General features: G+C 44.3%; 2 protein-coding genes, 2 long non-coding RNA genes and 1 pseudogene across 5 annotated transcripts; 3 read left to right on the forward strand and 2 right to left on the reverse strand.

Annotated features, from left to right (window-relative positions):
• The first annotated feature begins 1,930 nt into the window (after positions 1 to 1,930).
• Positions 1,931 to 3,164, forward strand: LOC133706938 (uncharacterized). Its single transcript, XM_062132490.1, has 3 exons — positions 1,931 to 2,048; positions 2,168 to 2,324; positions 2,890 to 3,164. Coding segments are annotated over exons 1-3 (246 nt in total). The 5' UTR covers positions 1,931 to 1,960; the 3' UTR covers positions 2,891 to 3,164.
• A 6,933-nt stretch (positions 3,165 to 10,097) lies between these two features.
• On the forward strand, positions 10,098 to 10,643 carry LOC133742703 (uncharacterized). The gene has a single exon (XM_062170385.1). It carries the CDS (start codon positions 10,098 to 10,100, stop codon positions 10,641 to 10,643), a length of 546 nt encoding a protein of 181 aa, XP_062026369.1.
• Positions 10,644 to 10,902: 259 nt separating this feature from the next.
• Positions 10,903 to 13,898, reverse strand: LOC133706961 (uncharacterized). The gene is made up of 4 exons (XR_009844837.1): positions 13,744 to 13,898; positions 13,506 to 13,663; positions 11,784 to 12,336; positions 10,903 to 11,702 (listed from the first exon to the last, which is right to left on the reverse strand). It is a non-coding gene; the product is annotated as an uncharacterized LOC133706961 (long non-coding RNA).
• A 32,007-nt stretch (positions 13,899 to 45,905) lies between these two features.
• On the forward strand, positions 45,906 to 53,150 carry LOC133742704 (pentatricopeptide repeat-containing protein At1g19720-like; annotated as a pseudogene).
• Positions 53,151 to 57,151: 4,001 nt separating this feature from the next.
• LOC133706408 (uncharacterized) lies at positions 57,152 to 60,676 on the reverse strand. 2 transcript variants are annotated; one of them, XR_009844516.1, is made up of 8 exons: positions 60,532 to 60,676; positions 60,362 to 60,441; positions 58,979 to 59,771; positions 58,681 to 58,765; positions 58,343 to 58,413; positions 58,098 to 58,207; positions 57,757 to 57,901; positions 57,152 to 57,514 (listed from the first exon to the last, which is right to left on the reverse strand). It is a non-coding gene; the product is annotated as an uncharacterized LOC133706408 (long non-coding RNA). The 2 variants fall into 2 exon arrangements; XR_009844515.1 differs by having other exon boundaries at positions 60,330 to 60,441.
• Positions 60,677 to 60,948: the final 272 nt, after the last annotated feature.

Genomic DNA, 60,948 nt, shown 5'->3' on the forward strand with positions numbered 1-60,948 from the left:
TGGCTCGGTACGCTTGAACACAACCTATTACTCTTTCTTACTTTGTACGCTAGGCAGGAAGTGCTCTACACCTAGACTATTCCCAAGCAATGCAACCTAAAGGTACGTTTATTAGATTAAACATGCAGAGATCATTAAGTTTGAAAAGAGTTTGAGCAATCACTAGGCATCGCAAATAACTTAGAGCCTTGCTAAACCTAGGGTTTTGTTTACTTGCTAGTGAAAACTACCAATTACTTCTCTAGATAATTTGAGGAATCCAACTATTGATCCAGGCATCAAACAATCAAAGTATTAGAACCCTAGCATGCATACTAAGTAGTCCTCCAAAGCATACAAACATAGAATTCATCAATGAGAAATTGGTAAACAAAACCTCAACTTTATTAATTGAAAACAAACCGAAAATCAAAGTATGTTATGGATCATGTCTAGGGGCTTCAACAGCTCCCTAGCTACTGGAAATTTAGTTACACATAATTGGAATCAAAAACACAAAGGAGTTCATGAGAAAGGAAGACAACAAAAATCAGAAATTGGGAAAAATACGATCAATGATCGATCTTTGAGAAACAGTGATCGATCGTCTCTGGTGTGATTTTGCAGTCTTGCTTCTTCTTCTTCTTCTTTTATGTGATATGGTGTGTATGTGGTTGGTCACTCTATTTATAAAACATGGAAGGAGGCCCCTTTATGTAGGAGTTGCAAGTTTCAAGGGCACTCTTGCAATTAGGCCAAGCTTGTTTACTTGTTCTATTTGATTTTCTCTTCTTAGGCTGAATTCTTTGACTTGTAGATCCTTTACAGCTGATATAAAACATGCTAACAGCTCATATAAAACGTGTATAACTCAGCAAAGGATCCCCAAGAAGCCTCAAAACAATCTGCCAAGAGATAAGGAAGGTGACTTCCTTATCTGCCTCACTTAGGATTGCCTTTTTAGCCCTTCTTTTAACTCGGTTTCATTTCAGCTTTGAATGTGATTTTTATCAAGATACAAGCCTTGATGTTGATCTTTAAGAGTGTATAAAGATCTTCTAAAAATCCCCTCAGCTTGCTGCCCAAAAGCAGCCTTGAAAAGCCTTCAAGATAAGGTCTGTCAGAAAATTCCAGATTTTCCTTATCTTCTGGTCAATTTTATGGGCTTGTACACCGACCTTGTAGCTATCTTTCTGAACGTTTCTTAGGCCTATAATGCCCTATGATATCATTTATTGACGTCTAAACAATAACCTTCCAAAAGACTTTCCAAGAAAGTCTCCAAAAGACAGCTCCAATATGCTTCATAGATAAGACTGAAGGTGGAAAGCTGATCATGATGCCTACTTTGTGCAACGTTGCAGACTTCATCCTTGACTATTATGATCACTTGATTTGGCTTTATTGTAGTGAAATATCTGGTTTTCACATGTAGTCAAGAATTGCTGCCATGGTGCACTCAAACTATCTTCAAAATGGGGTCCAAATATAGAAGAAAATAAGGCAGATTCCAGTTTTCATATTTTGCTTCTCAGCAACTGTTTTGCACGAATTTTTCCACAAGCTTCCCTTCTTGTTTCTGACCACATAAATGGTTGTCCTTCATCTTTTGCATCAGTATTATACATTTGAGCCTTAACTTGCCACAATTGAGCTCCTATTTTTCCATGGTTGATCCACAAACCTCCTAAGAAAATAACAAAGTTAGCTTGATCTTTTTAACAAAATAACTAAGCAAAAGTGTAAAGGATTAAACTATAAATTCGTCGCATTTTATGCTCCTATCACTCTCTCTGTTTTTTTTTCCCCGCGCGTGAGGCGCGTTCTCTGGTTTTGGGGGTCTTTTAATAAGTAAATATCGGTTCCTAGCCCAAATTACACTTTCAGGCCCAAGAAGTAGAAAGCGTACTTTTCACTTCAAGTCATCCGCAGTCACCAAAGCAATCGAAGACTCGTTGAGCTCGATCGTCTTGTTTTAGAGATGTCTCTTTCTACCTGGGACTATCTCACCCTTCTCCTTCTTCGTCCTCTCTTCGCAATCGCACTAGTCGTCTTGTTCATTGCTTCCGGTAACTATTCCTCTAACCTTTTTCACCATTTAATTCGTTTTGGGAGTTCTGAAGTTGAATTCAGGATCTGGGTCTGTGAGAATTCTAGTAATTTGTGATTTCTGGGCGTGGATTTACAGGTTGGTATTTGGCGTGGAAGCTGGTTTTGGTTCATGTTCCTCTTGTTCAAGAGATTTTCGGGTTGAAAAAGAAGCCCGTCAATCCCAAACCCGCAACTCGTGGTCGATTTTCCAAGTTTTACAGTACATTGGAAACCCAGAATTCAGCTTCTAAATGGTAATCTTTACTTCAAAGTTTAATGCTTTTCTTTTGGGTTTTGAGTTGCTGCTCTGAGATAAGCAAACAAACATAAAATTGGTCAAGCCCAGAAATTGGTGTTAGAGAACTCTTAGTTTGTAGCTAAAGTTTCTTCATTTGTTCTATTGCATTGAAAAACAAAGATAGAATTGAGTTGGGTGCTCTGAGTTTGTTCTAATACTTAGTGGAGTTGCATATATGGATTTGGAATAGTCGAATAGTCATGTGTTGTTGATGTTGGATTCCCATTGTATAATTGTGTCATTTTCATAACTTTCTGTATGAGATTGAGATTCTCTACAAACATAAAGAAGAAGGTTATTTTAGGACACTGTAGGATTACTTTTAGACTCTGATTTAGAATCCATAATATATGGGAGCTTATTTATCATTGAGGACAAAATGTGAAAGGGCTTGGTTACAATGAAGGTTCATAATCCAGTTTCATCATACTTGCAAGTCATGCATTCCTATTCAATCATTCATGCAAGAAATAGGGATTTGTAGCTTGAGAAATCTATTTATGGGTTCAATGGTGTTGCAGAAATGAAGGGAGAGCAAAGTTCGTAGATTCATTTGTGATTGAAGGGTAAGGGAATGCATGACAGCAAGTTCATTGTTTGATGGAAGGAAGAATTCGACGACACACTTTCCAGGGTTCTTTTGAACGGTGGAGATTATGTTCCTTTGTGTATAGCAGTATAGATTGATTTGAACAGATTATGCTCCTTGTTTATAGATTTAAATTTTTGAGTCGTTTGACCAAAAGGATTACATTCACTAATTCAGAACAAAATTTGGGGTATTACTTGCAAAGAAACCATCTACAAATTTCAGTGTAGGATATCAAACAAGTTGATGTGTTCAATAGTTTCTTGAATTCGAAAGGATATACAGCTATCTTCACCAATTAGAGGATGAATAGATTCTTTCCGAGAGCGATTCATCCTTCCTCGAAGTAAAATGGCAACAAAAAAAATTCCTTGGAGTGGGTCAAGAAGAAAGAATTAACAACTTGGAATTTATCGTTCTAACTTCAAGTCTATCACTCTATGACAACATACGTGAAGCAACCCTAATTCTATTTCATTGATTTACCTTACTCTATTCGAGCTAAGTAGCTATAACCCAAATGTAGAAAGTTAATTTGATCCATCTTGATAAGTGGACTATAGAAAACAATACCATTTTTGTTTTTTTCCTTTACTTGGATTTGAAATCAATGGTATGCCTACAGGAAAGAGATCAATTAGAGATTTACTCCTTACAATGACATACTTCTCATTTGTAATCTAATTGTGTTTGTACCCACATTTGCATGTTCACTTGGACATAGCTAATGTGCGTGGTTATTGAATGACTTCTAATTACAATGAGCCGCTCAACAAGTAATTTGGGCCGGTAGCAAGAAATGTTGGCCGATGGATAATTGGACACTTCGTTTTGTCCAATTTGAGTCAAATAAAAGCTAGGCTTTTAGTTATCCGCCGGTCCGTAGTTATCAATTTGAGAGAAATTTATTAACTGAAAGCCCATTGGCCAATTTCTCAAATCACTTAAGTCAGTTTCCAACTTGGACTCAACAACTTGGAAAGATAGCAGCCGATTGACAGATCAAGGCCGATAAGTGATAAAGAAGGAATTTGATCAAGTTAGTGTTTCAGTCGAATTGAAGTTCGTTAGCCAATACGGAGATTTTGATCCAAGATAGTTTACTTCGAAATTAATTACAGCCCTTGATGACAACCATCAGAGCCGATCAAGATGAAATCCAGCGTCAAGTCAGCCGACGATAAGTATTGGAGCCAAATCAAGATAGAGACACTGAGCCAAGAGGAGGCCGAATTCCACTCAACTTCAAAGAGCCAAGAGATCAATTCAAGTCACAAAGCAGCCAATATAAGTAGAAGCATCGACAGAAGACACACACACACAACTCCAGAAACTCAAGCCATCAAGCTTTTCTTGCTTTCGTCTTATCTTTTACTTAGGTAGAATTTCCGTCTGTTCCTTAGTTAGTTTGCTCTGCTAGTTACAATCTTAGTTACTTTACTTTCCTTGTAGCCTAGTATCGATTTTGAATTGTTCTCTTTGTTTTCTTTCAAACAATAGTTAATAATTTTTAGTCGTTTAAGATTTCAGTTTTATTGTTTGCTCCTTATTGTCTTTATGCTTTACTTGTTTGATCATGCTATTTACTGTTCGTAGTCGCATAAAAGCTATTAATCTTGAAGATTTCATTCGTTACGAGTTTACCTTCACAGTTACATGTTATTACTTGAATCCAATTGACTTAAACCCTGTGACCAGACAATTCGTATTCACTCACACTCTCACAACCACACCTGACTCACCCGACCTTCAGCCACCAAGTCCTTAAACTAGAGGCATCGAACTATCAGCCGAGAATAAGTTCCTTCCTCGGCTAACAATTGCTTGATAAGTCAGATCTACATTTACTACACCTACAGTTGAACACTTGGCCTTCTGGCCGTGTGCTGGCACGCTCCACATTCTATTCATCGAGAAGGACATTTGTTTCTTGATCTCTCGGCTATATAAGCCGAGGTGATTTTCAGAGGCAACATCTTTTGGCACGCCCAGTGGGACGTCAGATTACTATTTTCTTAGTAAGGTTGAATGCAAGGGAAAGAGGTTGGACAACAAAAACAAGACAACCCATACAGTGTAAACAGGGGAAAGAAGTGTCTTCAGTGCGGAGAGTCTGGACATAATTCAAGTTTTTGTCCATCATGGCCGAAGCTCGATCTTACTCCAATCAGAATGTCACTTGAGTCAAGTGGGAATGGGACTTCAAACTCTTCATCGGCAAAGCAATCAGCCGATGAACGTAGAGCTCAAGAAGCAGCAAAGACTGCAGCAGCCGAACTAGCCGCAAGACAGGAGGCTACACAAGCAGCGGCAGCCGACGCCGCTGCAAGGCAAGAAGACATGAGACGAGCGGCCGCTGAAGCAGCCTTGGCCAGGCAATCTACTGAAAGTTCATGTAGAGGCTCACCACTTAATGCTTTTCAGAGTGCCTCAAATAGTGCAACCACTCTCGGTGCTATCATATATGCAGCACGAGATGGTAGAGTTAGAGATACTGTGGAAGCTGATTATTTAGAACCGGCCGTAGTGTCAGCCGAGTATATGTATAAAGCATTGAATGAGGTTTTTAAATTGCAGACGAATGAACTCGCTGCCCGAGGAGAAATCAACAATAGAACGTTGGTAGATCAGTTAGCTACTGTTTTGGGTGAGAATACTAACCGATCAATCGAAGGATTGCAAACGTCTCTTGAGCAACTGAACCAAATAATGGCGGCTATGGTAAATGGTCAGAACACTTTGCAAACCTTGCTGATACAAAATCAACAAGGCCAACTCAACCAAGCACTTCAACCTCCATGGCAGCAAGCTCATGCTTACGTTCCACAGCCACAGGCTCAGTTTCCTATTGGTGGACAGTCGTTTCAAGCTCAACCCCAATTTGGAATGGCTAATAATTATGTGCAACAGCCGATAAATAACAACAACGGTTTAGGAGGACAAAATCCACCTAGGAATGGGTTGACAGTCGAAGAAATTAGGAGAATCTGTGAAGAAACTGTAGTGTCGGCTCCTAGAAGAACGGCCAAGCCAAGATACACCAAACCATATCCGGAAAGGGTTGAAAACAGAGATTATCCGAGGGGATTCAAATTTCCTGACTTTCCTCTCTTCAGTGGAGATGATTACCAATCAACTATAGCACATATTTCTCGATTCACAGCACGGTGTGCCGAACACTCTAGAGATGATGACTTGAAGCTGAAGTGGTTTGAAAACTCATTGACCGGCCCTGCACATGCGTGGTACGTTAACTTGGCACCTTCTACGTTAACAGTCTCAGTCAGCAGTTGAAGGATGAGGAAATGGTAGAAGGTGCTGCCACGAACAATGGCAAGCAGGACGATTTTGGAGATGAGGGTGATGAGGAAGTCGATTATGAGGAAGAGGAGGAACAAGGTGACTATGATAATGAAACTGGAATCGATTACAACATAGGGGACGACACAGCTTTTGACATAGAAACTTTATCCCCATTTTACAAGGGCGAGGCCGCCTTTGGGAACGGAGAAGGTAATACAATGGACATCAACATGGTTTATGTTCTACCTTCAGAACTGAAAGCTCAACCAGGTCAGTCAAATGAACTAATCGGCGACTTTGTTGCCGATCAACATCCTCGATTTGAGATTGATGAAGTTGATGCCCAGTTGAAGGATGAGGAAGGCCGTGTGGTACTCACAAAACCAACGGCCAAAATGGCTCAACATTTGAAGCTGTTATACATCCTGGCTTACATAGAGGGATATCCAATAACGAAAATTTTGGTGGACAATGGTGCAGCAGTTAATGTGTTACCTACAGCCGTCATGAAGAAATTACGCAGAACTGAATCCGATTTGCTCCCTTCAGACATTGTAGTGAGCAACTTCTCTGGAGGTAAGAGTAGGCCAAGAGGTATCCTCCTACTCGATGTCACCGTGGGAGAAAAGACAAACATGACAGCTTTCTTCATGGTCGATTCATCTGCTCATTACAATGCATTGCTTGGCCGCGATTGGATTCACCAGAACTTGTGTGTACCTTCTTCCCTGCATCAAGTATTAATCTTCTGGCATGGAGACAAAATTGAAGTTATTCCAGCAGACAATAACCCATTCCAGGCATCCACCAATGTAGTGGAAGCAAGGTTCTACGAGAATGACATTGGTTATTTCACTTTCAGTGGACGAGATAGCAATGGTCGACCTACCCAAGTTACGGCCCAGAAAATTGTCAACCTAGGAGGTGAGGATGTTTTGCAAGACGCAGAGCGTCCAACCTTGGTTGACCTCTTCAAAGACAATATCAATGTCTAGAGACCCAAGGTCTCTAGAAACAAAGGCCGCAATCCGATCTATTTTAGGATGTTTGCTAGCCTATTGGGCCGACAGGACTACCAAGTCTAACTCGGCCATCAGCTTGATGGAATATATTACAGAACAACAAGAAGAAGAATTACAGTTAGAAGATATCGGCCCAGCCCTGGTCGAATTAGAAGATACTGAAGCCGAAACTCAAGATCCCGTAGACCAAATTAACTTGGGAGATGAGGATAACCCTCGGCTGATCTCTATCAGTAGACTCCTCGAACCAAAACTGCGAACGGCGATGGAGGCATTATTACGAGAATACAAGGATTGTTTTGCATGGGAGTACCATGAAATGCCTGGGCTCGATAGAAATTTAGTAGAACATGTATTGCCTCTTAGAGATGATTGTAAACCTTACAAACAAGCTCCTCAGCGATGTTCCACCGAGGTACAAATTGGAATGAAAGAGGAAATTGAAACATTGTTACATGCTAAATTTATTAGACCTGCTAGATATGTGCAATGAGTTTCTAACGCTGTACCTGTAAGAAAGAAAAATGGCAAAATGAGAGTATGCGTTGACTTCAGAAACTTGAATTTGGCAACTCCAAAAAACGAGTATCCTATGCCAATGGCCGATCTCTTAATTGATGGAGCGGCCAAACATGAAATATTATCTTTCATGGATAGTCATGCCGGCTATAATCAAATATTTGTAGCCGAAGAGGATATACATAAAACCGCCTTCAGGTGCCCAGGCTTTTTTGGAACCTTTTAGTGGGTAGTGATGCCTTTCGGTTTAAAGAATGCCGGAGCAACTTACCAAAGGGCCATGAACGCCATTTTTCACGATTTAATTGGCAAAACTGTGGAGGTGTACATAGATGATGTAGTTATTAAATCAAAAACCCGATCGGGACATCTAGCCGATCTTGAGCAAACATTCAAACGTATGCGAAAACATAAACTTAAAATGAACCCCAAGAAGTGTGTTTTCCGAGTATCAGTGGGGAATTTTCTAGTTTTTCTCATTCACCAACGGGGCATTGAGGTCGACAAAAATAAGGTTACAGCCATTATCGACGCACCCGCTCCTTCTAACAAAAAACAGCTACAATAATTCCTTGGTCAAGTTAAGTTTCTTAGACGATTCATCTCTAACTTGGCCGGTAAACTTCAGCCATTCTCTTCTCTACTTAAGTTGAAAATTGGAGATGAATACAAGTGGGAGCCAGAATACCAAAAAGCTTTCGACGAACTCAAAAAGTATCTAACACAACCCCCAATGTTAGTACCTCCACAAAAAGGAAAGCTGTTGAAGCTTTATATCGCAGCCACAGCTGACTCTATTGGGAGCATGTTGGCTCAAGACAATGATCAAGGAAAGGAACAGGCCATCCATTATTTGAGCAGAATCCTCACACCTGTTGAGATAAGATATTCGCCGATTGAAAAGTTGTGCCTCGTGTTATACTTTTCGGCGATTAAATTACGACATTATATGTTACCATCAGTCATTCACATAATTTCACAAATGGATTTAATTAAATACATGCTGACTCGGCCGATCATCAAAGGCCGAATTGGAAAATGGACAATGGCACTTTCTGAATTTACTTTCAAATACGTGGCTCAAAAGTCAGTCAAAGGCCAGGCATTGGCTCAATTTCTCGCCGACCACCCTTCTGTTGAAATAGATACTGCACAAGTCAGCCAGATGTATCACGAGCCTTGGCTACTATATTTTGATGGCTTAAGCACTAGTGACTCCGCTGGAGCAGGGATAGTGATTGAATCTCAACCGGCCAAAAGCATCAATTTGCCTTCAAACTAGACTTTAACTGCACAAATAATCAGGCTGAATATGAAGCCTTAATAATTGGCCTAAAAGTATTGGAAGAGCTTGGAGCAACACGAGTTAAGGTGTTTGGGGACTCACTGCTAGTCATCAATCAAATGCTTCAGGTTTTTAGATGTTCAAATCTCTCGCTGGCCACTTATTATGTCGCAGCACAACAACTGCGTAGTTGTTTTCATGATGTGGAATTTCACCATCTGCCGCGAGAACTCAATCGCGAAGCGAATGAAATGGCTCAAATTGCTTCTGATGTCAACATTCCGGAAGGCCAGACTAACAAAATCATCACAATTGAGAGAAAATTGTTGCCATCTTTGGCCGAGAGAGGTATGCCAGACGATGTTTTTGAGCTTGACGTGTCATTGGGTGATTGGAGATTTTACATAATCCAACACCTTCTGATGAAAACTGATGGCGGCGGGAGTCGAAAAATCAGAATGTTGTCTAGCAAGTTCACTATTAAAAATGGTGAATTGTTAAGGAAAAGTCCTGATGATAACCTCCTTCTTTCGTTGCCTTGGCTCTGAAGATGCCCAGCTCGTAATGGCTGAAGTTCATGAGGGTATTTGCGGAGCACACCAGGCTGGGATAAAAATGCGGTGGTTAATTCGTAGACATGGCTACTATTGGCCAACTATTCTTAAAGACTGTATTGAGTATGCTCGAGGCTGTGCTCCATGCCAACTTCACGGGTCCATTCAGAGAGTTCTAGCTTTCCCCATGAATCCAATAGTAAAGCTATGGCCTTTTCGGGGCTGGGCAATGGATATAATTGGCCAAATTTCTCCCCCATCTTCCAAACAACACAGATGGATTCTGGTAGCCACAGATTACTTTACAAAATGGGTTGAGGCCGTTCCATTTACCTCCATAAGTAGTGCCGAGGTAATCAGATTCATTGAGCAGAACATCATTCATCGCTTCAGTATTCCATAAACTATAACCACTGATCGAGGATCAGTGTTCATAGCAGAAACCGTCATAGAACGGATGGCCGAGTATAAGATTACAATGCAGCAGTCGACACCCTATTATGCTCAGGCTAATGGACAGGCTGAAGCTACAAACAAGGTCCTCATCCAAATTGTGGAAAAGATGATTCAGGAAAATTTACGTGATTGGCACAATCTTTTGTCAGAAACTTTAAGGGCTTATCGGACCTCCAAATGCTTGGCTACAGGGACAACTCCCTTTGCTCTGACTTATGGACATAACGCAATGTTACCAATGGAAATGACAGTCAGATCATTGAGAGTCGCAATGCAAAACAATCTCACGGCCGACGAATATAGTCAGGCAATGCTACAAGAACTAGAGGATCTTGACCAGGCACGACTGGATGCATATGATCGACTTCAAGCTCAAAAGAAGGTTGTCGCTCGTGCTTACAATAAAAAGACCAGATACAAGAGTTTTGGGGAATACGAGTTAGTTTGGAAAGCAGTGTTACCCATCGGCACGAAGGATCCCAGATTTGGAAAATGGTCACCAAATTGGGAGGGCCCGTTTATTATTGACAAAGTTCTCGGAAAATGAGCATATCATTTACGGGATAAAGATGGCAAACGACACGCAATGCCTATTAATGGCCAGTACCTAAAGAAATATTATCCCACAATGTGGGAAGCACGAGCTACTGAGTAATGGTGTGACCAAGTCGGCCACTAGCTTATAATGTGTATATGTTTAGGCCGTCTTGATTTTGGCCGATGCAGTTAAGACAACAAGAGTATTATTTTTATCAGTTTGTTTGCTTGACCATTATGCTCCACTTGTACTTACTACTACAAATTATTATTGATACATGACACAATAAGGTTTATGACCAGTTACTGACAAGTAAATAATTCGTTTTTCATCGGCCTAGAAGTTTCAAATGTTTACAAAACCGGCCAATGGCCGACAAAAGAGCCACATACATAAATCATCATTACTCGGCTAATAAAGCTTTAAGAGCTCCTAAGGTAAAACCAGTGTCCCGAAGGTCACTCTCAAGTTGCACACACTTAGGCTCGGAATTTTTCAATTCGGCCTCTAGCTTTTTCAGTTGTCTTTGGCTTTCGAAACACTGCTTACTCCTTTGAAGAAGCTTTTCCCCCACTTCTTGTCTCTCTTGTTTCAAGGACGCCAATTGTCTTTCCAACTCATTTATCTTGCCTTTAAGAGACTCCATAACCCATTTTTGCTCCATACACCACCCAAACTCGGGAACCAGGGCTTTCTTCATTTGCTCACAAGCCAATGTTTGTTGTCTCATTTCTTCTATTTCTTGGTACGCACCAGCTACACCAGATATTTGTTGGGCCAACACCTCTAGCTTCTCACCAATGAGGTTTCCCTTGGAAGGAGAAAAGTATCTGGCTCCAAGTAACACATCCATGACCACTTTCACTTTTGGTAGTTGACCTGTTTCTACAAACTCTTTCAATGGCTGAGATAAAGTTTCATTTACCACCTTCGGAGCCCATCAATTTCCTCCCTTGACGTCGATTGAGAGGTGGGTAACTGTGAAATGGCCGAGCAGCATTCTGGTTGGGTTAGCGCATCGGCCGAAAATGCCCTCATGAAAGCTTAGAGTTCGGCTTCAAACCCTTCCTACAATGTCAGCTACTACCAATCAGTTTTTCAGCAAAATAGAAAGGAAGTAATCACAAAACAAGTTTGGTGCATACTTACCGGCTCGTTAGCCGACACCAATTTCTCACTAAGCGACTAGGTTACTGACAAGGGAGTACTGGCTTGCGTTGAAGTTTGAGTGAGTACACGTGTCTCCTTCTCCACAGTCATTGTCACAACTTCCCTTTCGGCCATTCTTTTAGAAGACACTATCTCCCCCACAGGTTCGTCACTAACTGGTTGGCCATCTTTCTCACTCGTTCGACCCACGAAATCCAATTGGCCGTTTCACTAAGCCATTTTCCCGGTTTTGTGACCATGCTCCCCATGCTTTTCCTTCGCTGAAGTAACTAGAATCATCTACTTCATGCTTGCTCAACACTTTCTCCACATCGGACGGTATATCACTATGGAAACTTGGACCAAGTTGACGTACGCCACCTTCACCTGGGACTCGTTGTGTTACCCTATTCATGAATGCTGCGGCATTCTTTTCAGTGGCTTGACTTAATGCTTCCGCGAATGCAAATGAGCGTCTGATAATACTTTTCTGTTTGCCTTCGTCATTGTCTTTTCCGATCTCTTTCGAAGCCATTGCTTGGTTGTCCCACTCCTACACGATTGAGAGAATCAAGATTAGCACATCATGTTTATTGGTGCACATCAAGTTTCTAGTTATTCGGTGCTATTCGCCGAAAACTATGAAACTTTGGGGGGGGGGGGCAAAGGCATATTACATGCATATGAGCCAAGACATTCTCGATATAAAAAAATAAAAAAAATATTAACAATATAAAATCCTCTGGATAAATATTTATCGAGAAATATGCGTGCATCCATGATTGTGCATTTGGTGTTTAACATATAGTAAATTAATCATTGATTGACTTTATGGTCCTGCTGCCATATATGATTTTCAAATGCATGATTATAAGATCATTCTGGTCTTACAGAAAATAAGAACATCAACACAAATTTCACTTTGTTTGACTTTTCAAACCATTTATACAAGTGATGACAAAGGCAATCAAATCAAAGTGCAAGAAATAGTCATACGCATTGTTCAAGTGTGTAAGCAAATTTCAACTTCATACATGGCTAAAGCTATGTGCCACGAATTGGGCCCATTGGGAATTAAATTCAAACTAGCAAATTGTGAGTACACTTTGATAGTCTACTGAATCATGCATGAGAAGTCAACAAACATTAATATATGTATGTGCAAATTGCAAAACCATGCATGGAAGAGAGAGAAAGTTGCACATAGGCACGAAATGGGTGGATGAGCCCATAATTCAAACAATTCCATTAAATTAAATCTGGGGATTTGAAAGGAATTGCGGCACATTTAATTACATGGTGGGTCTCATATAATTGCAGGACATATAATTGGAGATTGATTAAACATATTGAGCTAAAGCAATTATGAACAAGCTGTTGTGGGTCGATGCAATCTTAATTGCAGTCATGAACTTGTTTATGTGCTTCAGATTTCTGGGAAATTGAGAACACAAGTGCAGAACACCATAATTAATTACATAAATAGCTAGCCCATAATTGGGCGTGAGGAAATGCATTTAATTACATATGGAAGAGTTAGTGGGTCTTGAATGATAAGGTCAGAATTTTCTTTTTGACTAATGCAAGTCTGGGAATTTGAACAGAGAGCACAAACGTATAAAGCCATAATTAGCTCCAAAGAAGGTGGCTTCTAGTAATGAATGACTGCACTATTCATCTTCAATTATGAACTCACAATTCAAAAAGGAGTACATATCGTACCTGCAGTTTGTTGAACCACGCGCAGTGAGCAATCAAGGGACACCCAGCATCCAAACAGCTCTAATGAAATGGGATTTGCTCAAAATCAGAAGAAACCCAGCCATGATTTCAACTCTGGAACAGTGGGAGAGATGATTACACAAAGCCAAATTCGAAATCTGCATAAGAGATATTCATCAGATTCGCCAAATCTGGGTTTTCTGGTTTTCAATGTCATATATAAAAGTCAAAATCTTACCTTTTGTGTGATGATAGTCCGTTTTGCCTCCTACTGACTCCATACCCAGTTCATTTGGTGAAGGATTTGATGAATTTGAAGGCGGGATCTGTGAGTTTGAAGACCTCCAGTAGCAGAGCTTTGTGTTTCTGTCAAAACGGAGAAAAAGAGCATGTGGTTGTGAGGAGCTGAGAAGATGAAGAGATAAAATGATTCAAGGGAAAAGTGAATGCATGTGCAGGTACCCAGCCAACCCGTAAAAAAAAAAAAAAAAAAAAAAAAAAAAAAAAAAAGGAAAAGGAAAACGGGTAGTTGGCAGACCGAGCTTTTGCTATTAGGCCATGTTTGTTTCCCGAAAAGTGGGTGTTGGGAAAGGAAATACTTTCCTTTCCTGCGTTTGGGGACAGCCAAGGAAGGGAAACATTTTCCCAAAGCAAAGGAAAAAGTGGAGGAATTTAGTTCCCTCCCCCCCCCCCCTCCGGAAACACTTTCCCAAAGGAAAGGAAAGTGATTCCTTTCCTTTCCAGTCAACCAAACATGGCCTTAGTGTTGGCCAACTTTCTTTGAAGTTGGCTGCCAACTTTCATTTTGAATTGGCTGCCAACTTTCATTTAAGTTGGCTGACTTAAAAATTTGAACTCTCTTGTTGGCTTACTCCTTACTTTGGCAAACTTAAAATTTTTTGGCTAACTTGAACCTTTTCATGAGTTGGCTCATCCATCCAAAATAGCTTTGTTGGTTTCCTTGAGATTTTTCATGTGTTGGCTCCCACTTGCCACTCATTTATTGGCCAACTTAAGGTTTTTCAAGTGTTGGCAACATGAGCTACAAATTGGCTTTCCTGTGATATGTTTTGTTTGTTGGCTGATACTTAGTGTTTGGCTCCAATTTTGCTGCAGCTGGTCAACAGTCTCTTTTCTTGCGCGGGCGTGCCAGCACCGTTCGGGTGCGGTCGTCGGGGGTGTCCCTTGACCTGACTTCTATCAAGCGATTGTAGACGAGGAGAGCACCAACCTCGTCGTGGGATTCTTTCTGCCTCGTGGTGAGGACTTTGCTGAAGTTTCTTCTTGTTAACACAATCGATACTCAATATTGCAGATTGAGCAGAGCGACATCACCGGGAAGTAGAGAGAACTTGCTAAAGCGTGACTTTAGCTTGGCTAGGTTGCTAGGGCGTTACCCTTGCTTGACTGGTTCTGTAACCGTTGTGGTCGCGGCACTACCGTCGGCTCCCGAGGAGACTAGGACCGAAGCACGTTGACAGAGGGTTTGGTGGCACTGAAAGTCGGCTTCTGAGAAGACTAGGACTAGGAGTGTGATCACCGCTAAGAGAAAGAGAAGGAGAGGAGTTGCTCTTAGAGAGGTTTGCTCTAGAGAGAACTTAGATCATCTTAGAGATGTTGTTGTTGAATGTGAATGTGTGTTTTGTGTGAATTGTGTTTCAATGTAACCTCTATTTATAGGCTACCATGCCAACTACTTTGGCATTAAACAAATGAAAGTGGAGCACTAATTGGAGATAAGGGAGGTGGAGGTGTAGGTGGAGCACTAATAGGAATGATGAATTTGGGAGATAAGGGAGGTGGAGATGGAGGTGGAGCACTAATAGGAATGATGAATTTGGGAGATAAGAAGCACTTTCGGCTCCTTTATTCCTTCATGTATATCTCCATCAGAAATTCAGATTCTGGCCATGATGTCTTCATCAAAAATGTTCCACTATGAATCTAGATCATGCTGACCAAATTTCAGAGCTTTCTTCCATGTGGTTGGGCCGAAAATGCTGCTGGACCTCTTACAGGTCCAGTTTTCCAGTTTTGCTTCTGTAGAAAATTGGGCTGATTGTTTGAAGGCCTTCCACTCAAAACAAGCTCTTGCACTCTTCATAAGAAATGATCCTTGGGCTGTCTAGAATGGATCTGGAAGGTTTCAGTACATTTCGATTTCATTTGGTTAGTCTGCCACCCCTCCTTCCTTGTCTAGCTCGGTTTTTCCTAGCCGAAGTAGGAAAATATGCTAAAGTTGACTTGTCATACTTCCATAGTAGGCTTTATTTAGCCTCTAAATATATATTTCGAGCTTGTCGACAATATATAGCTTGAGCCACTGACATTGGCTCAATTTCTCCAAGACACGCCTTGTCAGGCCAAAATGTTCATTTTGGGTCCAAACATTGCCCCCCAGACCTCGAAGTCAAAGGTCCTCGTCTTGACTAAAGAGGTCTTGAATCAGCACTCCCCTTATAATGTTGTTGCTCCAAAACCACTTGTATTGGCTTGACTGTTTCCATATAGGCCTCTAAATAGGCCATAAAGCTTGAATGCCACTATTGAATTGCCTTTGTCATGAACTGACACTTCCTTTGCCAACTTTATTGCCCCCCATGGATCTGGCAAAACTTGGGCAGGTTGTAGGCAATCAAAACTTTAGCGTGCCCCCCATGCGAAGGAGACTGCTTTTGATCGCGAATGAGGATCCTTCTCTTCCTTGGTGGTAGCTTCGCCATGTGTATAGCAACAAGTATCTGCCTTGTTTGCTGGCTCTCTGTTGATTTTTTCAAATGTAGGTGTTGGAGCCGCTTTCCTGGCTAGATCAAGGCCTATAGTACTTGGCGAAATAAGATGCAAAATAGCAAACTGTTTGCTTTCATTTAATCCTTCGCGAGTCTTATGCCAAAGAGGATGATTGGATCATGGCTATCGTCATCATGACGTGTGACCAATTGAAACCACCATATTTTGCTGCAACTTTAGCATCTAAAACCGCATCGGTTTTAATCATGTTTTAAAAAACATCAGGCCACTATGCTGGCCCTGCGGTGATAGGAAAATGTGGAATATCTTCACTGTCGCCTTAGATGCGATTCTCAAGATGGAATAATGACTCATTAATTATCAACTAGGGCCACTCACTGGCCCAGCTAATAAATTAATCTCCAAACATATTTGAGCTATAAATCAAAGCGTATTGGAGAAGTATCTTCACTGTCGCCTTAGATGCGATTCTCAAGATGGAATAATGACTCATTAATTATCAACTAGGGCCACTCACTGGCCCAGCTAATAAATTAATCTCCAAACATATTTGAGCTATAAATCAAAGCGTATTGGAGAAGTATTCCTTGCGACCTAGAAATGGCATCCAAGAAACCATTCGTTATCGATCAGGCAGATGAAATCACTGAGAAAGCCGCATTCGTCTGGCGAACTAACATGAGTGTTCGATGTAGAAGTCAGAACGGAGAGGAGAGAAGTCGACTGATGGGCTTTGGTGGCGGTGATAGTCAAGCGAGTCTGGGTCCCACACCTCGCGATCGTTTGCCAGATGATGCTATGGCCTATTATGGGCTTCCCATCCGCCGTCCCATACCTGCTCTTCGGCAGGTGCCTGGTGATTTTAGCAGTTGGGGACCAAGGAGGAAAGTGGGCTACTGGCCTACCGTCGCTCCCGAGGAAAATATTTGGTATCAGGAGAACCGAGCGAGAGATTTGGCCCGATGGGATGCGGTGGGTATCACCCAAACCATCGATCTATGCTTCTGTCTTCCCAATAATACTAGCCCTGCACCGCTAGCTGCCGCTCTTTGCTTCTGGAACACCTCCAGCAATACATTCGATTTCCGGTTTGGGCAGATGAGCATAACTCTGCTGGATGTTCTTACCATCACGGGGTTGCCCATTGACTTTGACCCCTATGTGCATGGTCAGTTTGATGGCACTCAATTTTCTTTGAGAATGGATATGGCTGGTCGAGGGCATCACAGCAGATCCTACCCATCCTGGCGCGAATATTACTGCACCCGGCGTGACCATACAGGAGGTATCGCATTCCTGGAATTCTGGCTTTGCAAATTTATCTTTTGCACTTCTTCCAACAAACCTACTGGACCTTGGAATTCTCTGGCCACTGCTCTCTACAATGGTATTTGCGTTGGCCTTGGGCAACCTGTATTGGGTGCGTTATATCGCTCCCTTTATAGAGCCGTAATGCGCCCATTTGATACCGAAATTAGTGGCCCCTTCTGGATCCTTGCCTTTTGGCTGCAGATTTATTTCCCTCTCTTCCGTCGCGGTGATATTCCAAAGGAACCTCCAGTTGATTCCCTTTTGGGGAACTGGCTTTGCCGCAACGTAAGGTATCGAGCTCCACCCTACTCTGAGTGTTTTATTTACTTGTACTTGCTGGGAGAGATGCCGGACCCAAAAATAGTCATTTCTAGGCGATTCCCTCCTCCCCTTGATGATGGCTTTCTGCCCAGTGGACGGGATCATAGCGAAAGAGCCTTCCTGGCCTTTCGTCGCGCCATCTCCTGCTTGGATATTCGTCTTGCCACTGAACGCGTAAGTTATGAGCTCTATGCCCCTAACCATTTTGCTCGCCAATTTGGGTTGGCCTAGTTGGTACCCTGGCCTCTGGTTGATTCTGCCAATTACTACACCTCTTGGCGGAGATTAGCCCCACCTGGGTCTGCCCCCTTTCAGAGTCAGTTTACTTTGATAGTGATTCCCCCTTGGGTCAGAGCGCTGTACCCCCTCAACGATGTCGACGATGATTATGCTGATTGGTGGAAAGAAGTGTCCGTGAACTGTTGGGACCTGCCACATGACGAACTCTTCGTCCTGATCTTTCGTGGCATGAGTAGTCCTGGTTCGGAGGACCGCAAGATTCTTGAGCGCTTCTCCAACCCTGCAGCACAACCCCCGCAACCTATTCTACCTTCTCGCTCATTGCGTCCAGGGATACAAATCCACGAGCCTAGGGCAACAGTAAGTTTTTGTCTTTCTTCACCATTCTTTTTCCTTGTGTTGATTTTCCCGCTCTTATTCCTGAGTGTGTTTTGCAGCAAACTACCTGGAGCAGGATAGCCTCTGTTCAGGCGGGGAAACAAAAGGCAATAGCAGAGGAGACTTCTGAGGGAGAGTCTTCGCATGATGAAGATCCCGCTGAGGTAATTTAGTTAAGAATGATCCCAAACTTGTATATTTGGTGCTTCCCCCCTTTTTGAGTTATGACTCTTTTCTCGTACAGGCCACTGCTGTCTTTGCTTGCAAACGCGATCGAGCTCAATTCGTCGAAGAAAGTTTTGAAGATGACGAACCTCTGGGAATGCGATTGGTAAACTCCGACCCCGTCTTATCCTTTTTAAATTTTAGAATCTGGGCAGGATCTTCACTATGTATCTTTTGACAGGTCCGTCAAAGGACCACTAATCCCTCTCGCCTGAGCGAGGCTGGACCCTCAGCCACTGCAGAAAAGCCAACTCTCTCGCTAGTTCAAGCATCAACTAACCCCGTGGCGCCTCTTCCGTCTCCCACATCTACAGAGCATCTGCAAGGTCCTACCATTCTAATAACGATCTCCGATGACGACTCCTCGGAGCATGAAAGTGTGGAAAGCCACTCTGAGGATTCTGCCGCTTATGAGGAACTGATGACGACAGAGATTCTCGCGGCACTAAAGGTCCAAGAGGTGAATGAAGTGAGGCCTCTTCCTCTTGGTGACCACGTACCAGATATTGACCCGACAACTCGAGAGGTAAGCCACTGTTGGCCAATGCTTTCCATTTCCCTTTTGATCCAACCCCACTCTCTGACATTTCTGAATCTAACCAGGATTCTGTTTGTACCGAGGAGGTGGCTACAAACGCTGAGGGTCCTATCGGTCGGACAGTCGCCCAAGAGATGAAAAATGATACTGACGGTGGTGGTGCCCCCCAAGTCTTGCGAATAAATGAGACAACCGTCGAAGCCGAGGGCCCTGTGCTTGAATCTGCTCCACTTGCCCATGGTGAGCCGCGAGTTGAGTTTCCAGATTCTCCCGCGGCTGAAGGGACAGACCAACCTATTGAAGATGAAGAAACTGAGGAAGTTGTCCACCCTTTTGCATTGGTGGTTCGTGATCCTGTGGCGCCTCCGCCGCCTCCTACCAGATTCGAGAGATTGATGAGGGTGTTAGAGGTAACTCCTCCTTCTGCTGTGGATGAGGCTAAGATGGTGCTTCACGAACATCTGGGTCCTCAGGTATTGGAGACTGACATCCTCTCGCGAGTCTTGGAAGCCCTAAGGTATCTTTGCCAGGAGAAGGCATTGACCCTGCAGCAATTTAGTGCCATTGACGATCTGCTGAATGAACTTGGTGAGGCCCGCCAACGTCAACCGGCCGCGAACGCCCAGGCTCACGACACTCGAGAGGCTTTGAATAGCCTCTCTCGAGAAATGGACATCTCTCGCTGTATTTTAAATGAGCGAACCAACCGCTTGCGGGAACTACAAATCCAAAGGTCCGACTTCAAACTTCGGATCGAGGACCTCTATACAGGTTTAGCCTTTGTTGAAAACGCGATTGCTACAGAAGAAGCCCAACTCGATGAACCTCTGGCTGCTTCTGAAGAAATGGGCCGCAACCTGGCCCATCTCAGAGAACGGGCCACTCAGGCCGAAGCTAGTGCTATTGCAGCGAATCTCCGCGTGGAGGAACTTTGCTTGAAATTGAGCTTCATGGGCCAATCTCTGTAGGCCCCCTCGAAAACTGTTCGGTATCCTTACACGTCAATAATCCCTTCTTTTCCGAGATTTAAGGCATTAATCACTCGTTGAAAAACAACGGTCGTGAAAAAATAATCTTGTGAATAGAACAGTTACCTCCTCGAAAACCGTTCGGTTTCCCCACATGCTATTAATCCTCTAATAATAGCTAACTCCTCAAAAAATCGCTCCTCACATGCTGCTAGTCCCTTTTTTCCCGAGATTTGGAATCACTAATCTCGATTTACTGACATCGGTTTTGAAATTGAGCTTCATCCAAGGGTGGGGATTTGCCTGAAGTCCCTATAAATAGTTGTATTTCAGGAAGGGAATACTCACAACAACTTTTCTGAAATATTCGAGAAATGGCTTTTCAATCCTTGCTTCTTTTTCTCCTTCTTCACAAATCTTCCCCTCATGAAATGACCTTTAGCCTCTAAATTTTAGGCTTTATGGCGTAATCTTAAGCCTGGGTTAGGCCTCATGGCGTAATCTTAGGCAACCCCTTGTTTCGTCCTTCTGGAGTTCTGCAACAAAAATGCCAGGCTTCAGATTGGTTTAGAAACACGAGGGGGCTCCAAGTGTGGGATCTCCGGTCATGTAAGATCATTTTTTGAGAAAATCCCATACGCGGAGCGAAAAGGGGAGAGGGAGGACAGCCACTCTGAGGTTCATCTTTCCTCCTCTGTTTCCTTTCTTCTGGACTTGGCCCGTGTTGTGCCCTCCAGATGGAAGGGGCTTTGGTTCTCACCTCCTTTTCCCCCTTTCTCTTCTTGATAGAATCTTGGAGGGATGAGAAGGGATGGACTCTTTGAAAGAATGGGTTCAAGCTACAGAATGGCTGTTCCTGTACTTCACGTCCAGCTAATGGTGGTTACCAAGGCTAGAGGGGGTGCAGAGACTCAAGCTGATATTTGGTTCCTTCACTCTCTGCCCCTCCAGGAGATAATGGCGCGGCTCAACCCGGCGTTGGATTCCATAGCTGCTTCCAATTGAGGGGGCTTGGAGGCTCCATTTTCTTTTACTGGAGTCTCCCCTTCTCATGAATAATGGTGTTGGCCAAGCCTATGTTGTATTCCTCTACCGCTTCCATGTAAAGGGGCGCGGGGGCTCCGTTACTCCTCTTTTTCCTTCCCTGAAGTCTGCCCCTCCTTGAGATAATGGCGCGGCTCAACCCGACGTTGGATTCCATAGCTGCTTCCACTTGAGAAAAGATTTAGAAGATAATCCGAAGATTCTTGTTTTGTATTCTAGCCACTTTTGGCTTTGTAATGAATGCATTGCTTTTTGCCGCAAAACCACTTTATGAATACAATAATATTTTCTTATCCTGATATCCAAATATCCGTGAGAAGCCAATAATTGTGTCTCGCAAGGCCCCAAATATAGGCCCCCATAGTTGTATATTGAAAATAATATGAACTTTTAAAATATGCTCCGCGTCAAAAAGAGCCTCGTGGCGAGGTTTTTGAGGACATATGTATCTTTTGGATCCACTTGCTGGCTCTCAACTCAAAACTCTTAGCGACAATAACTCCTTCTTTTCCGAGATTTAAGGCACTAATCACTCGTTGAAAAACAACAGTTATGAAAAATAATCTCGTGAAAAGAACAGTTACCTCCTCGGAAACCGTTCGGTTCCCTCGTGCCAATAATCCATTCTTTTCCGAGATTTAAGGCAACTTTAATCACGCTTTACTGACATCGGTTTGACTCTTTAACCATCCAGCAGGTGGAAATGCTTTTCCGAGACTATCGGCCAAGGGTGGAGATTTGCATGCCCTGTTCCTATAAATAGGTGCATTATGGGGATGGGAACGTTCACGCCAAAAAAAACCTTCCTTTGAGTTTCAGATCCTCAACAATACCCTTCCTTTTTTACGAACATCTCTCTGTCAATTTCAGTCCTTCTCTCACAGATCTTCAGTCCTTCCCAATAATTCTAACAGCAATCTTTCTTAATTACTTGTCATCACCATTCTTCAATTCTCGCATTCTCTCAACCCTTCACTAATGGAACCACAAACCCAGCAACCAACCGAGGATGGAGGAAGCAACAAAGCAGCCGGGAGTAGTGCTAACATGCTTTGTAGGCGGAACAGGTGGAATCCCACTACAGATCAGATAAGAATCCTCAAGGAGCTTTTATACAATAAGGGAGTTAGGTCCCCAACTTTAGAGCAGATTCAGAGGATCTGTTTCCAGTTGAAATGGTACGGCCAGATCGAGTTCAAGAACGTCTATTTTTGGTTCGTGAACCAAAGGGCTCGGGAGAAGCGGAAGAAGAGGTCCACTTCGGATGTTCATGTGCCCATGCAAAGATCAGGGCTTGTTGGTGATGACAATGGTACCAATTGGAAACCTGAGGATCAGTATATTAACTTCGAATCTTCTGCATCTGCTTCTGCTTCTTCAGCTGGTGTGATTGCTTTTAACGGGCAGAAGGGGAACTATGGTGGTTATGGATCTATGAACATGGAGATTGAAACCCTTCTTCTGTTCCCAATGCATGGTGAGGACATCTTTGGTAACATGAAGACTACTTCCGATGGAGGTGGCGGTCACGGTGGTGGCTCTCACATTTCCCTTGAGCTCAGCCTTTCCTGCGAGGGCAAAGCTGAAAAAAAAATTTCCGGAGCCGCTGACTCGGCTTAGTATTGTATAGTGTTGCCCCCTAGTGTTGATAGGCAAAGCGAAGAAACGATTATGGGCCTCAAAAACAGGCCTTCATGAATGGGCTTCGCGAGTGTAGGAACACTAGAATTTCCCACGAAGGCTTATGCGAAGAGACTGGCTAATAAATTAATCCCTCAGTGTTTTGACTCCTCAGTAATTATGGATTGCACTAATTTTTTATTTATTTATTATTATTTTTTTAATTTTATTTTTATTTTTTTATAAGTAGTTGAATTCAATAAGACAATGTGAATCTTCTTGTCTGAAGAACAATCTTGTTGATGACGTTCTCCATAAGTAGCCTCTATGTAAGGCTGTGATTCACCAGTGAGGCCATTAGGTTGATTGCCACCTATAGGCAAATCAGCCTCATAAATGACCTCTTCTCGAGCGTTCTGCTCAATTTCTAGGTCCCAATCGCGAAACCTCTGCTTTGTTTTTGCGATCAAAATGGCCATGTCCCTGGCTTGCTTTTCTTTATTCCTCTCGATGTTGGCCATGATGATCGCGAGCTATTCATCAATGCTTGCCCCCTCTGGGATGGGAATAGGCATAAACTCATCATAAATGGCGGTATCGCCAATGGTGGCAACATTGTCCATCAATTCACTTTAGGAATTTCTTTTGGTAAAGATTTTCCCCTGGCATCTCAATGATGACGAAAAAAGACTCTAGTATAGTCCCACTGGGCGTGCCAAAATGTTTGTTTTGAAGCCCGGTGGTTGAATGTGCTTCAAGAAAAAAAAATTCTAACCTTGTCCCACTAGGCGTGCCAAAATGTTTGTTTTGAAGCCCGGTGGTTGAATGTCTTCAAGAAAAAAAAAAGAAATTCTAACCTTGTCCCACCGGGTGTGCCAAAATGTTTGTTTTGAAGCCCGGTGGTTGAATGTGCTTAAAAAAAAAAAATTCTAACCATGTCCCACTGGGCGTGCCAAAATGTTTGTTTCCAATTTTGCTGCAGCTGGTCAACAGTCTCTTTTCTTGCGCGGGCGTGCCAGCACCGTTCGGGTGCGGTCGTCGGGGGTGTCCCTTGACCTGACTTCTATCAAGCGATTGTAGACGAGGAGAGCACCAACCTCGTCGTGGGATTCTTTCTGCCTCGTGGTGAGGACTTTGCTGAAGTTTCTTCTTGTTAACACAATCGATACTCAATATTGCAGATTGAGCAGAGCGACATCACCGGGAAGTAGAGAGAACTTGCTAAAGCGTGACTTTAGCTTGGCTAGGTTGCTAGGGCGTTACCCTTGCTTGACTGGTTCTGTAACCGTTGTGGTCGCGGCACTACCGTCGGCTCCCGAGGAGACTAGGACCGAAGCACGTTGACAGAGGGTTTGGTGGCACTGAAAGTCGGCTTCTGAGAAGACTAGGACTAGGAGTGTGATCACCGCTAAGAGAAAGAGAAGGAGAGGAGTTGCTCTTAGAGAGGTTTGCTCTAGAGAGAACTTAGATCATCTTAGAGATGTTGTTGTTGAATGTGAATGTGTGTTTTGTGTGAATTGTGTTTCAATGTAACCTCTATTTATAGGCTACCATGCCAACTACTTTGGCATTAAACAAATGAAAGTGGAGCACTAATTGGAGATAAGGGAGGTGGAGGTGTAGGTGGAGCACTAATAGGAATGATGAATTTGGGAGATAAGGGAGGTGGAGATGGAGGTGGAGCACTAATAGGAATGATGAATTTGGGAGATAAGGAAGCACTTTCGGCTCCTTTATTCCTTCATGTATATCTCCATCAGAAATTCAGATTCTGGCCATGATGTCTTCATAAAAAATGTTCCACTATGAATCTGGATCATGCTGACCAAATTTCAGAGCTTTCTTCCATGTGGTTGGGCCGAAAATGCTGCTGGACCTCTTACAGGTCCAGTTTTCCAGTTTTGCTTCTGTAGAAAATTGGGCTGATTGTTTGAAGGCCTTCCACTCAAAACAAGCTCTTGCACTCTTCATAAGAAATGATCCTTGGGCTGTCTAGAATGGATCTGGAAGGTTTCAGTACATTTCGATTTCATTTGGTTAGTCTGCCACCCCTCCTTCCTTGTCTAGCTCGGTTTTTCCTAGCCGAAGTAGGAAAATATGCTAAAGTTGACTTGTCATACTTCCATAGTAGGCTTTATTTAGCCTCTAAATATATATTTCGAGCTTGTCGACAATATATAGCTTGAGCCACTGACATTGGCTCAATTTCTCCAAGACACGCCTTGTCAGGCCAAAATGTTCATTTTGGGTCCAAACACTTAGCACTTTTCACTCGTTGGCTTCCAAGAGCCACTCTCATTTGTTGGCTGTTAATGTCTAAAAGTTCGGCGGTAGCTGAACCTTTGTTAACGCTGATCCGGTGGGCGGATCGATACTAGTGGTACTCTCAAAGCTTCCGCTACCTGTCAAGTAAAATACACAGCGGCGTCAGAGTGAGACCGCGCTGGGCGGTCTTCAACTCTCCGATGCCTAAGTTAGTCAATGTATTTATGTTGACAAAGTAACAGTAGGTAAGTATTGAATGCGTAATTAATGAGGAGAGAGGAGAGTACCTTTTATAGGTGAGGAGGAGGCTGACCTCCTCCTTGTTTTCGATGTGGGACTGATGTGCTTCAGTTCCCAGCTCTGGGAGCTACTGATGCCATTTTGGCACGGCGCGTGGCGGCGCGTCGGCGGTGACCTGGGGGTGATCCGACGCTGAGGTTGTAGCCCGCCTGGCGGTGTATATGTATATCACTCCTTTAGTTGGAATTAGTACCTTTGGCGGTACAATGAGCGTGGCCCATTATAGCTAATTATGCTTGCAAATGTACATGTATGTACAAGTCCCCCAAGTCCCCAGTCAAGTAGGGCAATCTTGGTTGGGGAGTTGCTCGGTGGTTTGAAGCGTTTTCTTCCGCTAGACTTGCAAGAGCATAATTAGCGTTAGTGCGTTGTCAACCATAGATTTAATGAGCAAACGCTTTATACCCTTTCGGGTGGGCCCCTGCTAGGCCCCCCAGGGAGTCCCCCACTCCCCGGCTAAGACAGACCTCCTGTTGGTCGGCAAATTGTTTGTTGAGGGGGAGCTGCACGGAGCAGAGGGTGTTGGGTAGCGAACCCAATCTTAGTACCCGAGTGACGGGGGTCAACGTGCCTGATCAGGGCCGTCGTAGACTGTTGACAAGTCCCCGTGTCCTGTAGGGACGGTCTGACCGTAACGCCGCGTGGCGGTCGTTGTCAGAGTGAGGCGTGGCCTCGGGATCCGCTGCTGGCGGATATCCCCCCGCTGACTGTAGCAGGAAGCAGCGTCCAGTAGACGTGCCTGGCGGTACTTTTTTTTTTTTGAGCGATATTGCGCTGAACAAAGTACGCAGTTTGCAAGATGAAAAGGGGGTTCCGCTAGAGGTATGTAGCGGAAGACGCCCCGCTTGCAAGATGGCAAGGGAGAAGTTCCGCTGGCGGGGTTTCGCTCAGCGGAGGCTTCGTCACTTGGAAGATGACAAGGGAGAAGTTCCGCTGGCGGGGTTTCGCTCAGCGGAGGCTTCGTCACTTGGAAGATGACAAGGGAGAAGTTCCGCTGGCGGGGTTTCGCTCAGCGGAGGCTTCGTCACTTGGAAGATGACAAGGGAGAAGTTCCGCTGGCGGGGTTTCGCTCAGCGGAGGCTTCGTCACTTGGAAGATGGCAAGGGAGAAGTTCCGCTGGCGGGGTTTCGCTCAGCGGAGGCTTCGTCACTTGGAAGATGACAAGGGAGAAGTTCCGCTGGCGGGGTTTCGCTCAGCGGAGGCTTCGTCACTTGGAAGATGACAAGGGAGAAGTTCCGCTGGCGGGGTTTCGCTCAGCGGAGACTTCGTCACTTGGAAGATGACAAGGGAGAAGTTCCGCTGGCGGGGTTTCGCTCAGCGGAGACTTCGTCACTTGGAAGATGACAAGGGAGAAGTTCCGCTGGCGGGGTTTCGCTCAGCGGAGACTTCGTCACTTGGAAGATGACAAGGGAGAAGTTCCGCTGGCGGGGTTTCGCTCAGCGGAGACTTCGTCACTGGTGAAGATGACAAGGGAGAAGTTCCGCTGGCGGGGTTTCGCTCAGCGGAGACTTCGGACGGTTGGTGAGGTCATCGCAAGTGGTTACTTCCACCAGACGCTTCGTCTGGTGGTGGTTGACACGTGTTCAACCCGTAGAGGGTTAGCGTGCGGAGGCTTGTCTCCTAAGCCTGGCCGTCTTCTCGCCATTAATGATAGTAATTATGGATTTCGTAACCGAGGCGACGCCTCGGTTAATCCGGAGAGTAAGTGGAGGCTTGCGACACATGTACGGCTCGTGTGTGATGTTGTTTTTGAGCGGACGGCTTAGAACGCGTTGATGTTGACATAAAAGGGGGGAACTTTAGCGAGATTTGACACTTTGTGAAAACTTCAAAACCTGAGTCGTCGTCTTCAAGCTCTGCGATTTGCGAAGAGAGTTCCGGGGGACGAAAGCTGCAAGAGTTATCGGATCTTGGGGACGAGGCCTTTACCGGTGAAGACAAGCGCTTTTAATGACACCAAAGACTTCGTCGTTGAGGTTGGTGCTCTGAATCTCATCCCTGTTCCATTGAATTTCTGTGTATGTGCTTCTGTCAGTTTTCTGGGTTTCGTGAATTTGGGGTGTTCTGAGTGTGTAAAGTGGGTTTTGGGGATGAGTTTTGGTGTTTTTGACACAGTTGGGATTTCTGGATCCACTAGATGGTCGAATCTGGGTTAAGTGTTTGTGGATTGTTTGTTCTTGTTTTGGTGTTTTCTGGGTAAACTATTGCTTATGTTCTTGGCTATAACTGATGTAAGAATAGGCTAGATCTGTGTTTGTGCTAACTGGTGTGGGTTTTAGGGTTTGGGATGGCTAACGTCATAGAGATTTCGAGCAGTGAGGATTCCGGGTCTGACGTGTCGTTCAGCGCGGCGGATAGAATATTTATTGACTCGTTGCGTCCGTCTGCCCATGCAGGAACCTCACTGCCAGAACCGCTAGAGGTTGAGCCGCTACAGACCATACCTTGGGAAGTAGTCATGGGTCGTGCATCACGTCCAGAGAGCTCTAGGGCGGGTGAGGCCGCTGCGGCCAAAGCTAGGCGCGATGAGCGATTGGCAAGCAACAGCGCTGCCAGCGGCTCCGCTGGGGAAGAGGAAACAGCGGGGGAGGACGCTGAGTCAGCGTGGTTCCTCCAGGATGGCACCCCTGTTGACGAGGCAGGGGGGCAAATGAATGTTGCCGCCGTTAATAGGATGAAGCGGACGTTCCGGCTGCCGGGCTCGGTGAAACTGCGCCCGCCGACGGCGGATGAGAAGGCGTCGATTCTCCCGGAAGGGTTTGCTGCCGTACACGAGGCGATATTCCGCCAAGGAGTGACACTCCCGCTGGTGCCCAACCTTCAGATTCTGGTGTGCGAGTTTGGCCTTGCCTTTGGTCAAGTCTGCCCCAACATGTGGCGGTTGATGCTGGCGTTAAACTCTCTGTGGCGGTTGTCCGGATGTGAAGGGCCTACTGTGGCGGAGGTGCTTCATTTCTACGAGCTGGTCTATGTAAAGCGCCAGGGTTGCAGAGGGCAAGTGAACTTGAGCCGCCGCCAGGGAGCGCCCAAGCTGATCGAGAATCTAAGGGACTCAATGTCCTACTGGCGGGGGACCTTCTGCGTCGCCACAGAGGGTTGGGAGTATCATGCTGGGTCGAACGAGGAAGGGCCGACATTTAGGATTAAGTCGGAGTTCCAACCCATCCGAGGTTGGTAATCGGTTTCCGCTGAACGTAGTTGGCGGGTTCTTGTATTTGCAGACTTGTATTCTTACTAACGACTACTGTGTTTGTGCAGCGGGACTGCGGTATACTCTAACGTGCGAAGAAGAGTGTCGCGTAGCAAGGATCAGGGGTTGCTGGCGGAACCGCAACTTGCTGGACTTCCGACTTCTGACCGGTTGGGAGTTACTGGTCGATCAACGGCTAACTCGCTCCGTTGGTAAGAAATCTCCGCCACAGCGCTTTTGTTTTATAATAAGTAACCCAGGTTGGCTGGTTTTTTTTTTTTTTTTTTTTTTTAGAAACTCCGCCAGGTAACAAATCGAGTCGCGACGCTTTTGAAAAAGCAATGGACCGTGCGGAGATAGACAACTTCCTGGAGACCATGTACGTCGAGGGGCTGGCGGCCCAGAAGACACTGGTGAACCCCGAGACACTGGCGCTGAGCCAGTCCGAGGTTCCGGTGGTGCTGCCAATGCCGCACCACTCCCATCTCGGTGAGGACGGTCTGCCTGTAGTTCAGGCGGGGGCCCAAGTGGCCAGCGGGAAGAGGGGAATCGCTGCAGCTGGGCAGCAGAAGGAGCGGATGCCTGCCAACAGGCGTGGACCTCAAAAGGAGAGGGTGGTGCAGCCGGCGGAGACTGTCATTGCGCCAAGGGAGGAGCCGCCGGCGAGGGTGACGAGGACCGCCGCCGGGAACCCAAGGGCGCTGGAGAGAAAGCGTCAACAGATTGACTCCCCTGACGAGGAAGAGGGGGAGGGCGTGGAGACAATCGGGGCCCGCCGACAGAAGAAGGCCAGTCAAGCTCCGTCGAAAACTGCTGTGGTGGAGGGAGAGGCGCCCGCCGCCAGTGACCTGGACTCATTTGCCGAGTATGCGGAGTTTATGACGGATGGTGAGCGGGAGTTCCTCTTCCATCTCTGCGAACGGCTAGGGTTCGGCGGCCTAGCGGGTATCTCGCGCCCTACGGCGATTGACCAATCGCCCTACAGCTCGGCGTTTGGTCAAATATAGGCGGGGTTGCACGACATGTTCGTGGCGGCGTCAAAGCAGCCTCTGGTCGAGGGGGAGCTCAGAGAGGAAATCCAAGGTCTCCAGAGGGAGTTGGCGGAGGCGAAGGAGAAACTGGCGGAGGTAGAGCGGCGCCTGGCGAAGGCGGAGTGTGATTTTGCGGACGCTCGAGGCAAGCTGACGGTGGCCATCGAGCGGGACTTGGACCGGAATGAACACGTCTCCAAGTTGGAGCAAGACATCGCCCTGCTGCAGGAGCGGATAGCCGCCAAGGACAAAAAACTCATTATCGTGCAGCGGGAGTCCGCCGCCAGAATAACTGAGGTGAAGCGGCTGGAGGGTGAGGTTGCCCGCCTGAGGGCTGAAGGGAATACTGCCGTGGCCGCCGCTGTTGAGGCATTCAAACAGTCGGCGGAGTACAAGAAAGCTCTGACCTAGTCGGCGAAGGAAGGGGCCCTAGCGAACATAGACATGCTGAAGCGGAAGGGCGCCATCGACTTCGCCAAAGCGTCTCAGCCCGACGTGTCGCCGGCTAAGAGTGCCCCACCGGAGAAAGGCGTCGTACCTGCCCCCGCGGAAGGTGCCCGCTCAGGTAGCGGAGAAAGTGGCGCACGGCCGGCGGAAGGGTCCCAGCAGACTCCTCGTCCTACCCAGTCGGAGGTGTCACGTGCTGGCTTCCTGGCGGCGCACACCCGGGCGGACGGCACGATAGAGACACCAAGTCCCACAGCCCGAGGGTCTGACCAAACGAGCCGCGCAATCCCGCCGCCGCACGCTGAAGCAGAAGATGCCGAGGGCGACCCCTGATGCTCGAACCTTCACTATATTTTCCTTCTTTTCCTTTTGTAGCCGCTGAGGCATAAAAATTTGTACCAAACATTTTGAAATGGAATGAACTTTTGAATGTGTTTGTTATGATGTGTTTGTACCGCTAGTATTCTGACTTAGATTTTTCTTTTGTCAATCAATGAAACATTAAAGGAATTAAGATTGGTCCAAGTGCACCATGTAGCGGACGAGGTCCGCTGATGATTGCTGGCGTTGCCAGTTGCCCTCAGTGCTAGACTTGGTAACAATGGTTTGAATAATTCCTCGTTTCATTGATAGCTGATTTATCAGCGTGTACAAAAGTGGGGTAGTACCCGTTGGGTAGCTTCCCTTAGCTAAATATTGAACAAAAATTTAGCTAAGTCAAGATGCTCCTGGGTAGCGGATGACTATTTGTAGTAATACTGAAGGTGTTCGGTATTCCAAGGGTGGGTCGACATGACGCCATCCTTGTCCATTAAGTAGAAGGTGCCTGGGCTAACGACTTCCACAATTTTGTATGGACCTTCCCAAGTTGGGCGGAGTTTTGTTGGTGGCGGAATGACTTCCTTCATTACCCAGTCCCCCAATTGGAGGTTCCGGGCCCTGACTCTGGCGTTGTAGAAACGCGATACCAGCCTTTTGTTTTGCAAGTTGTGCAAATGGGCCTTGTGTCTTTTTTCTTCTAGGAGGTCCCTGTCCAGGTTGACACCGTCGCTGTTGGTGTCTGGGCAGTAGCCTTCGACCCTAGCGGTAGGCTGAGTTACTTCAACAGGTAGGACAGCCTCTGTGCCGAACATCATACAAAAAGGAGTTTCGCCGGTGGCGGTAGTTGGAGTTGTCCGGATGGCCCAGAGGACTTCTGGAAGCTTCTCCGCCCACAAACCCTTGGCGTCGTCGAGCTTCTTTTTTAGCAGCTTCTTGATTATCTTGTTTGCTGCTTCGACCTGGCCGTTGGTTTGGGGATGGGCGACAGATGCAAAACTCAACTTGGTGCCCAAGTTGGCGGTAAAGGAGATGAGTTCCTTGTTGTTGAACTGCGTGCCGTTGTCCGTAATGATTGTATGTGGGACACCATAGCGGCAGTAGATGTTCTTCCAGATGAAGTGAGTTACCTTAGCGGTGGTTATCGCCGTCAGTGGCTCCGCCTCTATCCACTTGCTGTTATAGTCGATAGCAACAATGATGTACTTGAACTGGCCCTTGGCAGTTTGGAACTTTCCCATCAAATCAAGGCCCCACGTGGAGTGAATCCATGGGCCTACGATGATTGACAGCGGTTCTGCCGGTGCATGTGGGAGATCTGCAAACTGTTGGCATTTGTGGCAAGACCTCGAAATCCGCCGGGCGTCATCACCAAGTGTGGGCCAGAAGTAGCCCTGTCGCATTGTGCGATTGGCCAAGGATCTGGCGCTCGAGTGGTTTCCACATTCTCCGCCGTGTATCTCCGCTAGAACAACTCTTCCCTCCTCCGGGGTTAGGCAGCGGAGGTTGGGATGGGTGAATCCCTGGCGGTAAAGCTTGCCATTCCGGATGTTGTAGCGAGTTGCTCTCCGCTTGAGTTGTCGCGCCTGAACCTTGTCCTCCGGCAATGTGCTGCTGCGTTTGTATGCAATGATCTCGTCCATCCAGCTGGGGCTGACCTCAATGCTGAAGATCTCCGCCAGGGTTTTTGTGATACTTGGCCTGTCAAGGCACTCCACTCTTGTGTCCGCTGGACTTTGATGTGGTTGGGCGGTTGCCAGTCTCGCCAGTGAATCAGCTTTGGCGTTCTTTTCTCTGGGGATTTGTGTGATGGTGTGAAATTTGAACTTTTTGAGCAACGTTTTGACGTACCCCAAATATGCCGCTAACTGTTGGTCCTTGGCCTGGAAGCTGTCGTTGACCTGGTTAACGACTAATTGAGAGTCACTGAAGATGTTGACGCTGTCAGCGCCTGAGTCAATGGCGAGGAGCAGGCCGGCGATGAGTGCTTCGTATTCCGCCATGTGGTTTGAAGCTTTGAAGTTGAATTTCAACGCGTACTCCGCGTTCAGTCCCCCGGGTCCTGTTAAGATGACTCCGGCGCCGCTGGCCTTGGCGCTGGCGGAGCCGTCCACATGCAGGTTCCAATCCGAGTGTGGGGGAGTTGTTTCCTCAGCGGTTACCACTTCAGTTCCGGGCTCTGTCTCTGTGCCGGGTTCTGGCTGACGCTCGGTAAGCTCAGCGATGAAGTCTGCCACTGCCTGGCCCTTCATGGCGGTTCTTGGCTTGTAGTCTATGTCGAACTCGCTGAGCTCAATGGCCCACTTGCTGAGGCGCCCTGAGTGTTCAGGGTTCTGCATCACTTGCCTCAGCGGTTGATTGGTTAACACATGGATGGTGTGAGCCTGGAAGTATTGGCGGAGGTGTCTGGCGGCAACGATGAGTGCGAGGGCTAGTTGCTCCAAGGGAGGATACCTTGTTTCTGCTCCGTTCATGCCTCTGCCGGCGTAGAACACTGGGAGCTCGTCTTGGCCTTCCCGCCGGACAATGGCGCAGCTTACCGCCGATACCAAGACTGCTAGGTAGATGAACAGTGTTTCTCCTTGCACAGGGACAGAAAGGAGAGGGACTGCCGCTAGGTATTCCTTCAGGCCCTGGAACGCCGCCTGACACTCTGGGTTCCAGTTGATGACTTTTTTGTGAGTCGTTTTGAGGAGTTTGAAGAATGGGGCACACTTATCAGTGAGTCTGGAGATGAATCGAGAAAGGGCGGTTAACTTGCCCTGGAGACATTGTACGTCCACCTTATACTCGGGGTCCGCCAGGTTAAGGATGGCCTGTACCTTGTCCGGGTTAGCCTCGATGCCTCGCTCGCTGACGATGTAACCCAGAAATTTGCTGGCGGTGACTCCAAAGAAACATTTTTCTGGGTTGAGGCGCATACCATAGGCCAGGAGAATGGTTACTATGATCTTGAGGTTTGCCACATGTCCGCTGGCCTTTATGCTCTTGACTAGCATGTCGTCCACGTAGACCTCGATGATTTTTCCCAGATGCTCAGCGAACATGGCGTTCATCAACCGCTGATAAGTTGCGCCGGCGTTCTTCAGACCGAAAGGCATGACATTATAGCAGTAGAGGCCTTTGTCGGTGGTGAAGGTGGTGCATTCCTGGTCGCCGGGGTGCATCTTGATCTGGTTATATCCGGAGAAAGCGTCCATCATGCTGAGGAGTTCATGTCCGGCGGTTGCATCGACTAGCTAATCGATACGAGGTAGCGGGAAACTATCCTTTGGGCATGCCTTGTTGAGATTTTTGAAGTCGACACACATCCGCCACTTGCCGCTGGGTTTCTTGACCATTACCAAATTGGAGATCCACTGGGGATAGATGACTTGGCGGATGAATCCAATGCCCTGGAGTTTGGCAACCTCCTCTCCTATTGCCTGGTACTTTTCCTCATCAAAGGCCCTCCGCTTCTGCTTGATGGGATAAAAGGAGGGTTTGATGGTCAGCTTGTGAGTTATAATTTCAGGAGAGATACCTGTCATGTCAGCGTAGGACCAGGCAAAGACGGCGGCGTTATCACGCAGGAACTGAGTGAGCTCCGCCGCTACCTCTGGGTCTAGCTGGGCGCCTATGCGGACCGTCCGCTCAGGGTGCTCGTACGAGATGCAGATGACTTTCAACGACGTCTCCGGGTTGACCGGTTCCTTCTTTACATACTTCTTCTCCTCATCCCTAGGATCCTCAAAGATATTTGGTGCCTGATTACCCACCGTCAGAATTTCATGGCGGCGGGCTGACCGCGCCATAGTCGTTGAATAGCACTCTCGAGCCAACTGTTGACTTCCTCTCACAAAGCCCATGTCGTTGGGTGTGGGGAACTTCATGAGAAGCATGTATCCGGCGATAATGCACTTGAGCTTGTTAAGCGCTGGTCGTCCAATGATGGCGTTGTACGAACTGAAACAATCAACAATAATGAATTCCGTATGTACCTCCGCCATGCATGGGCTAGCACCAATAACCAGTCGCATGTAATCTGACCCCAGCGGTTGTGTGACGTCGCCGGAGAAGCTGAGCAATGGCTCGTGATCCTGGAGTAGCTTCTTGTTCCGCTTGAGGTGGTTGTAGCATCCGCTGAAGATGACGTTGACAGCGGACCCGCTGTCCACCAAGATTCTCCCCACTGAGAATTTGCCAAGAATGGCGTCGACCAAGAATGGGTCGTCATGTGGTAGATGCACTCCGCGCTCCTCCTCCTCTGAGAAGGTAATAGGTTCCCAACCTGCCTTTGGGAGCTTGGCGGACCTCTCGTAACGGATGTTACAGACCTTCTTTGGATGATTGGCGAGTGCATAGCGCTTTCTTGCCCTGTGAGACATGCTGGTGATTGGAGCGCTGCCATCGATGGTGTTGATGCGGCCCAAGGTCTCAACGTTGGCAATCACTGGTGGTGGTTGGCGTACCTTGAACTGCTCCAGCTTGCCGTCACGGTACAAGGTCTCAACGGCCGTTTTGAGAGCATTGCAGCTGTTGGTATTGTGGCCGCTGTCCTCGTGGTATTTGCACTACTTGCCGGTGTTCCTAGGTTTGCCCGTTTTTGGATACTTTGAAGGGGGTGGCGGTGGGATCTGATCCTTGCACTGATTGTAGATGTCTTCATACGAGGCCGTGAGGACCGTGAACACTGCATACCGCTGCGAGGACTCTGCCTGCTTGTTGCGGTTATCCCCATGGGTTGGGCGGTTGCCCTTGTTGTAATGCTGGTCCCTCTGCCGCTTGTTCTGGTGGTGGCCCTGCTGCCACTCCCTCTTCTTGTCAGTTGGCGGTGCTGAAGGGGTCTTGTGAGCAGTTTCCTGATGACTGGAGGATGGCTGTGTTGGCTTTGTTGGAGTTGCTGGTGGCGGTGGGGTTTCTCCATATGTGAGGAATTCCGCCTGGGCATGGATGACCGCCTCACTCATGACGTGGTCATATGCCGCATTAGGATGATTGTAGTTGAGATGATAGAGGAATGGCCCCTTGAGGAGTCCCTGCTTGAAGGCCGCCAATGCCATTGTTTTGTCTAGGTCACGGCACTGAGACGCTGCCGCTCGCCACCTTGTGACGAAGGCCTTCAGTGATTCGTCCGCCCCTTGCTTGACGCAGAACAGCTGACTTGTGTTGTGATGTCCGGCGGACAATAGGATGAACCGAGAGAGGAAGGCGTGTGACAGTGCATGGAATGAGTCAATGGACCCTGGCGGACACTCGAAAAACCAGCTCATCGCCTCACCGTCCAATGTTTCGTTGAACAAGTGGTACAGGGTGGCGTCGTCAAATCCCTTGTTGTTGGTGACTTTCTTGAAGGTGTCCATGTGGACGAAGGGATCAGACATTCCGCCGTAATGCGACATCTTTGGGGTTTTTGCAGACGCTGGTCTGATTGCTTGCAGAATCGCAGCGGTGAAAGGCCCAGGTCTGGAGGCGAAAAGTGGATTCTGAGTTGGCGATGGGGCGCCCGACTCCGCCCGGATCAACCTCTGCTCCAGTTGGTGCATCCTTTCCAATATCTGGGCGGTTGCATCACCGACGGAATCAGCCTGAATAATCCGCTGGGTCTGCCTGCGCCTCGGCGCAGGCGGATTGCCTTCAGTCCTCGCCCTAGCTTCCGAGCGGTTGGTGTGTGGCAGTGATTCCGCCTCCTGCTCTATCATTAGCTGGGGGATGGGCGGTGGTCCCATCCCCAAAAGTTCAGGTGGGTCCAGCGGTACCTGCATCTGTATGACTGGCCCTGGTAACAATGTGCCAGTGCCTGGTCGACTACGCCTGGTGCTATGTGACTGCTCGCTCTGTGCTGGGCGGGCGGTGGCCTCCAGCGTCCTCTTCAGTTCCTCAAAACGTGCCATGAGCGTAGCCACCTGTCTTTGGGCCTCAGCCTTTTCCTTGCGCTCCTCCTCACATTCTCTGTTTGCCTTATGAAGATCCGCCAGTGTTAGCTCGTACATGGTGACGAGATCTTGGCCTGGCGGGCGGCTGCTGCTTGGATTTGCCTCGCCGCCGGGGTTGGCCGGGGTTGTGAATAGTGCGCGGTTAACGGCTACCGCTGGGTCAGGGGGTTGGGGAATGGCAGAATGGTCTGCCTGCTCTTCAGCGTTTCCCCCGTTACCGTTAGTCATGGTGATTGTGGTGGGATGACCTTTTATTAAAGGATTCCCACAGACGGCGCCAATGTTAATGTCTAAAAGTTCGGCGGTAGCTGAACCTTTGTTAACGCTGATCCGGTGGGCGGATCGATACTAGTGGTACTCTCAAAGCTTCCGCTACCTGTCAAGTAAAATACACAGCGGCGTCAGAGGGAGACCGCGCTGGGCGGTCTTCAACTCTCCGATGCCTAAGTTAGTCAATGTATTTATGTTGACAAAGTAACAGTAGGTAAGTATTGAATGTGTAATTAATGAGGAGAGAGGAGAGAACCTTTTATAGGTGAGGAGGAGGCTGACCTCCTCCTTGTTTTCGATGTGGGACTGATGTGCTTCAGTTCCCAGCTCTGGGAGCTACTGATGCCATTTTGGCACGGCGCGTGGCGGCGCGTCTGCGGTGACCTGGGGGTGATCCGACGCTGAGGTTGTAGCCCGCCTGGCGGTGTATCTGTATGTCACTCCTTTAGTTGGAATTAGTACCTTTGGCGGTACAATGAGCATGGCCCATTATAGCTAATTATGCTTGCAAATGTACATGTATGTACATTGGCCAACTCCAGTTCTATCAATCGGCTAACCTTGAGTAAATTAATTGTTGGCCTTCGTTAGCCGATTTGCATATTCATTCTTCTGTTGGCCGATTTGAAAATTAATAGTCATTGGCTTCCTTGTATCTATTGAATTGTTGGCTACCAGAAGCTACATTCTCGTGTTGTCCCACTTAACTTGGGTTGGCTTACTCACGAACAACTCACTTACTCGAATGTCATTTTCACGAGTTGTCTAGTTACTTACTCACTAGAACATAGGTATGGAAGCCAATTTATCAACTTGGATTTTGGCCAATAAATTTGGTTCGCTAAATTATTGAGTGAGAGCTTAACCCTTAAGTTGATGTCCTGAAACCTCATTCAACGAAAAAAACACATTATAGCCATCAGGGAGTCATTGAGGGACGTATTTACATGAGTTTTCAGAAGTCGATTAGATGGGCAAGTTAACTCAAATTTCTCAACCACTCGGCTACATTCGCCGATGCTTAAGAAACTTGGGGGGGGGGGGGCAATGTTTGTACCCACATTTGCATGTTCACTAAAACATGGCTAATGTGCATGGTTATTGAATGACTTCTAATTACAATGAGCCGCTCAACAAGTAATTTGGGCCGGTAGCAAGAATGTTGGCCGATGGATAATTGGACACTTCATTTTGTCCAATTTGAGTCAGATAAAAGCTAGCCTTTTAGTTATCGGCTGGTTTGTAGTTATCAATTTGAGAGACATTTATTAACTGAAAGCCCATCGGCAAATTGCTCAAATCGATCACTTAAGTTAGTTTCCAACTTGGAAAGATAGCAGCCGATTGACAGATCAAGGCCGATAAGTGATAAAGAAGGAATTTGATCAAGTTAGTGTTTCAGTCGAATTGAAGTTCGTCAGCCAATAAGGAGAGTTCGATCCAAGATAGTTTACTTCGAAATTAATTACAGCCGTTGATGACAACCATCAGAGCCGATCAAGATGAAATCCAGCGTCAAGTCAGCCGATGATAAGTATCGGAGCCAAATCAAGATAGAGACACTGAGCCATGAGGAGGCCGAATTCCACTCAACTTCAAAGAGCCAAGAGATCAATTCAAGTCACGAAGCAGCCAATATAAGTAGAAGCATCGACAGAAGACACACACACAACTCCAGAAACTCAAGCCATCAAGCTTTTCTTGCTCTCGTCTTATCTTTTGCTTTGGTAGAATTTCCGTCTGTTCCTTAGTTAGTTTGCTCTGCTAGTTACAATCTTAGTTACTTTACTTTCCTTGTAGCCTAGTATCGATTTTGAATTGTTCTCTTTGTTTTCTTTCAAACAATAGTTAATAATTTTTAACCATTCAAGATTTCAGTTTTATTGTTTGCTCCTTATTGTCTTTATGCTTTACTTGTTTGATCATGCTATTTACTGTTTGTAGTCGCATAGTAGCTATTAATCTTGAAGATTTCATTCGTTACGAGTTTACCTTCACAGTTACATGTTATTACTTGAATCCAATTGACTTAAGCCCTGTGACCAGACAATTCGTATTCACTCACACTCTCACAACCACACCTGACTCACCCGACCTTCAGCTACCAAGTCCTTAAACTAGAGGCATCGAACTATCAGCCGAGAATAAGTTCCTTCCTCGGCTAAGAATTGCTTGATAAGTCAGATCTACATTTACTACACCTACAGTTGCACACTTGGCCTTTTGGCCGTGTGCTGGCACGCTCCACATTCTATTCATCGAGAAGGACATTTGTTCCTTGATCTCTCGGCTATATAAGCCGAGGTGATTTTCAGAGGCAACAAATTGTTGAAGAAAAGTTGAGACATACTCAGTGTACCATTGCATTAAATAAATTTAATTTGATATTGAAATAGACTGATTTGATACATAGATAAAGTAGTTTCAAACTAGTCTACCAATACATGGAGCTAGTCTACCTCTAAATCAAATTAGTTTATTACTCTATATAATACATCAGCACATTAGTGTACCATCAACGGACCTGAAAAAATTAAGAATTGTTTTAGAGAAACGGGAATTGAGAGAGAATTGCTGTGTATATCTCTTTGATAATAGGGGCCTCTTTATATAAAGAATTACAATGCATAGAATCTCAATCATACAAGGAAAGTAATCTTACATTGAATAGGAATCTAGATCCTTCTAATGTAACCCTATTACCACTAGGTTAAGTAAGATAGAGTTTGGACCAAACACAAAATTAGAGATTTATTTGAACACTCTCCCTTGTGTTGCCCAAACGTGGTGCTCCTCTCGTTGCCTCATTAAAAATCTTACCGAGTAACAAAAACCCAGTAGGACAAAAATAACCTCGGTCGAAGGGCAAAAAGAGCACAACGCACCCGTCACGTTTCGAGACCATACATGTAGACATCTTCCCCTGATGTCTGCATCTCCCCCTGATGACTACGGTCATGGGAGTTCGGATAGCTTCCGCAAATGATGCTACCAACATGTTTCTCGAAAGTGGAATTTAGGCAATGACTTAGTGAGCAAGCCTGCCGCACTGTCCTCAAATAGAACCTAGTTCACTTTGATCTTGAGGAGAGTCTGTTGTTGCTGATTATGCTTGGCGTTGTCGCTTTTGATGTAGCCTTACTTCATTTGTTCAAAACAAGCAACATTATCCTAAATGCTCGTAGGCTCATCTGTGGTAGACTTCAAACCACAATTGTTAGAACATGCGCAATTATGGATCCAATCCATATACATTCACGAACCACTTCATGAAGAGAAATAATCTCTGCATTGTTCGAAGATATAGCGACTAGGGTCTGTTCTATAGACCTCCAAGATATCACGGTCTTTTACCCATGGTGAACACTTAACCAGTTTGGGAATGACCTTTGTGTGGGTAAGAGAGATACTCAATATTACCAAAACCTTCCAAAACACATGTCGTTTTGGGATGGGGATAGAGGACGCAGGCCAGTGTTGGCGACGTTCCTGGTGTGTGATGGGTCCGAATCCATCATCTCTCTATAGGGATATAACAAGCCCATATCAATCGTACATCTCAAGTACCGAAAGATATCTTTTACACCAATCTAATGGCGTTGCATTGGCGCAGAGCTATATCTAGCTAACAAATTCATAGCAAATGAGATGTCCGGTCTTGTGCATTGAGCTAAGTATAATAATGCGCCTATCGTACTCAAGTAAGGCACTTCTGCCTCTAGCACATCTTCGTCATCATCCTTTGGACGAAGAGGATCCTTTTTAGGATCAAGACTACGGACGATCATGGGGGTGCTTGAAGGCTTGACCTTGTCAAAATGCCTAAGCATCTATCAACATGATGCTCAAGTTCCAAAATGAGACATAATCGTGTTCTCCCAAAAATCCTTCATCTCAAAATCGGATTTCAAGTGTTCAACGGTTTTCCTTACCTCTTTAAGGGCTTCCAATGAAGATCATGTCCAACATAAACCGCGATAGAATTAGAAACTTGTTATAGAAACGTGCGGGCATATCCCTTCCCAATCAAGTAGTCATCTTAGTGAGCGTTTCAACCTTATTGCAAACGCGCTCCGTGGTCTAGAGCCACTTGACTTGGGTAAATGAAGTCCACCATGAACCTTCATGTATATTCCATATCTAGATCCCCATAGAGATACGTGGTGACCACATTTGTAAGCTGCATGTTCAGTTATTTGGAAACTACCAAACTGACAGGGTAGTGGAGTGCAGTGACTTCCATTACGAGAGAATATGTCTCATCGTAGTCGTTTCCAGGGTGTTTTGTGAGAAGCTTTGCGCCATAAGGCGAGATTACCATATCTTTTTCTCACTATGCTTTCTAACGAAGACCCATTAGTTAATAGGTTTTATGTTAGGAGGTGTTGACATCACTGGCTCGAAAACCTTCCTCTTCGTTAGAGAATCCAACTTAACCTAGATCGCATCTTTCCATTTAGGCCAAATTTCTCTACGTTGGCATTCATTCATCAACGGAGCGTGGTTCGATGTCATCAGACTCAACAAACTCATGCGCAACGAAATGCGCAATTACATCATCAATTATGATGGAGTTTATATCCCACGTCTCATGTACACTAGTGTAGTTTTCATAGAGCTCTATACTCTCAGGAATAGGTTCTGACGTTGAGGCGTCCCCCAATGATAACCATAACCCGGAAGATTCTCATGAGACGGATTTTGAGTCTTGATGATCAAAGGATTGAAATGTGCCAAAGTATCCTTCGAACTCACGGGCCTCCCACGCATCCTAGCTGGGGCCATGGCCTGTAACGCTAGAGTGCCACTCTCTTTGGCGTTGGCGCCATGCCTACCTTCGTGTAGGGTGGCGCTACGTCTTTTCGAAGGGACGTCCTTCTTTGCAGGCTTGTTTGCAGCATATTTGTGTGATCTCGTCACTTTAAAAGGGATCGAGATGAGACATAGTGGGGACAGACTACGACAATTCCTGTCGTTCCTTGCTGAACATTCGTGTTCTTATCTACCCCTAACGACGGGAAGACTGTCTCATCAAAGTGACATCCACAAATCTAGTGGTAAGGAGATCGCCTCGCAAGGGCATTAAGTGGCGAACGATTGTTGGAATCTCAAATCCAACGTAGTTGCCCATTCGTCTGTAAGGACCCATCATAGGGCGCTGTGGTGGAGCAATTGGCACACTCAAATATGCGTAAGTACGATACTTGTACCCAGTCACTAGCTGTAACGCAGAGGTAAATTGAGTAGCGGTGGGTCGTAGACGAATTAGCATAGCTGCATGCAATATTGCATCACCCCAAACGGATATAAGGAGATTGGTGCGCATTATCAATGTTCGGACTACCATCGTAGTCATTTCCGTGAGACCATTTGGGTGTGTTCATGGGAATATAATGTCCAACATCAGTCCCAATGCAATAACCATCGAAAGTCTTCGATGTAAACTCTCTAGCATCGTCAAATCCAATTGATGGAATAGGATGATCCGGGGAGTGAGCCCGTTGTTGTATGATATGTGCTAGGAGTGTGGCATAAGCAGCTTTACAAGTGGACAATGGCACAGCACGTGACCAGCGTGTATGCGTGTCAACCAACATTATGAGATATTTAAACGTCCGCAAGTTGGTTGAATCAGTCCACAGAATCCCTACGGATTCTATGTAAGAACAGAATGAGTATTGTCATATCCTTTGCGTAGGACGGTCTCAGTCCTAATTTCCCTACGGAACGGGCTTTGTAAAATGAGCGAGAGGCATTAGAAGCAACCAATGAGAATTTTGGTTAGGCCTAACGTCTGAAAAGCTATTTGAAGCCAGTTGGTGATTGCAGCATCACCTGGGGCGCCATCACCATGATGGACTCCATCCATGGCGTCATGGATAGGGACTGTGCTAGCCCTAGGCTGGTGATGGACGGAGGCGGTGCCCTAAGCAGCAGCGTCGGTTGCACTTAGTCCAGGAATCAACTTTTGATTCATGCTTCTTTTCGCTCGAGAGAATGGATGTCCGTGTGAAGTCTTTAGTAGACGGATCATCATATCATGACCAGGATGACCTATCTTGTCGTGACAAAGCCAATATATGTTTAAATCCAAGAGATCTTCTCTCAGAACTGCATTGGATTTAATAGTGATATAGAGTCCACTAGAGAGACACATAAACTTTTCTAAGATGCGTTTTTTTCGCAATCATTAGAGGCATTGCAAAGGAACTCATTTCAGTTCTCTGCATGCGTTTTCGCATAGAATTCGTTGGCTATTCATAGGTGCGGTTTGCCCTAGGAGCGTAGAGAGTTTTGCGACAGTAATCAAGGTGCCTTTTGGCAAGGGGAACTTAGGGCTATTCCATGTCCTTGAATCAATACTTATGGCCCAGCCATCGTAGTCACAAAGTCATATGCTCAGAATCAAAATGGAGTCATAATGAAAAGAACTTGAAATTTTATTCATAAGCCAACAGAGTACATCATTGTCTCTTAACCATTAGGAGAATCTAATCCAAATGCTAGTTAATGCAAAACAATGGTAGTCATCTAACTTCTTTCGGTAATTCCAAAATAAATGTGACCAGGTAAGTAGAGAGATGTCGGTGGAGCAAGGCTCGCTTAAGTACCACTAATCTAAGAACTTTCCTAGACATCACACTTACTTTGGGTGAGCCTACTTTGAAGAAAGACTAAACCATTGGCATTTACTATAAAGTATATGGCAATTGCCTATTACATCTCTGGAAAAATAAAGACTTAAACAGAATTGGCGATCTATTGATCCCAGCCAGATTTGTAGTCTTCAACCCTTCACTCTAGATCATCTTCTTGATCTTCTTGTTCCACATAGTGAGCTTCTCTTGCTTCACAATATGCTTTGTAGGCGGTGACAATTTATCCACGAGCTCTACAAATGTGTGCCCAATGACCGAATACTCCACATCAAGAACATACATCTCTTTGCTCAGACTCCATTGATTGAGGCGCTTTAAAAGCATCATTTAGATGGCTCTTAGTGTTGGTGGTGCCACCAACATGGCCAGAGGCGTTGCCTCCCTCTCTCTTTCCACGTTGACCTCTTCGGTTCCGTGTTCGCCTATTTTGGCTGTTACCTTCCCAAGTAGAGCGATTATATGGACCAGAACGTCCAGAAGTATCCCTAAGGTTAGGGTTTCGCTCTTGGCGCCTTCTCTTAGTGATGCGACTATAATTAGATTCCGGAATATGCTCTAGTTCCACGGATCTCAAATTATAGTTCTTCACAAGGATATTGTCATGCTTTTCAGCGACATTCATAGCTCCAATGAGCTCATGAAACCTTGTGATCCGTCCTGCAGTAACATCGATGCGATAGTTCTTAGCAACCATCAATGCAAAGACGGGGAAGGTAAAGAGAGTCTTCTCAATCAACATCGCATTTGTGATCTCTTTACCACAGAATTCCATTAAGGATTTAATGCGAAGTGCTTCCGAGTTGTAGTCAAGAACTGACTTGAAATCACAGAAGCGGAGGCTATGCCATCTCACTTCTAAGTCAGGAAGCAGGGAGTCACGAACGTTGCCAAATCTTTTTTTGAGTGAGACCCACAGCCTTCTGGGGTATTCTTCATTCATACACTCGTACTGGAGAGAATCATCTATATGACTAGTCATTAGGATGATGGCTTTCGGCTTATTTGCCACTAAGGCTGCTCTATTTGCTTCCAAAGCTTGAGCTTGCTCAACAGTTAGCACGTCCTGGCTAGGTTCGAGAATCGTATCCAGGATGCCATCGACCTTGAGATGCTGGCGGACATCACGAACCCACTTGTGATATCCAAAACCAGTTGTTCCCAATGGAGCAAAGTCCAATTTGTTCAGGTTACTCATCCTGAAAGAGAACAAGAAATTAGCTAGGGTTTCGGAGCGAAAAAGGCTACCATGAAAACAATAAAAATTTCTGAGCGTAATCGCTTCCAAGAAATTCAATTCCAAGAGGCATTGGATTAGATCGAAACAATGACGTAAGTGGTCGATCATAAATTCTTTACAAACTCTAAGTTTGGAGATCTCAACAAGCTCCAAGCTTGGAGTGAGCACGAACCCCCACAGTTCAGCTTAATTCGGTCTCCTCTATGATGAAGAAAGGGGGGTAGAAGAAGGGAGTTTGCAAGTCCCCGAGAAAAAGAAGAGAAATTGAATTTAAAAACTCTAAAAAACGGGAACTTTTAGAAAAAAATACCTCGAAATAGGTAGCAGGAAAATTTGGCCAGAAAAAGTGATCGAAAAGTGGCCGGAAAAAGTGGTTGACCGGTGGGTTGACGTGGCGGTGGGTCCCTTTGCTGACGTGGTGTGGGTCCCCTTGATGACGTGGCGCGGGTCCCCTTGCTAACGTGGCGCTGGTCCGGTTGCTGACGGGGCGTGGGCCTGCTTTAGTGGGCTCTGTCTTGGGCTTCTGGGGGCTTCATTTTCTTTCCCTTTTTTTTTTCTTTTTTTCTTCTCTTTTCTACCGATTTTCTGCAGAAGGTTCAGTCGTCCAGTTCACCCACTTTTAGGCCGGTTTTTGTGCTTTTTCTTCCGATTCCTGAATCGTCAGATTGAGAGGTGTCTATTGGCAAAATTTGGTTGACATTGGATGTTTGGAATATGGTGAACCGGTGAAATATTTCCTGCGGTTTGTATCAAGCTTCCGGTGGCCGGTTCGGTAGGTTTCCGGCCAGTTCTTGGGGTGGCGCCACCGGTTCTGGACTCTTGGGATCGAGTGCTTCTTGGTGTGAGGTGGATGAAGAAAAGGCTTCAAGGTGTTGTATTCGGATTCAATGATTTTAGCTTCTTGAATCAGGGTTTGGCTATTTGTTTCAGGGTTAAGGCTTCCTGCTGATAACGTGTTTTAGAGAAACGAGAATTGAGAGAGAATTGTTGTATATACTCATTGATAATAGGGGCCTCTTTATATAGAGGATTACAATGCATAGAATCTCAATCATACAAGGAAAGTAATCTTACATTGAATAGGAATCTAGATCCTTCTAATGTAACCCTATTACCACTAGGTTAAGTAATCTAGAGTTTGGGTCAAACACAAAATTAGAGATTTATTTGAACAAGAATCCCTTTGTTGCATTTGTCCTCATTTTAAATAGTCCATTTGTAAGTGCAAAATAAGAACAAGAAAAAGAAACTTTATTACATCACATAAACGACGCCGTCCTAGTGGAGGAGGCAAAAACCTAAGCCAAAACCCCCCATCTTCCCCATCCTCAACTTCAAAACCAAAAAAGACAAGCCCTTTGCACCAGAGCTTCTCTCACTGAACCCTCATCCATTTCCTTTGCTTCTTCCTCAGTCTTAGCCATTTCTTTAAACATATACTCTGCTCTTTCAGCCATGGAGCTTCTTCGTTCTGCTTTGCTTCCCACCACTCCCTTCTTCACTGACCCCTCTCCCTCACAAACACCCATCAATCCTCACACACCCAAATTCAAATCCCGAGCTTCCACAGACACCACCAACGTTCCCACCACCCCCACACTCTTAAACCCACAACCCCATCTCGCTTTTACCTCCAAAAAAGCCTCAGACTTTAGTCCAGGAGCTCAACCTAACTCTGAGGTTAGTCACTGCATTTCTTTACTTAGAGGTAACCATGTAGCTGATTGTAGACAAATTCATGCTCTTGCTTTGAAGTTAAATGCTTTTGAAGTGATTAGTTGGGTAGGAAATAAGCTTGCTATGCTTTACTCCAAGAATTATGAGCTTTTAGACTATGCCCAGAAGCTGTTTTACGATATGCCTAAGAGAACAGTACCCACTTACGCAGCTTTGATTAGTGCGTATTGTCGTGCCGAGCAATGGGAGGACTTGTTCTTGGTGTTTGGGTTGATGGTTGATGAGGGAATGGTGCCTGATGTGTATGTTGTGCCTACACTTTTGAAAGCGTGTGCGCTGACCAAAAGGGTGGGGATTGGGAGAATGATTCATGGGTTTGTGATAAGGAAGGAGATGGATTCGGATGTTTTTGTGGGTAATTTAGTTGTAGATTTTTATGCCAACTGTGGGGATTTAGGAGTTGCGGTGAGTGTGTTTGGCGCAATGAGGGAAAGAGATGTGGTTTTTGTTAGGTGTGTGGATCCGATTCCACATAGGATAAGGATTTGTTAATCCTTGATCAAAAAGGAGTTTTGATTGTTTCCTACCTACTTACATAATTCTACTTGGTAATGGTTTCTATGTCTATTGGGAATAGGTTTCCAATGTCTTATAGGATCTAGTTAGATATCTATAAATAGAGGCATAGGTTGTAGTAGTAGATCAAGTCTTTGAAGCATTAAACAGAGATAGCAAGTGAGGTCTTGAGAAGTTGGTGAGAACTTCTTGTGAGAGATTCTTGTATTCTTGTTCGTGTATTCTTCTTCTTCTATAGTGAAACCTAAATAGCCCGGGGACGTAGGCAAAGTTCTTTGCTGAACCTCGTTAACAAGTTCGTGTTTGTTTTTCTCGATCGTTTATCTATATTTTTTTGCACTTGTCTGCTTCCGCAAGAGGAATTTTAGGTCAAATTCATAACAAAGTGGTATCAGAGCTTAGGCTCTAGAGTGGAAACAATGAGCATAGAAGACGTTGAGAAGAGGGTCGATAAGTTCGACGGTAATGACTTTAGCCTATGGAGATCACAAATCGAGGACTACTTGAATATGAAGAAGCTTGCTAAGACTTTAGAGGGCAAGCACCCAAAAGATATGAAGGAGGAAGAATTTGTCGAGATGGATAGGATGGCCCTTGGGGCCGTTCGACTATTGCTTTCGAATGATGTACTGCGATTTGTTATCAAGGAGACTACGTTGAAGGGGATGATGGATTGTTTGTACAACATGTATGAGAAGCCAAATGCCGTTCAACAGTTGTACTTGATGAGGCGGCTGTTCACTTTGAAGATGGGTAAGGGTATATCTGTTCGCCAGCAAGTTGGGATAGTTGGTGATATTATCGAGCAACTAGCATCGGTGGATGTTAAATTCGACGAACACATCAAAGCTTTGGTGTTATTGACTTCCATGCCTTCGGATTGGGATGTGACTGTGAACTCGATTTGTAGTGGAGCTGGGACTATGAAGAAGCTGAAGTTTAATGATGTGCGTGACATTCTTCTGAATGAAGAGATGTGAAGACAAAATAACCTTGAACATCCTTCAAGTTCTGCGCTCTCTATAGAAAATAGAGGTAGAACGTTCAACAAGAACTCAAATAACAATCGTGGAAGGTCCAAGTCTAGGGCACCTGGAAAAGGCCGAAGCGTATCCAAATCAGGAAAGTGGTCCGATGGATGTTGGCATTGTGGGAAATCTGGACATGTCAAGAGAGACTGTAACCAGTGGAAGGAGACAATGAAGATGGCAAACACAACTGAGTTTGATTCGGATGCACTTGTACTAAGCGTTACTAAAGCACCATTGGAGTCATGGATCGTAGACTCTAGAGCGTCATTTCACTCAACTTCACAACAAGAGCTCATGGTGAATTACCGACGTGGTAATTTTGGCAAAGTGTTTCTTGCTGATGGTGGAGCCTTGGAGATTGTGGGAAGGGGTGATGTGAAGATTTTGCTGACAAATGGTGGAACATGGACCTTGACCAATGTTAGACACATACCATGGTTGAAGAGGAATTTGATCTCTGTGGGTCAGTTGGATGATGAAGGATGTCGCACTACCTTTGAGAAAGGTACGTGGAAGGTGTGTAAATGAGCTATGGTGTTAGCTCGTGGAATTAAGATAGGGACACTTTATATGACCTTGAATATTGTTGCTATTGTTGAGAACAATGAAGGCACTGCAATCGTTGAGAAAAATGAAGATGCATACTTATGGCATCGTAGACTTGGGCACATGGTGTGGACTTAGTGAAGATTGGGCTTTGTGAAGACTGCATATTTGGGAAGCAAAAGGTTGTTAGTTTCTCAAAGGGTGGCAAGGCACCAAAAGATACAAAACTGGAGTTGGTTCATACTGACGTGTGGGGACCTGCACCGGAGCTTTCGTTAGGTGGCTCAAAGTACTATGTGACTTATATTGATGACTCCACAAGGAAAGTATGGGTTTATTTCTTGAAAAATAAATGGGAAGTATTTGATACTTTCAAGAAGTGGAAGGCGATCGTAGAGAATGAGACCGGGTCTAAGATCAAATGTCTGAGGTCGGATAATGGAGGTGAATACTGTGGTAATGATTTCAAAGAGTATTGTGCAGAGAATGGGATTAGGATGGAGAAGACAATTCCCGGAACTCCACAGCAGAATGGAGTGGCTGAACGCATGAATAAGACTCTGAATGAGCGCGCAAGGAGTATGAGGATACACGCAGGATTGCCACACATGTTTTGGGCTGATGCGGTTAATACTGCTGCTTATTTAATTAACCGTGGACCATCAGTACCATTGAATCATCTCCTACCTGAGGAAAAATGGAGTGGAAAAGAGAGAGGCCTATCGCATTTAAGAGTGTTTGGTTAAGTGGCATATGTTCACATTGAGTTCGGTGCGAGAAGCAAGTTGGATCCCAAGTCTCAAAAGTGCATATTTATAGGCTATGGCGGTGATGAGCTTGGCTATAGGTTTTGGGATATGCAGAATAAGAAAGTTGTAAGGAGCAGGAATGTCATCTTTAATGAAGAGATGATGTACAAGAATAGGCAAGCAGCAGAGCCTAAAAGTCCTGTAAGAAAAGATCGGCAATTTGCAAGGTTGGAAGAATTGTCCAATGAAGATATGTCTAAGGGAAATCATGGGGAGGAACGACAACAACAAGAAGCTCCTGAGGTGGCACAACTTGAAGAACAAGTTCCCAGTGATGAGCCAATGACACCTCCTTTTGTGCCAAGAGTATCGTCAAGAAGTACTAAAGGAATACCAGCTGATAGATACTCGCCTTGTGCTAACTATTTGTTGTTAACTGACTGTGGTGAACCCGTGAGTTATGATGAGACAATGCAACATAAAGATTCTGCTAAGTGGGAGGGTGCCATGCAAGATGAGATGGACTCTCTCATGTCCAACAATACTTGGGAGTTAGCTAAGTTACCAACAGGTAAGAAAGCATTGCATAACAAGTGGATTTACAAGATTGAGCAAGAAGTTGATGGGAGCAAACGTTACAAGGCAAGGTTGGTTGTGAAAGGTTTTCAACAAAGGGAGGGAATTGATTTTGATGAGATCTTTTCGCCTGTTGTGAAACATACCACAATCCGGGTGGTGCTTGGTTTAGTGGAAGCTGAAGGTCTGTATTTGGAGCAGCTGGACGTCAAGACTGCTTTTCTTCATGGTGATTTGAAGGAGGTCATATACATGAAGCAACCACAAGGTTTTATTGCACCTGGTAAGGAGGACTTGGTATGCAAACTGTAAAAGAGCCTTTATGGCTTGAAACAAGCCCCAAGACAGTGGTATAAGAAGTTTGATGCTTTCATGTGTGGGAGTGGCTACACAGAATGTCAATCCAATCACTGTTGTTACTTCAAGAGGTTTGACAAATCTTATGTCATTCTTTTACTGTATGTGGATGATATGTTGATAGTTGGGGAAGACTTCAATGAGATTGAGAAGTTGAAGAAAGAGATGTCAAACTAGTTCGCGACGAAAGATTTGGGTGAGGCGAAGAAAATCTTAGGTATAAAGATTATCCGTGATAAAGTGGCTAGTACTCTAAAGCTTTGACAAGCGGAGTATGTTGAGAATGTGCTTAAGCGATTCAATATGGATGAATCGAAGGCTGTAGGAACACCGTTGGCGGCTCACTTTAAATTGTCCAAGGAACAATCACCCAAGAGCGAAAAAGAGAAAGAATATATGAAGAATGTACCTTATGCATCAGCAGTTGGATGCTTAATGTATACTATGGTATGTACTAGACCCGATATTGCTCATGCAGTTGGAGTTATGAGTAGGTACACAAGTAATCCAGGAAAGCAACATTAGGAGGCTGTGAAGTGGATCATGAGGTATCTTTGGGGTACTACTGATATGTCTCTTTGTTTCAAGAGAGGTAGTGTTGAACTACAAGGATATGTTGATGCAGACTTGGCAGGAGATCATGATACTTGTCGGAGTACTACTGGTTATGTGTATACTGTGGGTGGTGCTGCCGTATCTTGGGTCTCAAATTTGCAAAGGCAAGTGGCCCTGTCTACAACGGAGTCCGAGTATGTAGCAGTCTCAGAGGCTGGTACGGAGATGGTGTGGCTAAAGGGTCTGTTGGAGGAATTGGGTAAAAAGCAAGAGAATTGTACATTACACAGTGATAGTCAAAGTGCAATTCACTTGGCAAAGAACCTTGCTTTTCATTCAAGGACTAAACACATTCCTATGAAGTATCACTACATACGAGAACTCGTGGAGAATGAAGTGCTGCAATTGTTGAAGATTCAAGGAAGTGAGAATCCTGCTGATATGTTGACTAAGTCTGTGTCAATAAGTAAACTGAAGCTGTGCTTGGCTTCAGTTGGTCTCCAAGTTTGAAGAAGGAAATGTTGGCTATAATAATGGGTTTTGTGTTGTTATGATTGAAGAGTATTGAAGAATGTTAGCTACTGGCGTAATCGGCTCCAAGTGGAAGATTGTTAGGTGTGTGGATCCGATTCCACATAGGATAAGGATTTGTTAATCCTTGATCAAAAAGGAGTTTTGATTGTTTCCTACCTGCTTACATAATCCTACTTGGTAATGGTTTCTATGTCTATTGGGAATAGGTTTCCAATGTCTTATAGGATCTAGTTAGATATCTATAAATAGAGGCATAGGTTGTAGTAGTAGATCAAGTCTTTAAAGCATTAAACAGAGAGAGCAAGTGAGGTCTTGAGAAGTTGGTGAGAACTTCTTGTGAGAGATTCTTGTATTCTTGTTCGTGTATTCTTCTTCTTCTATAGTGAAACCCAAACAGCCCAGGGACGTAGGCAAAGTTCTTTGCTGAACCACGTTAACAAGTTCGTGTTTGTTTTTCTCGATCGTTTATCTATATTGTTTTGCAGTTGTCTGCTTCCGCAAGAGGAATTTTAGGTTAAATTCATAACAGTTTCGTGGACTGCCCTTGTTTCGGCTTACATGAATGAGGGTCTTTTTGAGGAAGCGATGGAGGTTTTTGATTCCATGAAGGTGAATGGGGTGAAGAGGGATTTGATATCTTGGAATGCGCTTGTTTCGGGGTTTGCACAGAATGGGGAGATTGATTTGGCTCTTCAGTATTTGGAGGCGATGCAAGAGGAAGGGTTGAGGCCGAAAGTTAATTCTTGGAATGGAGTCATTTCGGGCTGTATTCAGAATGAGTATTTTGAGGATGCTTTGGATGCATTTTATAAAATGTTGTGTTTCCCCGAGGAGCCGAATTTTGTTACAATTGCAAGCATTTTACCAGCTTGTGCAGGCTTGAAAGAGCTGAACTTAGGCAAGGCAATTCATGGATTTTCTCTGAAGCGTCAGCTTTGCGGTAATACTCATGTGGAAGGTTCATTGATTGGTATGTACTCAAAATGTGGGATGAAAGATTATGCAGAGAAAGTTTTTTCCATGGCTGAGACCAAAAGCATTGGAATGTGGAATGAGATGATTCCAGCTTATGTAAATTCAGGAGAAACAGAGAAGGGAATAGAGCTTCTAAGGGTGATGCATCATCATGGCTTAAAATCTGATGTGGTGTCCTATAACACAATATTGGCTGGCCATGCAAGAAATGGGCAAAAGAATGAGGCATACGAGTTGCTTAGTGAGATGGTCCGGATGGATTTGAAACCAAATATTATCTCTTTCAACGTTTTAATTTCTGGTTTTCAACAATTTGGGCTTAGTTTTGAAGCTTTGAAATTGTTCTGTACAATGCAATCCCCATCTGATGGTTGCTTTGCTGATTTTGTGCTCCGTGAGTCAATCCAACCAAATTCCATTACTATTGCTGGTGCTCTTGCAGCTTGTGCTGATCTCAATCTACTATCCCAAGGGAAGGAAATCCATGGATACACACTGTGGAGTGGCCTTGAGCCTAATGTCTATATCTCAAGTGCATTGGTTGACATGTACTTGAAATGTCTTGATATTGTCTCAGCAACAAAAGTATTTAGGAGAATTTAGGACAGAAACACAATCTGTTGGAATGCTATGATCGCAGGCCTTATCAACAACATGCAGCTGAACTTAGCTCTTGAACTTTTCTGCGAAATGCTGGAAGGTCTTGAACCAAGCTCTATTACTCTCATGATACTTCTCCTCACTCGTGGTGATATGACAGCTCTGAGATTTGGAAGAGAATTACATGGATATATCATAAAGAGTCAGCTTGATCAGTCTGATAGTACGCTTGCAAGTGCCTTGGCAGGTATGTATGCTAAGTGTGGTAGTATCAAGGAAGCTAAATCAGTGTTTGACTTAGAAGTTAAAAAAGATGTTTTGCTGTGGAATGCAATGTTATCTGCTTATTCAACTAATGGAATGCTCAACAATGCCCTGGCCTTGGTTGAACAAATGGAGTTGGTGGGTGTAATACCCCGAAAATTCGTAATTAATTCCTAAATGCTTCGGGAATTATTTAAGAGTTTGTTGATACGATTTTGTGGTTCGTGGATGGAGCGGAATTATTTTCGGACGAATAATTATTCGAAGTGCACGTTTTAGGGGGTTACGAAGTTTGACTTTTCATACGTTAGGATTCTGCTGAAACTTCCTTCACGAAAGTTGTAGAGCGCGTCTATACGAGTTCGTGGACATGAGGAATGCGGAAATCGAAGTTTGTATGAAGAAGTTATGGCCGTCCGAAAAACTTTCCATTTTGGTATATATGGGATTTTTCCGAAAAATATCAGAAAATCTGAAGTTTCCAAAACGGGAAACTTTTTCTCTCCCTTCAGCCCGAGCCCAGTTTCGCCCCCTCACCTTCGCCGGCTTCGTTCTCCGCCGTCCGGCCACCATAGGCCGTGATTCTTCTCATGATCTCTTCGCCTCAATCCCCTCTTGAGGTCTGTGGAAGAATTGGAGCATGAAACGAGCTGTGGAGGGCGGTGCAAGGCCGGGAAGTTTGGCGGCGGCGATGCTTCGAACCCAGATCGGAGATCACGTTTCCGGCCACTATAGCCGGTGATTCTTGGGGGCTTTTGAAGCCCAGAGGATGTAGATGCTTCCCTCCAAGCGGCTTGCAACGATTCAAGGTGTGGAGGTCGAATTTTGATGATTGTGATTCTAGGGTTCATCGGTTTTCTGAACTTGCGAGGTAAATTCCGGCTAAATGGCTTTGATTCTGGCTTTGTACTAGTTATGAATGTTTCAATTGGAGTTGAGATGAAGAACTTTGATGTTGGAGGTTTTGTCAAATTTTGACTTTGGTTTGGTGGCGGTGCCGCCACTGTGGTGGTGGTTTCCGGTGGCCTCCGGCCACCTCTGGGGCAGTTTCTGCTCTTCATTGTGATCTACTCGTCGATACGAGCATTTCTATATATAGTTTGTAATTTTTGGAAATCGTATGAGCATGTTATGAATTTTCCAAGTTTTAGGGTTTTCGATTCGTTTCGGTTTTCGATCCGTGAGGATTTGGCCGTCCGATCGACTTGTAGTTTTGATTTGTTGATCGTAGAGCTGTTCCGATGACTTTGTGTGGTCACGGATGAGGATCCGACCGTGGGATCGTCGTTTAAGTGTGTTTTATGAATCGGTTGCTAAGTTAAGGTCGTATTTGTTTAGGTGATTGACGGTTTTGGTTGGGCGAACGGTTGTGATTGTGATTTTGGGCTGTATTGATGACGCAGCTGGATTTAGAGGTGAGTAAATCTCACATGGTTCATTTACGAACCGAATTATTTAATTGTTGGAATTGTTGTGATAATTGTAAATCGTTTTCAAATTTAATGCTTTGTTTGAAATAATATGAACTCGATCGACTACGGTTCATAGGGCTACGGCTCCCAGGTAAAAAAATGAATTTAAGTATAAAATGAATTTCTTGGTTTTAAAGTGTGTGAACTATAGTTGGTATTAGTGGTCATTCCTGTGTGGATGATTACGTATATATATATATTTACGTGGTATATATATATCTGGATGGTGTGGCATTGTGATATGTAGACTTTTGATGTTTTCATTCACATTATTGAATTGAACTTCCACTTATGCCGGAATTATATTTGAGGACTTATATTGTTGAATGAGTGATTGAAATTATGATGTGACAATTGAGAGTCGGGTGGGATTTCTTTAAATGGCTGAATTCTGAAGGTTACTGTGGTTAACCTGGGTGCAATGTCATCGTAAGGCTGAACCTCGACGGAGGCAACAGGTTACGGTATGGTTAGAGCTCTAGTCATGTTGCATGCACAGTTTCATGATGGTAACTGGGTTACTGCATCATGGGTGTGTAGTCTGTGTTTGCATAGTTTCATGATGGTAACTGGGTTATTGCATCATGGGTGTGTAGTCTGTGTTTACGTACCATCATGGTGATAACGACGTTACTGCATCATGAGTACGTAGTTTTCGGAGAATGTTCTGGTGTTCTTTCCTTAATTCATATGTGAGAAGTGGAATGCTATGAATTCTATTGTTGATTTAATTGTAATCTCCTGAACTAAACTTTCGATGCAGGGATTACTATAATTTGAATTGGGTGACTTTAGTAATCTCCTGAACTAAACTTTCGATGCAGGGATTACTATAATTTGAATTGGGTGACTTTAGTGATCTCCTGAACTAAACTTTCGATGCAGGGATTACTAATAGTTACCTAGTGTGATTATATGTTTGGTTGTGTTTGTGGAGTTAAATGTTGCTGCTTTAATTATCTCACGAATTGAGAAATTATAAGCATGAGTGACGTGAGTCACTTTATTTGAGTTTACTCATACGGGCTGAAAAGCTTACCGGGTTTGTTGTTTACATTCCCGGTGCACTATTCTATGGTGTAGGGGTTATTGTGCAAGTTAGAATATCGATCAATCGACATCGAAGCTGAGGTGTACGTTCGGTAGCGTGGACGTGGAAGGGTACTCTTGGTTCTAGTCTTCCGCTGTGTTGTGAGTGTAGAGGTTGCGTTTACTTAGTGAATTGATATTCAGTTTAATTTGTAAACTATTGTAATGTAATATGTGACTCTAAAGAACGAGTCGGTATTGACATTGTGAGTTCAGTTTGTTTGTTGCTTAGTTTATTTGAAAAATTTTCTAAGAGTCTTCTTGTGATTGTTTGTTCTCGCGTTTCGGATTTGAATTCCTTTATTCAAAATTCGGGGCGTGACAGTGGGCGTTGTGCCTGAGATTTGATTTTCATTGTGCTTTCTTCCAATGAACTATGAGATAAACCAAGCTAAAAGGCACAGTTGAACTATTCTTCAGTGACTGGTGGCATTCCCAGTTGAGCTTTGATGTTGTTGGATCATGGGAGAATTATTGTGCAACATGCGCTACAACTCAAAAGCAACAGCGAAAGGTAACTTGAGAGTTAGTTTCCACGACATGCGAATTTTGGCTACTGATACTCGTAAATGAGCTGTGAAAAACATGATCTACCAAGTCGGCTCTTGAGAAGATCTTTGGATGTAGTTATGCACTTATCTATCAGCGCATATTTACGTTAGGCGGCCACTTTTCTCCCACTGTCTGGAGGGTGTGGATGTCCTTTAGAAGCAGGAATGAAAAAGAAGGTAGTTTAGATGTTTCATCTCTTTAATGTTTGTTTCTTCTTCATTTGCTCTGCTTGATTTTGAGGGTATTTTACTTTAGCAGATTAGATAATCGAAAAAAATAACTGTTAGTGATAATTGAATTCTATAAGTATGCCCAAATTAGAGCTGTTTTTGAAAGAACCTTTTGCTTTTATAATCGAGCAAAATTGTACAAATCTTTGCCTCACAAAATCATATTTAAAGCATGGTACGCAAGCGCACAAGTACAAGTACAGGAACTTTCACTACAACAATAAGTTAATCAGACGACAGATATTTGGAGTTGTGTGATGACCAGCCTCACTGTGGTCTAAACGAGTGTTGTGTGATTGAAAAATCACACAACGGTGATTTCACCGTTGTATGACAATACTTTGCTCAACAGAATACCTGTTTCTGTTGTGTGAATTCTGCACAGGCATGTGCCTGTCATGGCATGCGCGGGGATGTGTCGACACATTCAGACAATAGAAGAAGGAATTCGCCGTTGTCTGAGATTCATAACACACAACATATATAACTCATTCTTTGTTGTCTGAGATATGTAACACACAACAGATATTACTCATTCTTTGTTGTCTGAGATTAATAGTGTTATTAAAGTGAAATTGTCTCCCTTGTCTGTTGATTACTCAGACAACAGAGATGATTTCATTTCTGTTGTGTGTTATGAATCTCACACAACAGAACTTTGTTTTCTTTTGTTGTTGGTTGTTAGTTCACACAACAAATTCTTTGTATCAACCATTGTGTGAGCAATATAAGGTTTGTTGTTTGAGCTTGGTTCTCACAACATTATTTTGAGCTGTTGTTTGTTCATTATGTAATTCATACTTGGAATCTCTTTCCAAAAATAATGATGCATATTACCATATAAAACCACACTCTAATCCATATCATTCAAGTAGCATTTTTCAAACATCCAAACATTCAAGTTACTAGATAATATACCAAACAAGAAAGCATTCCTAGTTGCTACCTACACATGAATCAAAAGCATCCCTAGCTATTCCTAGCTGCTAGCTAGACCCATGAATCAAACTTGGTAGCTCACATGGTGAAAGGAGGTAATCCATAGTACTCGCTTCTCGAGCTCTAAGATCCCACTCCAACTCATTTATGTTGCTTCTTGAGCTTTGGATTATTACAGCAGAGGAGGCATCCTTCCCAGTCCTCACTCTCATATACCGGCATAGTCTTTGTGTCATATGAAAAAGAAATAGGAATAACCCTGCAAGTTGGACAACTCAAATGGGTTAGCAAATCAGTATGTGCTATAAAAAAAACAAATCAGAGAGAACAAATTAGTATCTTTTTGGATCATATATTACACATTAATTCATATATAAAACAACTAATAGCTAACTTAAATGAGAAAGAACATACACGAGTCCAATAGGTTATCAAACTCAACATAATAAATGCATAGCAAGAACTACAGCTGAACCCTCCCAATTTTCATTGATAACTTACGAGGCAACCAGCAACATTGAAGAAACACCAAGTAACTTAAGCATTTTCTGATTGAGAGCATTTTCCAATTGCTTTATACTCTACAGATTTAGGATCATGAGGAATGAGATCAAATTCCTTCATTGTACACAAGGCCCTAGTTTTTCTGCAATATATTTAGAAGAAGTAATCAGCAGAAGAAAATGACAACAAAACTACAAGCAACAAATACCAAACAGAACTGCAAGCAACAAAATCAAAACTGAGAACTGCCTTAATTACTAACCAAAAACTTAGAACTTGTTCTGGATACTATGCAAGTAAATTAACCCCATTACATATTAAGAAAAAAGAGAAATTACCCGAATCTGAGCTCGAGATCGAGGATTCAAGAACTGAGAGGATCGAGAGGCAAGTACTATGGAGATCTAAGCTCATAGCTCGTATGCTGAAAGCAGAGCCTCAAGGCAACCTGAAGCGAAACCAAGGCGGAGAAGTTCATGAAAACAATGATAAAAGATACGAGACACCAAAGTAAAGAAATTTGCTGTGGACACCCAATTAATGAGAAGTAATTGTGAATCCAGCATACTACGAATATACTTACCAAGGATACTACTGGGACTGGTACTGAAAGCCGCTGATTCTGGTATTGCTTTCTATGCATGGATCAACTGACTAATGAATGGATCAGATAAGAGTTGAAGAATCAGATCAAGTATAAATATTCCAATTGGGATGTCTATAGCAATTAGTATTACAGCAACTGTTAAAATGACCTCAATGTTCAATGACCTCACAAATAATCAAACATTAAATTTCTCCTAGAATTGAAGTACATGTAAGCACTAGCATACTAGATAGCAGCACCAATAAGATGAAACAGAGGAAGCTAGTGCCTACCAAAAATGAATCCAAAACTAGGTTTCTAGGAATATAGCGCACCTCATCCGTGAAAATTACAGATGGCTGTCTGGATAGGATATAGCAGCCATGAAAAGTGTCCGAACAAGCTTTTCAGCCTCTCCCCCTAATTTCAAAGAAAGCAGAACTTATTAGAATTGCGCGCTATAAGAAAATAGTCAAATTTATTTGAAACAAGAGCATTTTTCTAAGGCATTCTCAATATGATTTAGTGGCATATTGACACAGAATGATATATGTTTAGAGAGAGTCCATATATATGTCATCACAATACCTTTACTAATTATAGTGGTAATGCGCAGAATGCAAAAAGCATTACCTCCATGTCTCTTGGTTCTCAAAGTTGTTCTTGTGCCTCAAGACGACTTTTCCCCTGCCGAAAAGCAGAAAACAATTGTCTATGAACATAGAATAATCGTATTAATTAAAGCATAACATTGTAACAGGCCTTGAATAAATGAAATATGACCATTTTCTCCAAGTTCTGAGCATACTCCAGGATATACTTTGCCAATTCAATTCCTTTTACTACAATAAGCAAGTTCTACGTCATGAGAAGTAAATAATTGTTTATGAGGTGTAATAACAATATCTATCCACCCAGTACTTCTATTTACTCTTCTAATTAGACATAATTAAACAACCCAGTTGGCTTCCCAACTTGAGCTGACAAAGATTGAACTTCAGTAAACATTTGTTTACTCAATCCTACTCTTATTGTGTGTTAGTTCTTTGTTTAAAATGAAAGGAAAGATAAATCAGCTAGAGCAAGTAAAGAAACTACTTCAGTAACTTCATATTAATACCACGAGAATGGGTCTTAACATCTTGAAAAATGAAGAAGAAGCCAAAAGTTATGCGATTACTATTATCCAAACAAAAATAGGTAACATAAAGACACGGATTAACCAATAAAATTATTAGCTGAAGCTTTTTGTATTACACAGCAGAGAATTTACTCAGTTTTGATAAAGAAAAAAAGAAAAGAAAAAGGAACCCTTAAAGTGGCTAAATTTGTCAAAGAGAAGCACCTGACAGTAATACCACAAGCCTAAGGACAATCTTCTGAGTAGAAATTGGTGTTCAAGCTGTGCCACCATAGCCTGGTAATCCTAATAAAGAACAAAAGGAAGGAGGTATTCAATGAGGAGATCAGTTATTCTAAATCAAATATATAATAAGGAGATCAGTCATGCATGATATCATTAATACAATGTTTCCATGCCTATAGAACAAGTATGTTGCTTGTTATTTTAGCATTTATTATAAACAAAGCTCAGAAGACAACCAGAAAATGAAGCAGGAATACATGACCCAAAAATTCAATTCCTATGCATATCAAAGCCCAGAATTTGACCAAAAAGTTGATTGTGATTGTGTGAAAAAGTTGGAACAAAATGTATACGGGCTTCATTCTATCATAGCTATTACCATAATTTAACATCCAAATCAAATTTGGAGTAAGAGAGTACTATAAGGATGGCAGCACTAACATAAACGAGTGAGACTTAAATTCAATTATAATACGACAGAAAACAATCAATTAAATATACCACATTGTCAAGTTCACATATTCGACACAATCTGTCAATTTCTCCAGGAAACAAATCATTTTCTCCAATTGATGATCGATCCTATAGACATATATAATTAATGTGCAGAGAGTAAACCTCAAAAGAAGCTCCAAATCATTGTCTCTTACCACTTGAGAATTTTCTCCCAAGTGATCGCTTGTCCAAGTTGAGAGTATATCAAACATGGAAGCAAAAGTGAGAAAACAAGCTGCAAGAAAAAAAAAGGTAAGCAACCTTTGGCACACCATAATACCAGATGCAATTTTGAACACAAAATAGAAGTGTAATTTTGCCTTACCCCTGTGAACAGCTTCCTTCCATGTGCCGGCGAAGCTATAAGAAGACACGAAGAATATATTGTATAAACTTTTGCTATGGGCAGTACTGCAATCTAGAAACATATTTCCAGCTCACCATATTTTTTTCGACCAATCCAGCCTTCTTCATTCTCTGTACCTACATGTACGTTTGCAAAGCATAATTAGCTATAATCAGCCACGCTCATCGTACCGCCAGAGGTACCAACTACCGTCAAAGGAGTGACCCACGGATAGGCAGCCAGGCCGGCCACGGCCTGAGCACAAGAGTTCCCCGGGAGCACCGCTGACGCGCCGCCACGCACTCTGCCAAGACGGCATCAGAAGCTACTGAAACTGGGAACTGAAGCACATCAGTCCCACATCGAAAACAAAGAGAAGATCAGACCTTTCCTCAC

This window comes from Rosa rugosa, chromosome 4, assembly GCF_958449725.1.
Source record: "Rosa rugosa chromosome 4, drRosRugo1.1, whole genome shotgun sequence".
Classification (NCBI taxonomy): domain Eukaryota; kingdom Viridiplantae; phylum Streptophyta; class Magnoliopsida; order Rosales; family Rosaceae; genus Rosa; species Rosa rugosa.

Bases quoted from the DNA above. Each gene is read 5' to 3' on its own strand.
- LOC133706938 (XM_062132490.1), top strand. From the start codon at position 1,961: ATGTCTCTTTCTACCTGGGACTATCTCACCCTTCTCCTTCTTCGTCCT. The intron at 2,049-2,167 runs GTAACTATTCCT...GTGGATTTACAG, and splicing joins CGTCTTGTTCATTGCTTCCG to GTTGGTATTTGGCGTGGAAG.
- LOC133742703 (XM_062170385.1), top strand. From the start codon at position 10,098: ATGGCCGAGTATAAGATTACAATGCAGCAGTCGACACCCTATTATGCT.